The following is a 72,089-nucleotide window of genomic DNA, read 5'->3' on the forward strand; positions in this document are numbered from 1 at the left end:
TTCATTTTAATCGGTCCAGTAGTTTTGGCGTGAAAGCGAGACAGACAGACAGACAGTGTTACTTTCGCATTTATAATATTAAGTATAGTATGAATAAGATGTTAAAGGACGACAATTAACAACCACAGACCTTTTTTGTTTTTTCTACTATTTCCGTTGCAATGGTTACTAAAGTTAATAATCCGTCAGTGTAATATATCGGTGTGATCTAAAAATTATTACTATTACATAATGAGTTGTTATGCTCGGTGGTAGGGGTAAGTGCAAGCCCGTCTGGGTGAGTACCAAACGCTCATTAGATATACTACCGTCAAACAGAAATACTTAGTATCAATATGTACAAGTTTTATGGGTGAGTGTAATTACAGGCACAAGGGAGATTAACATCTTAGTTCCTAAAATTGGTAAGGCACTGGGAATGTAAGGATCACCTTATACAGCGCTTATAGCGCAGGTTCTATATTTCAAATGTTATTTTTTTATCATTTCTTAGAGCGCTATAGCCGAGATGGCCCAGTGGTTAGAACGTGTGCAGCTTAACCGATGATTTCGGGTTCAAATCCAGGCAAGCACCACTGATTTTTCATGTGCTTAATTTGTGGTTATAATTCATCTCGTGCTCGGTGAAGGAAAACATCGTGAGGAAACCTGCATGTGTCTAATTTCAACGAAATTCTGCCACACGTGTATTCCACCAACTCGCATTGGAGCAGCGTGGTGGAACAAGCTTCAAAAACCTTCTCCTCAAATGGAGAGGAGGCCTTATCCCAGCAGTGGGAAATTTACAGACTGTTAATGTAGAGTGTTAATGCTAAAAGTCCGTGCACTTAACATCAGTAGTAAAGAAATCGTCAAATTCTCTCTCGAAAAACCCGTAACATTGCAATTATATCTCAAGTCTGCCCTAACAATATATCTATATTTATATCAGCGAACAATATGATATACATCTAAAATTACAAACCATTCGTAAAGAGATATATTCATGACCCCATGTAAGATCGATCAGTGGATTCTAATTACGCAATTTCTGGCGATCTCTAATTGTGGCGTGGAACAGTATATTCTGCGTGACAGTGTGTTATTTCCCCCGGGGGCGGTAAAGATACTGCACAATCCTGGAGTAAAAATATATATCTCACTGGAAATGGTAAGGGTGAAAATATTGAAAATCATCTTTTATTGAAAGGCATAATATTTTTTTTTTGTGAAAATTGGAAGAGAATTTTGAGGTGGTTGAGGTTTTTCTTGATATCTTTATTTCATTCTATGATTATATTAATATCATTATTATACTATATATATATGTTTTCTTTTTTTAAATTAAAATCTCCAAAACCGAATATATATTGAATAAATAATAAATGAATTAAATTGGGTCGTTCCTAATATTGATATACATATTTACGTTAAATAAAAATATACAACATCAAAATTCATATATTTTAAAACGTTACTATAAAGGTCTTCAGACATTTTTCAATATAACTCCGGAGCGACGCCGAAACTCCGAATTCCTTTTACTACACTCGAATTCTAAATAAAATCGCGTTCATATCGTTTCCTCAATTAATTTACTTTCTTGCGCCATGTATCAGACGGGCGATGGTATTCCGGGCTAAAATTATTCACTCAGTTGCCAAGCATTGTTCTCTGATACTTTATTTGTTTCCACACACACACACACACACAACTGATACTACTGTGTAGCTTTTTGGTTTAAAAGTATTTTTTGGTTCAGTGCATCCCGCTAAGCTGTGTAATCCTTTTGTCTCGAGCAAGTAATTTGTGATTACAAACAAACGTCCCTCCTTTGAAGTATGAAATGGAATAATAGAAACAGGCGTAGTCGTTGATTTTATTTAACTTTTATATGTAATAAATTTGAAATGAATTATTGTTTTAAACGTTACTCTATATCATAAATATTAACATTTTAAAATGTACACTAGATTTATGTAATAGTTTTATTATATACATATTATAGTTCGTTCGATAACCTTTTTTTTACGAGTATTATAAAGCCGGTCAGATTTAGTCTTTGAACATACCGATAAAAAGAAAAGTATTTTTTTGTTTTCATTTCATATAAGAAAATAGGAAAGTATATTATTAAAATTTCACGCTACGATACTTAACAACAGCCTGTAAATTTCCTACTGCTGGGCTAAGCCCTCCTCTCCCTTTGAGGAGAAGGTTTGGAGCATATTACAACACACTGCTCTAATGCGGATGAGTGGAATACGTGTGGCAGAATTTCGTTGAAATTAGACACATGCAGATTTCCTCACGATGTTTTCCTTCACCGCCGAGCACGAGATGAATTGTAAACACAAATTAAGCACATGAAATTCAGTGGTGATTGCCTGGGTTTTAACCCGAAATCGTCGGTTAAGATGCACGCGTTCTAACCACTGGGCCATCTCGGCTCTATATAATATACCAGATATGTATTTAGTTTACGGACAGACAGCCAGCTTTAATACGAGTGCAGAATGAACGTGTACAGTTGGTTTATTCATAAACATTTTTATATAATTCGAGGGATTATATGCAGGAGGGACTGTACATATTACAATTATATTGTTGGCCGAGGGTTCGGACTGTAGCTTAACTTCGTGATATATCAATGATGTTGCGTTTTGTTTCCACTATTGTTCGGAGCGGCTACAGACAGACGCGTGCGTGGCGCAACGGCGATTTATTAGCCCGCTCCGTGCCGCTTTGTACGCTATGCAAACATTGTAAATTTTCATTTAATTATTTCGACCCCTATAATAATGAAATCATAACATTCTTACCCGTAACGACGGTTTTCGCTTTTTATTTATATACCATTATGCATACTTTGCCTTTGTTTTAGATTCGGTTATTTGAATAACAGAAAACGTAGAGAAAATTAGCATTCGTTCGTACAGACGACTTATTGTTTAGCTGAATCGCTGGATCAATTAGTACGAAACATAGATAAAATAAATAAATAAACATAGCACGTGTTATTGTTTGAAGTTTTATGGAACAGTTGACAGTCTAAGAACTTCGTAGTGACACTTTTCCCTATAGATTAGAAGACACACAGGTGGCTCGGATGTCTTTTATGTAGATCACATCGGAGTGCAATTTCTAAAAAAATCGTACTAGTTTTATTATATACATTATTTGTACATATATTTACTATAGTTTTAAATATGAACTTAAGGTTAAGTGTTCATAGCTACACAAGCGCTACAAATTTTTCATTTTTATGAATCGTCTCGCACTCAGCAAAGAAAACATCATGAGGAAACCTACATATGTCAGATGAAAATCTGCCATAAGTATATAAGTTTATCCACCAACACACACTGGAGAAGACTGGAGAGAATACCTAGTCCAGCAAAGTGAGTGTAACCATAGATTTTACTTCTATTTAAATTTTCACTATGTATTTTAACGTATTCTATTTGACCGTGATCATACTTTTTCACTTTTAAAACGTGGAACCGTAGTTGTTGACAAATTAAGCCTGTCTTTATGGATGGATTTAGTTGTCAACGACAAACGTTAAATCCGGTACACAAATGTCAAAAAATCGAAATACTTCGAACAACCTTCGCATAGTCCGCTTATGTTAGTATAATGTATACGGTCTGACTGTCTCATTGGCTGCAGATCTGAGGGTCTTAGGTTCAAACTCCATACCAGGCCCCTTTAAAATTAAAGGATTTTTTCTTGTCGAAAAATTCACAGTAGCTTCAAATTTAGTTCAATACTCTAACAAAATTATATATTTGTTTTAATAAGCCTTCTTGATTTTGTATAGAAAATTAATTCAACATTGCAACGAAACGTTTTGTTACATTAAGTCTGTAAACACATATTGTCATAAAACACGAACGAGAGAAAATCCAATCAGTTTGTTCCTAATTCTTGAATTCCCTGTGAAATACTTACCATTTAGTTTATTACAATAGGCTATTCGGTTTTCACGATAGGGCGAAGAATGTTGTATCTATGAAGTAAGTTGCACACGGTACGTTTGTTCAACTATTTAAATAACACAATTTTTAAGAGGTATAATATTATTCGCTTAATTTTATACTAATACCAGTTTAACACATTGAATTATAAAATACACATTAGGAAATACCGAAATATTTAAAGCGTAAACGTCAGAAACGAATCATTAATCAATTAACATTAAATTAAAAAAAATCATAACATTGCAATTGTTATAACTATATAAAGCTCAATATTAGTTGGCAGGTCAGAAATCATTCACAAATTCATACACAAATAGATTTAGAAACAAAGAGGTCACATGTGACACGGTTACATTTGATTGCAGCAGTTGTAGTAAATAAATATAACATATTCGTCGATCGACGCCCTCCCGCGCAGCCGACGCGCCAGCGCGGTTCGATCAGAGAATGTGTCATAATAACAGTTCTATGTTTCATTTGAAAATCCTTGGAAAATATAAATGGTTAAAAATTATTTCATATTACAAGCTTGTTAGCTTATTACTTATTAGTTTAAATCAGTTTAAAAAATTTATAATAAACAAACATAGACAATTGAAAACGATAAAGTTGAATATAATGAAAATACATAGACAATACGTTTAAACATACGTTTTACTATATAGACAATAAGTTTTAACGTGTTTAAGTGTAATAAATGCTCGCAGCCTGTATTTATTTATTTTTGTTTAGAATGTACTTGAGAAAACTTTTATGTTTTCTTTTATTATGATTAAATGCTCCTATTTTTTATCGAAATTTTATCGAAAAAATCTCTACTACGAATTCATATATTAGGAAGTTTTTTTTTTTTTAAAAGAAGTATGCTTAAAGAACCTTATAACAAAAAGTTAATTTAATTACGATCGTATTTTATTAATATAATTCAAAAATCGTGACGTTTTCAGGCTCTGTATAGAATTGGCCTTATTAAGGAGAGCGGATCTTTTATCTTTCGACGCGTAAATTCTCGGATCCTGTGGGATCGCAATAAATAGCTGAAATCCTGAACTTCGACCACTGACACAGACAGGCTTGATAGGACTTAGTCTCGGCTTTCTCTTTTCCTTTACCACGTTCTTTGCTTTATAACATCTTGTTTAACTTCGAAACTAAGGATTTTATAGAATAAAAACTTCCACTTTAAAACAATATTAAAAAATAAAAATACTACGAAATCGAATATTTATTCGATTTTTCCTCTTGTCTAAGCTAAGCACTAAGCCTGGGCTGAGATACGACAATGTCAAAAATTTTCGAACAGCAAAGTTTGATTAAAAGATAACTATCGAGGATTTATTCAATAATATTATTAAAAAACTGTAATATTGTTCTGTTAAACTTCTGCACGTACTAAATTTACAACTAATATAATCATTCCATGTTAATTCGAGTTATTGTTTTATCTGATATACCTTTTAATTATTCATCAATGAGTCTGTGTGGGTGAACATATTACCTTTTTGCCTATTATAATTGCCTTCAATCAAATTCTGGTTTATTGCTGAAACTATTCAATTATAATTACGATATTCAGCCGTGTGCAAACCACACATGAATGAGATATACGCTTGCATAATATTTAATATCATATAATTACCACGTTTTGTCGATCGTCGAAACCGAAGTCGACCAGTATATTCAAATGTATGGGTGTCGAAATTGGGATTGATCAAACTCTTTGTTTATCTCTTAGAAAATTTTGACCCAAATGTTGAACGTTTAGTAATAATGTTGCCATTTTTATTTTTGACGACTTTGAAAATACTAGCATACCGCCCCGGATTTGCATGGGTGCAATTCTGATACTAAATATACTACAGAATGTCGTCATATACAACATTCACAGTTTTTTTACTACTACCTAACCAACTAACCGCTTTGTCAAAAAAAAGTATAGGATAAAAATTTTTTTATTGTGGGTTATCCCTAAGAGCTAGACATAGTACATATATGTCTAAAGGTCTAAAAAATAAACTTAAAAAATGTATTTTTTTTAAGTTTACAAGTTACTTTTTAAGTTGTAAATTTGTACAATACTATACTAAATTATTTTGATTTATCTCATAAGGCTTAGCTTTTGCAATGAAAGCGTAAAAAAAAATACGACATCACATTAGAAACCTCTAAAATTATCAGTGTTTCTCTCCTATATTTATTATATATTATATGCATGTATTAACCTTTGTCTTGAATCACTCTATCTATTAAAAAAACCGTATCAAAATCCGTTGCGTAGTTTCAAAGATCTAAGCATAAATAGGGACAGACAGAGAGCGAGAAGCGACTTTGTTTTAGACTAGATAGTACGATTCGAGTTTAATGACATTCATTAACATTGTGTAAAATAATCCAATCGCTTCGCTTATGTGATTCGATAATATAAGCAATTAAAATTAAAGACATTAAAAGTATATTAAAGTGGTGCTAAATAGAATAAATTTCAATGACATACTCAAAACAATTACATTACTTTTTTTTGTTGTCGATCCGACCGGAACACAGCGACGAATTCCCTCAATATTCAGTTTTTTCGTTGTAAATTTTGCTTTTATTACAATTGTTCATACTTGCATTCGAAATACGGGATTTCATTGTTCGGATGAATGTTTGTCTGAAATGTTCTACTTCGTTGATGATTTTTACGATACGAGAGTGTAGGGGTAACGAATATAAAATTACAAAGCGTAATAAATTAAAAAATAATTATTATTATTTGAAAATAGAATTCTTTTTGGATTGATATTAAAGACAACGATACACGAAGAGATATTAACAATAAGAATTTAATTTTTATGAAGCATTTATTGAAGTATTAAGTAGTACATAATATGATTAAATTTTATAATATTAGTTATAATTACTATCGACAAAGACAAGATTTAAGTCCATTTCATCGCCAATTCGTCTTTTAGAATTATTAATATAGAAAAAACATCGGCAACTAACAGGCTAAAATAATTCACAAAATGATAAACCATTTGTTTACAACAAGATACATATTATGTTATAAATTTTATAAAAAAAAAAAATCTAAATGGATATTATTCTTTTGTCAGGCGAATGCTGACACTGTTTTACCCTTGTCAAGACTTCATTAGGCCTAACACCAGCTTGAAATGTTCAATAAGAGAAAAAGGTAGGGTCTGTGACGCTGAAGAATTCATTAGTTATTTCCTATTTATGTTTAGTTCTTTTTCTTAGTTCATTAGATAACTAACAATGCGAAAATTCAATTTAAACCAAATTACGTACTTGGTGGTAGGGCTTTGTACATGGCCGTCTGGATAGGTACCACCTACAGGTATTCTGCTGCCAGACAACAATACGGAGTAGTGTTGTGTTCTGGTTTGAAGGGTGAATGAGCCAGTACAACTAAAATGGACGTGACATCAAAATTTCCAAGGTTGGTGACGCATTGGCGGGCGGTGTTAAAGGTTGGTTAATATTTCTTACAGCGCCAATGTTTACGGGCGGTGGTGATTTTAACATCAGGTGGTCTATTTGTCTATATATCCATCTACGTATCGAATACAAACACAGTTTATATTTTAATATTAGTATCTACTAATATTCTATTGATTCATTTTGAAAACGTAAATACGTGTTGAGGTTGATTCCCAACGCAAGCGAAATGCATATGACCGTATAATGTAATTTACTTTAAGATATGCGCTTTGCATGGATTTGGTTTATTAATTTAAACATCGTGCTGCCTGATAAGAAACGTAACATTTCTTTCAGTTTGCATAATATAATTTATAACAAGCTAATTGCCAACACACACACAATCCAGGAAAGCGATGTGGTTTGACTTATAGTGGATCTTAACTGGAGGTCGCTGGTCAAATACAGAAATCGCTTTCTGGTTCTAAATTTGTTCTTATAATTCTTTGCTAAAAATGTAAGGTAAGCTTATATAAGATGAAATTATACCATGTGTCTCCAACTACAAACTCTGTGAGGGTTTGTGAACAATGAATATAGGAAAGTATGTTAATGTACGTTAAGAATAAACTGCTAGTCTAACGCTCCACTTTGATTGACACATCCTTACAGCAGTGTATAATCTCCGAACTTAGTTCTTAAGATAACGATAATGATACGCATATTATAAATGCATAATTGAATTTGAAGTTAGTACGTCACAAACAGCAAAAATGTAATACTAATGTGATTTTTTGTATAAGGTCGTTTATGGGCAATTATATCATATTAGATACTAAAGTAACAGTCACTAAATATATCAGAGGTAAGTTGGAGAGGCTTGGAACAAGACGGCAGTTAAAAAAATAGACCATCCTTTGGACGCTTCGGCTTATGGTCATTAGCAATACGAAACAGCCAGTAAATTTTTTGTGATGATTTCCTACCCAAAAGACTAACAGTAAGAATTTTCCAAGTGCCTCTAATAATACTGACTTTTGATAATCCTCGAGGAACAGAATATCTGGTGAGTTCAGTGTGCCTATTCAAATATACTTCTATAAAGCTAGACCATTGGATTAAAGTTTTGACATCTCATTGTATAGATACGCATGCAAAAAAATGTAAGTCTGCCTGCTATTCTATTATAAAACAACAATGCCTACGGTTGTATTCTGTAAAAAATGAATGAGCAAGTACGGCCTAAAGAAAATAATAGTTCAAGATCCTCGGCTTCCAACGTTGCCTTTTCAATATCGATAAAGAGTTCTCTCTTATATTATATTTACGAAATGTATCACAAAACTAAATTTCACAATTGTAAAAACAATAAATCAGATAAAAATCTTGTGGTAAGCTTACAATAGAATCAGTTAAAAAGAATGAGGCGATTCGAATTTGTTCGTCGAAACTTATAAAACCGGTTCGTTTAAATTATTTTAATTAATTGGCGTCAGAATACCTAATATTTCACATAAAGGCAGCTGTTCCGAATAGACGCGAGACAGGAGTAGCCACTTCTATCAACTTTTCGAACAACATATCTCTCTAAACACCGACTGACAGATGACACATTCGACATTTTTCAACTTGTCCTTTCTGAAATACACTCTGCATTCCTTTATTTATTCTCACCCATTACTATTTAGAAACCGCTTGAATCATATTCGTTATTATTCATAATTGAATTTTATGTTCTTAGTTTTAAGGACCATTTTGCGATGTTGTTTAGCTTTCGCGTTATTTATGCTTAACAAAACACAATCGAATTTAATGAGAACAGACATAGTCACCGCGTGTTATTTTGGAACGAGCTAATGTGGCCGCTACGGGTTAACCAACAAATTAGTGTATCTTCAAATTGCTACGTAGGTATTTTGTATAAAATTTATATTTTATACCTATCTCCTTTTCTAAATATTTCCCTGTAATTGTAAAACTTTACAGGACTCAAATACAAACATAATACTGCATTAGATACCCATACTAATTTTTAAGCGCATTAGTAACTATATCTGCTACGCTTTCACGGCTAAACGTCTAAACCGATTTTGATGAAATTCGATACGGAAGAGAGATTTTTAATATTAATAATTTACCCCTACAGTAGATAACTTGAGGATGATGGTAAGTTTTATTAATTTTACGCGGTCACTTAAATATAAAATAATGAATAAATATATATATAATGTATGAGACCTTTTTTTACTGACATTTTTATGTCACATATAAACTTCTTTTACCCAAAACACAGTTGCTACGACAAAAAAAAAAATGATTTTTTCACAGCAATTTAATACCGTAGATAATTAATAATAATAATAATTTAATACAGAAAGTTAAACAGAACGGAAAGGATAAAATGCATGTTCAATGAAATGCAAATAATTATCTCATTCTCGGGCATACGGCATAAAATTCCCTAGATGGATTCCTATTGCGTCAGCAAAATAATTGAGCCATTCATAAGGCTTGTGATATCAGACTGGAGCCTCATCGCGGCACAATGACTAATAAGAAGTTAATCCGCAAATAAAAGTGGAATTGAAACAGAAGTGGAACGCCTTCGCGCCGTGTGGGTAGGCTAATGTCGATTTGTCTTTGTCCGCGTCACTGAACTCGTCAGAAATAGATTAAGCTCTCTCACTCCATCTAATGGTGTCTCATTTGTATGGCTCTAAGAGAAAAATTGCTCTTAAACTCTCTGAGATACAATCTTGTCAATGTGTTTCGTTTGTTTGACTCAATTCGAACGTTCCACTTGTCTCTCTGTTTTACCTTACATTCTCAAATTCACTTAACGCTTTCGAGTGGCGTGCTCGTATATTGTTTTAATTTTCTATGCTCCTATTTGCTGCTCACCTAAAAAAAAACCTCTCTTTGCTTCCGACGCGTTCTGTTTATTTTTGCTTCGTTTACTTCGATAGCTAATGCTTAGTAAATTCATTTCGTATTGTTTTCCAACTTTCGTACCTTCTCGTTAATCGAATTTTCTCCTCAGACGATCGATTTAATTAGTTTTTTTAATCAACTGTAATTATTTATAGTTTCGTGCAGATATTCAATTAGTAACGTTCACAAAATAGTTAAAATTTACTCCTTTAATAAACAAGCTTTTATTCGCACGTTCACCTGCACAGCATTTTTTTAATTTATCAGAAAAACCTTGTATCGTAGAATCTTTCTTAAAACTGATTAAAATTCAAGAAATATTTTTCATTTATTATACTTTTCCAAATAACCTAATTTTGTTAATAATGAAAAAGTAACCAGCTGATTCCCAATACTGCATACATTTTATAACCTTTTTGTTTTAACAGCAATTGATACTTTGATGGTATTAGTCTTCACTCAAGTGCAATTCGATATATTTTTATTATTTCGTCATATCATTACAATAAAGATACTAAAATTTTGTGGTTTTCTGTAATGTTTCTATCCTATGACAATACGAATCTTGTTTCGACTGTTCCGTATTACGTATTCACTGAGCACAGAATTTTAATTCGAAAAAATAAATTAAAAATCTGCGCCAGGATGAAGCATAAGAATCTCCCTTACACTAGACGAGCACCAACCAGAGGAAAGCGTGAAATTTAGGACAGAAAATTTTGTTCAAACTAAGTTGATTCCATTATTCCTGGATTTTCCACTATTGTGGTTTTATGTGATATTTCTTACTCGTCTTTAAATTAACATTCTTATTTTCTTCATTTAGAATTCCTTTTCGGTTTTAAAATGAAATGTGCTACTTTGAGCAGCCGAGTAAAACTTTCGAGCAAAATTTTTACGTACCTGTCATAAATCTGGTAACGTTAATTATTGACATTTCACTTCACTTATAAGTAACGAAAACATTAAATACACACTTTTGAAGTGAATATTATAAATTTGAAGCTGGTAAAGAACAAATGAAACTATGAGTCACATCTATTTATATAATGATACTTTTAGTAAATTCTTTGTATATTGGCATAATTGTCTTTATGTTGATGATTATAAAAAAAAAATCTTTATTTCTTAGTATCGATAAATAATTGTTTATTATAGATAAATGTTATTCTTCTTATTTCGATTTATGTATTTTTTTATGTCGCTTTAATGCAAATTGTGCGAGTGTTTCGTGAAAAGGTGAAGTGTGAAACAAGCGTACGCTATTTATTTAAATATTGAGTGGTCGCGCTAAACTAGTAATTTTTTTCATAATATATTGCCCTTAATTTAGAATTGTTCCTTCCCCAGATCATAGACTCTATTTTTATGTGATTTAAGCTATTATTCCCCTGATTATTAGTAACTACTTCATTAATTATTAGTATTATTTTGATAGGATTATTCTCACCCGTGATGAAACCTTTACTTACAACTGCTTCATAATTAAACTGTCAATTCTCGTTACGAAATATCTTATTATTTTTAATCCAAACAATACTGTTATCTTCTTATTCACTACAAGTGTAAAAATAATGTTTTTTAAGCTATTATATTCAGAGTAGTCACAATTGGGCCTTTAATTAAGATGAGGTTACATTTTATAAATGATAACGACTGTTTAAAAAAATATATTAAATACTCATATTATAGATCTATTCACTTACGAAGGCGCGCCCTCTTACGTTAAAGTACTATCGACGTATTAGTAGAGTGTCGTTATATTTGTTAAATGTTTGAATATATATGTTAAGTTAATTTTATTCAAAATTAATTAATTTAACTTGGAAAGACGCGTGTGCGTTCATGAGTGAATAGATTTGTACCAAAAAGTTTATTTAAATGTACAAATAGCGTAATCAATTTTGTTGAAACTATTTCTGTTATGTCTTTGATTTTATTTGTAACATTGTACGAGCGTAGGGCGCCGCGCCGACCACCCATTGAGATGCCGACTGCTTAACGCTCTCGGTGTCATACCTTTTGATTTATTGTAACGCAAGCGCCGACGGCAAACTAACAAAGTTTACACCGCCAGCCAGAATAAACAATAAACTAAGAAATTTATATATTAATAATTAATTCAAAAATAAACATAGCACATTAATTTAGCATCATACATTAATATAAAAGTTATAGATATAAATAGGTAGTAATGTATAGATTATACTTAATACTTATAATCAAACAATTACAGCTACAATTATAACATACGTAATTGCTATTTGTTGGCAAAGGATGGCGACAAATTTATCTTTATTTTTTTCTTGGAGGTAGAGCTTTGTGCAAACTCATCATATAATCTATAGCCCAACAGCAATACTTAATATTATTGTGTTAATGTTTTAAGGGGGAGTGAGCCAGTGTTACTAAAGGCATAAGGGGCATAAATAATACCTTACGTCAATGTTGGCGACGCATTGGATATGTGAGGAATGCTTAACATTCCTTACAGAGACAATTTGGTATGACCATACATAAGTTGGCTCATTTGCCCATCTATACCAATTAAAAAAAAATAATTATATGGAGAGAATTACAAACAGTTGTTATAGTGTCAAAATCTTGGCGACCATTTTGAAAGTCAGAAAAAAATAGTTGGTTCATATGGCTTATACATTTATTGAGCTTTAGTTGTACGAGACATTAGATTCATTTAAGAATTAGGCTAAGGTATAATTTCTCATGAGACTGATATACCAAGGCGGTCACCTTTAAACGCGAGTTAATCGTCAAATAGAAAAAGTGATTTTAATATGTTCATAAATAATAATCACCGTAGCTAAGTTATATTTGTATGTTTTTTTTTATAAATTACTGCTTTGTATAACAGTATAATTTTACATTTTAATGCTGTTGATTTATTTGTTTTCAATCGACATATTTTGTAAATCAAAACTTTAAGTCTGTGGGTGTAATATCTAATTTATAATCGTTCTGCAGTAGTACCTTCACAGATATTTAGTATTATTGTAGAAATATTATTATTGTACAACTTAAGGAAGTGTCAATAACGCAATGGTTTACGGGCCGCCTAGCGATGTAAAAATTCGCAGGATCGATCCGGACCTCTTGAGCTATTGTCGTCCCCACTCCTAACACAAGATAAATTAAAAGGAGGGCTGAATAGGATATTAGTAATTCAAAATCAAATCTTTATTAAACATAGAGTCATTACACTTTCTAATTGATTGTCAAAAAATTCATACCGATTTCCGAGACACAAACGAGACGAGACAAAAATCGGTGATGAAACATTACGAGTAGCGAACGTTTAATTTATTATCTTGTTGTATTATATATCTATGTATTGTTTTGTAGTTTTGCAGTGTATTATGTAGTCTTCGTGCAAAGTCACTACTTATATTATACTCCTATCGTATTGCGGTGGACGACAGATGTGCGTCGTTGATATATTGTTGGAAACTGAGGTGAGTAGGCAACGAATGCTTCTATTATTTTATAAGGATTAATCATCGCTATGATTAAAAACTGGAAAATTCGCGTTGGGTGGTGAATGCTCTTTCTAAATAACAGCCGCCGGAGGCAGTCGTATTAGCTATTTGTAATAACAAGCTATTGTACAGAGGTGAACATGTCCAGCTGTTCTGAAAAGAAGAATCTGAGTCTTCTAGGTTAGGAGGCAAAAGCAAATAGAAATAAAAATAATCCTCCAAATGCTATTGAGTAAATATACGTTAAAGTTACTATTCCGCATGTCCTGGGTAAGATTGCATATTATGACTCATACTTTATCTTCCACCTGGGCATTGATTGCCCAGTGGTTAGAACAGATGTACCTAATTAAGATTTCGGATTCAAACCTGGGTAAGTATTATGTTTTCATGTAATTGTTTTTTGTTTATATATCTTTATATTAAATCCACCAACCCGCATTGGATAAAATAAGCTCCGAACTACGTCCAGCAACAGGACTTATAGTGGCTGTTCCTTACATTACATAATCCGTGGTCTTGAAGGAAAAAGAATTAGACATACAAAATCTTATAAGATTAATATTTGATTTGATTAGCAATAATATTATTTCTGATGATTAGATTTTTTATTCAATCGGACCAATGAGAAAACAGCTTACGAAGAAAAACTAAAAGTGCACACAACGCTCGGGTTAGTTTGCTAGAAATAAAAGTATCTTATATTTAATGTTGCTTGAAGGAATCTTCAAATCTCGACACGAGTATGTTGAAAGTTTGAGCGCTGCAGACGTCTCTTAGATATTTTTTTTATTTTTCACAATCTTGAACAAAGCTCCTTAACCAAATTTTATATTTAATCTGTAAATAAAAAAAAAAAACCCACAAGAGGAAGGTATTCGAAGATAATTATTTTGATAAGTTTTTTTACCGATATCCTGGTATGATAGCTATTATACTCGTAGCACAAGTAAGGAAACAATAATCCGATAAATCATAATAATTATTAATTCCGTATTTAAACGCGTCCTTTTAAAACTAGCTTGTAACTGTTATGTGATGTTATTTTGTGGTCTCAGTAGGTTAATGTTTTATAAAATTATAGTACAAGAGTTAACCACACGTCGTTACCAACAGAGAAGTTACTATAACACGTTGCCATTTCCAGGGATCCTTTTTACTTAGGTGTTAAGCATTTACTGGTTCCGTAATAGCGCCAACAGTTTGCTTAATATGTTGCAGACAATATCCAATTGAAATGGGTTGCAGTTAAAAGTATTTATAAGAAGTACAAAGGACAATTTTAACAAAACTAACACGAAACAATAGTAAACGAAATAATTGAGTAGAAAGGTTCATAGCTGACGTTTCAAATCCGGATAAATACTTAATCAAGATCAAATAGTGATTAATGTTTATTGTTATCATACAAAGTGAATTTTCTGAAATAACAGCCACACAGTATTTATCCTTATTTTTACAAACAAACCCTATATATAAAATTGTTTTCCTGATGTTTGAACAGTTTTTCATCAATTAATTAAAGATGGTAATCATATAAAATATAGTTATAGAGTAATGACGTAGTGTAGTAGTTTTACTCTGAATATGTCATGAATTATAACAAAATTTAACTCAATTCGTAATAGTCAGTAATAGTATTGTGTTGATATGCAAATCGCATGAAGCGAATGTATTTTGTAAAGACAATACAGTATTTTAACTTCGTAGAACTAATATATTCGAAATTAACTTTTTGAATGTATATTATCGCGTTGTTTTTATGAATAATACGCATTAGCATTATGCTAATGCTAATGCATTAGCATTAGCAGCCCGTAAATGTCCCACTGCTGGGATAAAGGCCTCCTCTCCCTTTGAGGAGAAGGTTTGGAGCATATTCCACCACGCTGCTCCAATGCGGGTTGGCGGAGTACACATGTGGCAGAATTTCGTTGAAATTAGACACATGCAGGTTTCCTCAAGATGTTTTCCTTCACCGCCGAGCACGAGATGAATTATAAACACAAATTAAGCACATGAAATTTCAGTGGTGCCTGTCTGGGCTTGAACCCGAAATCATCGGTTAAGATGCACGCGTTCTAACCACTGTATAAATTAGGATAAATTTATTATTACACACAAGATCAGTTAAATAACTTCTACGCTTTTTTTTGCAAGTAATTGTGAAACTTCTTAAAACTTAATGTAAAACATAAAAACTTATTCATGTATATTTTTTTAATGCTTAAATTAGATTATTTTTTATTATTAATTAATTTAAAAATATAAATTTAATCATACATTTTTTTTATTAGCTTAAATAAATAATTATTTTACAATATATGATAATGCAATATTGTTGTAAACAAAAAATTTAATTGAAAATATATACTTATTTGATTTGCTAAAAAGTTAAAAAAAAACTTATAATTACCTATACTTATTAAATAAAAAAGGTAACATGAATATTTTTGTACCTAATATTTTGTACCATATAACAATAAAAATATCGCAAGAACTGTGAATGCACAAACACATTTTTAAATGCAAGTGTAAGTAAAACTAGCAGAACGGTGAACTTTATCTGAAGGAATAATACTTTGCTCTTTGTGAAGTGTTAGGCGTTCGCACCTGAAAATACTAACAGTAAACTAGACAGTTTAAGGCTGAAATTTATATGAAAACTTTTACCAAAATAATTAGTTTTTGTTGTTTTAAGAAAAACGTATTTCAAAATTATAATTATATTACAATCCTACGTTTACAGCATAATTATATTTTTAAGCCAATATCCGGATCTTTGGCCGATTTTGGTCACTGATTGTGGCCACCTGATTGTAAGTGGTCATCTCCGCCCATAGACAATGGCGTTGTAAGTAATATTAACTGCGATGGTATTTCCTTTGTGTCTGTACTTACACTGGCTCACTTAACTTTAAAACCAGAACACTATAATACAAAACATTGCTGTTTTGCGTTAGAATATCAGATGAGTGGGTGGCACCCCGTAATTTGAAGCGCTTGCATAAAGCCTTACATGAAGTAAATTACATTGTATAAAATATATTATATATTTTTATAAAGAAATTTAATTGGATGTTTTTATTTTATAATAAAATATGTATTGGCGCCCCTTTTTAAATTTAGGCAATGGTTTGACCTCTCCAATTGTAGTATAATTATACTCGAAGGCGTTGCTCTTAATAATAATCGTAGTCAATTTGAAGGTTCTAATAGTAACTTAGAATTTTCTTTGTCCGTTAGTGCAAGAATATAACATAAGTATAATATAACTATTCTTTTTTTGAGAAAGATATAAAAATGTTTTAATAGATTGACAATATTGACCAAAACAGCCTAAAGTAAAAATACATTTAAAAAAATTGTATATATGTACTTATGTACTTGAAATTCATAATATATTTTATAGAAACATATTTTAAAGAAGTGTTCGAAATATAATAATATGTAAATAAAATTAGTTTTAGAATATTCTTAAGAAGTATCAAGTACGTAAGTACCAACGTATACGTACACGTATATTTAACGTGAAGTTGCTTACGGACATCGCTATCGCGTCCACCAAAGCTCATTTTTAATTGCATTTTTAATAGCTTAATTGATTCTGTGTTACATATAAATATGGTACATTTTATATAAGGTTTTTTAGGAAATCATTACAAATGAAGATAGTTTTACACGATAAAAAAGATAGCAAACTTTTATAAAAAAATCACGAGTTTTTCAGTCTTTTATTAAGTTACTTTTTATTGTTTTAGTATTATATATTTATAATATTTAATGTTTATTTAATCAAATGTTTTACGAATCTGCTTTACTTGCTTACAAAAAACAAATATAAAATCTTTTAATATGGACTCAAATTGAGAAATTCCTGAGGTTCCATATTGGCGGGGACTCCTTGTCAACGACGAACTTCACCTTAACATATGACTAGGCTGTCATACATATATAATATTGTTTGCTACAATTTATTCAGTTACTAAATAAATAAAATATAGAAAATAATATATAGATTTTATTGGAAGAAAATTATTACAATTCAGCTTTAATTAAATAAGGAATTTTATTTGTTTAAATAAATAGTGTTTCTTCTTTAAGATTATTCTAGTATAGATTGCACCAAAAATATATATGGAATATAAAATGTACCCAAAAATAATTTATATAGAATATCAATCGCTGTGACCCACGGGGGTGGAGCGTTTAAAGCGGATGATATTTCTACTGTACAAAAATTATAAATGTGAAAGTAACTCTGTCTATCTGTCTCTTTGTTACGCTTACTAACATATCACTTTTGATGAAATTTGTTACGAGGAAATCTTGAACTCCAAGTACGGTTATAGGCTACTTTTTTGGACTTTTGAGTGATTACATTGGGGATTAAAGGTTGTAAACAAGTTGTTGAGAAGCATACGGACTGAGACGCGGATTCAGCTAATATATTATAAAAATATACCCAATATACTCTTGGTAGGGTTTCGGTTGTTTGTCTACCAATTTCACACAAGTTATTTATTTCTCCACGAAACAGCAAATCCTCATATTGTAATCAAACTTATTATTGTGAATGGATCTGAATTATTACAAGTCAAATTGACATTGTATCTTAGAACCCATAGTTGGCAGAACATTGACGGTCTAAGGACTGGAGCGTATTTCTTACAGAGCCCATGTTATGCGTCTGTCTGAAAAAGATAAAATAAATTACAACCAATTTTGAACTTAGGTGTACCTATGATATGAGTATTGATGAAAGATTGTGTAAGTACAGTGAGAGTCACTTTTGAATATATTAAGGTGTTAAGATGCAGTAGGAATATAGTATATACAGTAGCGCAAGCCGTTTTATAGCAAGGCCCCTGCGGCGTCGACGTGTGACATTGGCTGCTTGTCTCCGATGTTGCTCCTGCAGTTTTCGTTATTTCCCCACAGTCGTTTGTCATTTTCTTACCCCGCCCTCTCATATAAATACAAACAGTCGAGGCGGAAGCCGTGAAATTTAGAAATTCCTTTGTGTCGACGCGTCAGCACCACTTTGCTTTTATGCCTTTAGATCTACAAATTTTCAGATTTATTCTTTGAATAAATTTTGCGGTAGACGCTTGTCAGCTTTGAAATTCAATTGGTTCGGGGTCGACACATTGCTGACGAGTTCCTTTCTACTTTTTTTATTAAGATTTTTTCAGTTTTTGTCTATGAAAAAACCTTTGAGTAACCCCGATTTCTATTTACAACGGCGACCCTTCCAAATCCACTTTTCCCACAGCGATAATTGCATTTGTGCGTTGCGAAGCGTTGAAGTGTTTATAATTGTGTCTCAAGTAGATTTTTCTTTGTAAGAATATCAAATCGACTATATTATACTCAGATTATACTTATAGCAATTATAGATATTTATCAACAACCTACATTTATTAATGTGCACGCCAATATTTGCATGTTCATACGTTTGTATGTGTGTGTATAGTGTACCGAATATTCAGAATTTAAAATTAAATAACCCGGAACTAAAAATAGTTTCGATTACGTGTCAATTTTAATTTAATAAAAGTATGTATTTGTTTTATGTATTAGGAATTTAGCGTAAAATCAGTTGGCACGATCTCATTGTAAAAATGAGCGAAAAATAGTTCGATATAAACATAATTGGCTATCGAAATGTTTTATGGTAATTATATTACTTTTGATCACGACTAGCGATGATAAATGCTGATGTCCAAAATTATTTAATGTCTTGCCTCTTGTTTTTGCCATGGTGGTTTTGGTCAAGATACCAAAAATGTTAAGCGCCTACATTCTGTCCGATCCGTGATCTACGATTTAGTGCAGGATTCACGGTATTGTAATACAAATGAAAAAAATATATATATTACGTTTATTATAAGTTATAAGAATTCTCAAGGGGTTTAATATATTTGTTGCTTAAGTAGAACATAGAAAAAAATTAATAGAAGAATTGAGAAGTTCCGAAGAGTTTTCATGTGTTTATAATTCACTTCGTACTCGTACTTTACAGCCGTAAAGGAAAACATCGTGAGCATTCGTTTGATGGAAGTATGCCATATGTATATTCAATACCACTGGTTATGTTACTATTATTTACTAATTCAAATTATTTAAATCAATACTAATACAGTATTTTAAAGAATTAATTGTTCTTTGTTTATATTTTCGAGACTCACACAATACTATACTAATACTATACTATAAAACTTACATATTCATATAACTTCTAAGATACAAGCCAATTTTGTATGAAAGATCCATCACTAGAATATCTACAGAACAAGCCGTGACATTATTTAATTTTATATCAATAATTTCAAGTACCAGTTTTTACATGTAAAAATAGGATTAAAAAAATATAACACTGATATTAAATTCGTCACACGATATTAATATCACAATAAGCACGATATTAATAATTTTAAGGAATATCTGTAAATGAGTGTGAGAGAAACTTAAGCCAGCTTCAAGTTGTCAATACGAACGGACAGATCGCTTAGTTCGATATCGACATACAAAATTTATTTATACTAGTTAAAATAAGATTAAAAAAAAGATTTCAACAATAATAAATTAAATTATTCAGACAAAAGGAATCGTTCGTTCACGTTTAATTTAATTATTTGACAAATAAAAGAACTTAGAAAGTTAATTAATGAATTTATTAATTCTTTGAACTTTTTATACTTACTTAAACACGTCTTTTTAATATTTCAATTAAATTAACGATTACTATTCACAACTGGTAACTCGGCCCAGCTTCGTTCGGGTAGAAGAACTTACATAAAATCTTACATGATTTTAACATGCATGCATAACGTTACTGGTGTACGTGGAGCACTTTGACTATCCACATTATATTTTGGATAATTTACAAAACTTAATATATAGTAGACTTAAATCTTCCTCGTGAATCAATCTGTACACTAGTAAAAACTGTAAATAATTCGTTTGACAGTTTTTGAGTTTCTCGCGTTCAGATAGACAGAAAGACACGACGTGAATTAGTTTTATAATAAGTAGACATGCATATTAAAACAAGTTTTAATATATGTGATTTAATACATTGATCAACTGAATTATTTATGTCGTGTTTATTAAAATTTCTAATACAATTTATAATACTAGCAGCTACACGATGCATGGGAAAGATTCAGACTGAAGTCAGATTTTTTAATAATCGTAACTTGTATTATTAATGCATCAGTGTCTTTGATTGTTTGTTTGTTCGTTACGCTTTCAAGGGTTCACTCCTCAACTGCTCATCGTGATATTTTGTATATGCGTTATCAGAAAGGGACACGGGGAACGTTCCGAGGAATTGTTTGCATTAATTCCGGCTGCTGAATTTCACCTTCGGACATCTCGTCAAAATTCTAAGTTTCACTCGCACCACCTAGATGTCCGAAAATTTAAAACAGCACGATTTTTAAGACACTTTCTGCCTCGCACAACCATCTTTCGCCGGCTTGGGAACCTTCAAGAAAAGAGTGTACTCCTTCCTTAAAGGCTGGCAACGCATCTGCAAGCCCCCTAGTGTTGTAGATGTCAATGGGCGGTGGTAGTAACTTTCCATCAGGTGAGCCTAATGCTCGTTTGCCACCTATCACATAAAAAAAACCTAACCGTTGATAGCTTCACATTTAACTTTACACTGTAACATGACCATTCGAAAGTACTTTTATGAGCCTACTTGATTTATTCAAGAATATTTCAAATTTGTTTTCGATATTGACAAGATATACTTAAAATCTGCCCCCTCTCACACGCAACCGAAACCGCGAAACTAGAAATATAATATGGACGATTTATTTTGACTAGTTTAACATAAAATATATATCAAGATAGCAAAGCCCATCTAGGGCGGAAAGGGGAGACATAATTCAATCAGAGGCGATTCGTTCTTTTGTATGTACAAACCGCTCCCGGAAACTGGAACCCAACTCTTGAAATGATCAAAGACTACAAAATTATTTAAGTTCTTATTACTAGTGAATTGATTTGACTCTATGCATTATTTAATCAAACGGATATTAATACTAAATATATTAGATCTTTAATGTTACAAATCTCGACTCCGCTTCTGAATGGAAATGTTTTATATTTAAATGAAATAGAAAAATGTTTTGCGAACAATATAAACATGATTGTTTATTTTTTTAATTATATAGTTCGGTTCATGCGTTGCGAAAAAAAAAATATATGTGAGGAACGATTATAGCATAGTTACACGGATCCATAGGTCTAAGCAGTCGTGCAGTAACCGTATAGGAAATAAAGTGGTCTGAATGGACCTGGCTGCTGGCCTCCTGTCTTTGATAATCTGAGGTTTGTTCTATCTGCTTCATGTGTTAGATTTTCGTCCTACACATGCAGGTTTCCTCATGACATTTTCACGACCGTGAGTTAAGAGGGCCCTGGGATAACACTTAGGGTGGGTCCTCTAAGACACACCTGAACGTAGACTTGAATTCAATTAATTGAATGGTTCTGATTCAAAAAACATGATGTAACTAATAAAATTGCAGGATTCGCATTGCTGCAAACCATACAGGTTTGTTTAATTTAATAAAATGATGGATTCTTTCGCATTACTTGACTTAGCTGGTGGCCCCTTGAATCCACGGGGCCCTGGGCTGAAGCCCAAAAAGCCATACGGTAGATCCGGCCCTGGTAAAAATAAGAGTTAAACAATCTACTATCTCAACAACAGTAATTATTTATTGATCATGTTTATAATTTTCATAATCAATACAACCGAATCCATGGGGCACATCTAGCCGTAAAATAAAAGTCGTCAGTGTCTCGTCAAACAATTTAATTAGTTCGAAAACAAACGTTGGCAACTTAGCAAATACTTCAGCTGCCGTCATCTTGTTAGAGTAACTGTAATTCGTCAGTTTCTTCGTTTTCTTTTTAATTAATTTTGACAAATTACCCTACCTTCTCAGTTTCTTTTTAGCTTTCGTTTAATTAAATACTGAAGTGACACTTACCTAACAGGCGTGTCCGAGAGAAGTGCTTTCTTGACTGGGTTTTGTGTCTATTAATTATCTTTCAGTGCAGCAATAAATATTTAAATGAGAGTATTTTATATCTGGCCTAGAGAATTCTTAGTGAATGCCGGGTCAAGTGGACTCGGAGTAGTTTTTTCTATTACGTATAACAATTCATTTTTATTTACGGGATATTTCATTTAAATTTACTTATATTTTGTAAAATCTTAATTTTTTTTTTAAATATTAATTGCATGTAAATTTCCCACTGCTGGACTAAGGCATCCTTACCCTTTGAGGAGAAAGTTTGGAGCATATTCCGCCACGTTGCTTCAATGCGGTTTGGTGGCAGAATTTCGTTGAAATTAGACACTTACAGATTTCCTCGCGATGTTTTCCTTCACCGCCGTGCAAGAGATGAATTATAAACACAAATAAAAATTCAGTAGTGTTAACCTGGGCTTGTACCTGCAATCATCGGTTAAGATGCGCGCGTTCTAACCACTGTCTCCCTCTCAAAAATCAAAGCTTATACAATATATAAGTGTTATTTAAAATAATATACATTTATACCCTTCTAAGCAAACCCTACATCTGTCTTTCAATTTTCCCCTACATAAACAAAACTAAACGCAATTTTCATGTTCGACTCAATAGCTTAGAATAATAACTGATAAGTAACATTCATGTAATGTGCATAACGGTCCCCTTTCTTATTTATAGCAACCATTGCGTCTCTTGTCATTTTTATCCCGATTTGATTCACTAACATATTTCACGAACCTCATGTCTGAAACTACATCGACAGGTGGTCCAATAATTGGATACGTTCCAGAAGAAATCATTGCTAAAGTTTAAACTTTCTATCAATGAAAACTCGAACTCATTTTAAAACTCGAATTCACCTGTTAGCTAACAGTGTTTCACCGCTGCAAACTTTCGTATCTATTTATATATTTAATTCGGAAAACAGTGGTTATGCTAAAAAATATGGGCAATTCCGAGGAGCTCCGTTTTATTGCTAACTGTAATACTTCACGTACCATTAAATTTTCCTGTTTGCATTTTTTAGCATACGTTACCCTCAAGACGGGAGTTAGATCAGCTTTACGATTGTAGTTTTTGGGGGAGCGGTTTCCTCCACGATACTTATCCAAATCAGAGTGATGTGAATTTGCCTCGTTTAAATATAGCGTATTTAAGTGAAAATCGCAGCGATACATTGCACTTTATCTCCTGATTGTGTAATAATACTACTTCAATCAAAACTTAATTTACTTTTTATTATATTTACTAGTGATATGACTCGACTTTCGTTTATAGCACTCGGGAATAATAGCTTTCTGCCAGTGAGAACATATTTAGAAATGAGATTACAAAAAAATATATATTTTAATACAGACTGCATACTGTTTCTAAAAAAGGAAAATAGGTAAATTATAATGCACCCAAAAGCGGCCTTATCACTAGCAGTCATCTCTTTCAGACAACCTTTAAACGTTTAGAAGAGAGACAATGTCGAGTATAGTGTTGTAAGTACAGTTAACCCATATAAGACATCATCATACATCATCTCATAACATTTACTTTTCACATTAGTTATGGAGACGATATTGAAATCAGAACATTAGATTCTTATTATAATTATTAAACTATATTCACATAAGATTTAAATACAATAAGGGTTACTTATATACTTAAAAAAAAAACTACTACGGAAATCATGACCGTGTGCAATGGTGGCAAGAATGCTAGCGTTTTCTGTTGAATCGCAATTCGGATATTCTATGCGAAAAATGAACTAGCCCTTATTCTCTTCGTTTGTTCTATAATACTGCTATTTAGAAGTAAACGTAGCATTATATAATAATCATAATATAACTGGGATCTAATTTTACTGGTATACATATCCCCAGAATTGCAAATACCATTAGATTGTAATCATCTCGCGAGATTGTAAACTACCGAAATATTTTAAAAGGTGATTTAACTCAACATAAAACGTAAAAAGTTTCGATATTTTTTGATATTTCGGTTAGGTTAGGTTATTGTTTATAATTTAACTGAAATCACGCACTTCGATAGATTACATTCTAGCAAAAATTAATACGTTAAATAATAAGCAGTATGTTACGGTACACAATCTTTCGACAGATTACAATCTCGCGAGATAAATTATAATCTAAGGGTATTTACGATTTTACGATGACATATATACATATTTTTTATATTAATTATATTAAGTAAATATCTACAAAAAAAAACATGATGTAACTAATAAAATTACAACTTGTAAATGATTTCGTTTTAACAATACGATACGCAAGAATATATTATTTCTCAATTTGGTTACCAGGAAAAAAGGACAAAACGTTTTGTTAAATATTTTCGTCCGAGAGTGTCACTCATGTGACCAAAAATGATAAAATTAATGTATAACACGAGCACTGATTCATAGCGAGTGCATATTATATAAAAATATATATATTATTTTCGAACTAAAGTAAAACAACGTGTAGGCTGAATCCTCGTGAACTTCCATATACGCTTAAGTCGAGGAACATGTACCTAATAACTTATTATTCTTGCTTTACACTTGAAGGTTAATTTTTGATGTATTTGATTATTTGCAAGCAATTTTTTAAAGCTATTCAATTCTTTTTTATATATTTTTTTTCTTCTGTGATGACTGGATACGCAACTTAACCGAAGATTTCGGGTTCAAAATTGAGCAAGAACCAAAGTGCAAATTTGTTCATCTAACAATTATGAAACCCTTAGAGAATCACTTCTGTATCTGTGGCGGATTATTTGCCCAAAAAAGTTAAATTTGAATATTACATAACTTAATTCATGAAATTAGAGAAAGCGTTATAAAATTATAATATTTGATTTGATAGGCTCAATTTTGAAGGGCACTTAAAAAACGATAGTATTTTCTGGAATAAATATATTTCTTTTTTAATTATATAATATAAAATTTACAAAATTTGAGCATAATTTGCATTGTCTTTAAACCTTATATAACTTAAAGCTTTAAAAAGAAAATTGAATATAGCGTGAAACTGTAAAATCAATTTTAAGTATAGAAAAAATAGAATTCTGAGCCTAAATTGGTGTTTTTCCTCAAATTAAAATTAAATTTTACATATTTAATAAAATTAAGAAGAGTAAACATTTAAATAATTATAATATTTTCATTTCTAAATAAATAAAAACAGAAGTAGGTGAATTGTAATTTTCCCTCTGAGTATAATTTTTATTTTCTAATTGTATTTAAGAATAGGTAACTTTATTTTTATTTTTATTATTATCTTAGATTTAAAACAAGGCGGCACTGACTCGAATAAGTTTCGAAACGAATATTTTTTTACTGGCAAAAGGTTATTTTGAAAGCTGATAATAGCAATGAGTCGAGAAATTTTAAGTCTTAAAAGTCAAAGTCGCACTATAAAAGTGTCAAAGTAAAATTTAAGATCTAGCGAATGTTACTGAGAACTATAGCGCGAATTGAATGGTCTTGATGGAAAATGTTTAAAGCTTCGAAAAAATAGTTCCGTTTTAATTTTTTTATTTTTAAAAAACAATGCATTTTTCATAATTTATTTCATATTACTCAGTACAATACTCAGTATAATATGATGAAAAAACGTTATTACATGTTAACTGTCAGGAAGGCCTTCAAAATATTATATAAATGTTTATGATATATTTTTGAACATGAAATGTTGCAAAAAAGTAACTACTGAGTTCTATTCTAATTCTTATCGGTAGAATCTACATTCCGAACCGGCAGTAGCTTTACATTGAATATATATTCAATAAAATGACGAATCAAAAGTGCTCGTAAAACCATATAGCCATTTTATAAAGTATATTTTATTTTTAATTATTTCCAAAATAATTTATCTTAATTATCCTTAGACTTCCATCAATCTGAATTTCAGAAATATTTAGAAATACATCCTCGCTCTTGAAATATTGACAGCCGACTTACAGTGATACGCCATTTTGATACGTGTATCTTATAAATTTTATAAGTATTAATGACGTATATCATATTCTGACATTTTACGCTCGTGTTCTGTGGTGAGTTACCATTTTCTTGTTACAGAATAGCCTACCTGTATTCATTACTAGCGCACCCCTAATTCTTCAATCCATTCGACCTCAGCAGATGGCTCAACAGAGTATTCCCCGTCAGAAGAAGACATGCAGTTTATTCCACAACGAAGAGGTATAATTTGTATACAATTTACTTTTTCTTTTCAGTTAAATTTAACAACTACTAGTTAACATGTCAATGAACTACTAGGATTTTATTTTTATTATATATTTTATAGGTAAGCGGACGAATGGGCCACCTGTTGGTAAATGGTAATTACTGCCCATAGACAAAGGCGCTGTAAAAATATTAGCCATTTCTTACACCATCAATGCGGAAATGAGATGTTCTATTCCTTGTGCCTGTATTTACAATGGATAAACTTCAAACCTGAATACAGTAATACTAAGTATTACTGTTTGCCGGTAGAATAGTTGATGAGTGGATGGTCTACCCAGACATACTTACACAAAGCTCTGCCACCGTGTATAACAAGTTATTTGAAAAGACAGAGAAATTAGTGCTTAAGTAGTCACCCGTTAAACAATTACTATAATGAAGGCGGTTAATGTTTAGCTTAAGGCAAAAATACTTGTTAAATACATTTATAAAATAAAATTTAATTCTATCGAAATCCAATAAATAATTATAAAACAATTTACATCAAAGTAGATACAACAGATTTCAGTATTTGTATTATAAAAACAGAATAAGACCTTATTTACGCTACTGCAAATTGACCATTGAAAAACAATTCTTCCAGTTCAACCACATTGAAATAACATAAAAGTTTGCCTGCGAGTCTGGACCGATTCCAAATAAGGTAACTGTCGCCGACATCCGCTGGGGGCAAGTATTCGCAAAACAAGTGTACCTTTGCATATATTATAGCTTTTAAATCAACGCAGTAAGGTTCAAAATGGTTCGTTAGAGGATGTCAAATATTAGGTGCGACCAACTGCTCGCTTCCGGAGTCACTGGTTACTCTTGAGTTTTATAGGTAATGGATTGAATTTGTAAGTGATTATTAGAAAGCTTTTTGAGGTATTGATGGCTTACGACGTACTATTCCCACTTAAATAGATCGAGTTGTCAACGGTAGATAAATTCTTCAGGGTAGGGTGTTGATTTAAAATTATATAATGGGAAAAATATAAGTAGAAATACAAGTATGAATTGATTTTAAGCCCCTTGGTACATCTAAATTGTAGCAACGCGGAAATATCAAAAATAATTAATAATAATAATTATAAGCTGTTTATTTTCAGAGAAGTGTTAACACGTGACTTGTCTTATTATTTCTATTTATACGCTACAAAGTACTTGTGCCGTATCTATCTATCTGAACGTAATAAACACCTAAACTACCGATCGGATTCACAAGATTTTCACCAATGGAGTGATTTGCAGGCTTTTCTGAAATGAATATGTATATTATAAACGTTTTATGTAGATCCTTTAAAGGTAACCGAGCCCCTTGGGGCGGTGGGGCTGTATTATGTGGGACTCTTAGCTACTAAAACCACTGTGTTGTCCGTGTTCGATACGAATCAGAGAGGCTGTGAGATGGTGTATATAACGCGTCCCGTGTTGTGCTCCGAGCTCTCTTCATAGGTACCCCGTTCTCTTCGCTATTGCGTGCGCCACCGCGAGACTATTCTGGCTACCGTACTCCTGAGGACCGTCTAAAACAAGATACGTGGGGGCGTTACCTCACCCGTCTACAGCCCCAGGGCAATATCTTTTAAGCCCCGGGCGTTGGGACTGTGGGATGAAGCCTTCGTCGTTTCCGCCGAACGAGATCGGTGCGAAACCGGGCCTTATTCTTACTGTGCTGTTTGCAATAAAAAGTAGGAAATAAATCCAATAAAATTTCGTATTTTTAATATTATACTTCGGTTATTGTGTTTACACATACTGTACAAATGATGTACAAAATCGGACTATGTAAGCAATAATATAAAAAAATAATAAACAAATGAAAAATATAATAATCGATACAAAATATAACATACCTGTAAATAGCTTACTGCTGGGCTAACTCTCTCCTTTTGAGAGAAAAGGTTGGTGAGTTCACACGGCAGATTCTATCCGATAAATGCAGGTTTTACTTATTGATGCTTCCGAAGGCTTGATCCCACATTCTTCTGTTAAAATTTATAAGTATTAACCACTAGGCTGTTGTATATACATACTTGTATGTGGTTGAGGTGAACTACTATAATGAGTTACGAAAACTTATTGTTCTTTAAGTAAAAATCTATGTTAACCTACTGACACATTATTTCATAATAATACAGATTTCTACATTAAATATTATTTATCTACAGTCTCAAAATCTACAAAGACAAAGCCCAAATCTCAAAGTACTATCAAGTACTATCTGATTTTAGTAAGATTTTATTTCGTATAAACAGAAAAATGATGACTACAATGATTCAAATCATAGGCTCGCCTATAAAAAAATTCAAATGGGATAAAGGCCTCCTCTCCCTTTGAGGAGCCTTCTCCTTTTTGGAGCATATTCCACCACGCTGCTCCAATGCGGGTTGGCGGAATACACTAGTGGCAAAATTTCGTTGAAATTAGACACATGCAGGTTTCCTCACGATGTTTTCCTTCACCGCCGAGCACGAGATGAATTATAAACACATGAAAATTTAGTGGTGCCTGCCTGGGTTTGAACCCGAAATCATCGGCTAAGATGCACGCGTTCTAACCACTGGGCCATCTCGGCTGTGAATAAATAATACTGATACAAATTGTCTTTATGATCAAGATTCTTACAATTGTAAAACATATTAAGTATAATATCATGGAGTTTAATCCATCACGATGTTACGTTATGACTTGATGATATACATACTTAAGTTTTCAATATCTTCCTTCAACACGAATGCGAGCCGCATCGAAAGTACAAAGTAATTGAAAGTCATAGGGTCTCGCCCGGATCTAAACTGACTGACCTTTAGTTAACATACTATCCCATAGCGTCGGTTCATATATAATATTATTTAAAGGTAAGTTATGCAAATATGTTTCAAACTAAATGTTCGATCAGTATGTGTAAATTGTAATTTATAGCGACAAATATACAAAAAGTAATATTGTTAGTAAAAGAAGTCCCGCGGCCCATAGCTGGACTAAGGCTTTTTTCTCTTCAAGGAAAGCTGCTTTTGGATTGTCTAATGACTGAAAACCTATGAACGTTGTAAGACATTCTGTAGTATATTTAGTATCAGCATTGCACCCGTGCGAAGCCTGAGCGGGTCGCTAGTTTCAATATAATAATACAGTTTCCTTCGATTGATTGATGAATTAAAATCATTTTATTTATACCATTAAATATATATTATTTATTTAATTTAAATAACTCTCTTCCTTCTAAAATTCCGCTTGCGCCCAATTCAACAGTATATCATAAAATATTGTAAAAACTACAATATACTGAACGCTTCAAATTAAATTGAAAAATGGAAAATGTTTTAAAAATAATATGAATTTATTTTAGGTTCCATATCACCCATGGATTTGGAGTTTTTATTGTACGCCCAGTGGCCAAAATTCGGACATAGTTACTATAGAAAATTTGAAAAAAAAAAACCATTAATATGTTTAAGTAACATACGACTATGAAATACGTGAATATGGATGACTCGAAAAAATTTTTTCTACTGTTACTTTCAATTTTTTTTTTAATTTTAATTACCTACTTAAAAAAACGTTCGGCTCTACCTACCCAAAAAAAGGACAAACAGATGAGAAAATGGAACGGCACTGTTTTGTCGTTACCTATTTACAAATGTAAATGATTATTTATGATGATAGTAGCTATGACTACTATATATATAAATAAGATTTCACTCGTTGGAAAAACCCTACAAAAGAAACGTTTATGTTGAAAAAGTTAGCAATATAACTACCAAAAGAAATACATACGTGATGGAGGAAAAAGTATTATCCAAAAAGTTTCTAGCATCGAACTGGCCGAATAAAAAAAAAAACAGTATCGAAAATTATGTAGTTTCGCTCTTTATTCTTTTCCGTTTAACCGCATCACGTTTCCACAGAAGGTTCTTTTTGGAAAGTTGGTCTGGGGCCAATTAAGCCAACAGGCGCCGACGTCCGCCCTTCTTCCTGCCGTTCGCAACCGCTAAATCGTTTTCTGCCAAGCTTTGTGCAGCTAAGCTAGTTATCGCGCCTCATCTTCTAACAATTTATCGATGTAGGTTATAAGCTTGTAATGCCCTTTAAAATTAATAATACTTTACGTAAATTTTTACTGCACGGATATGAGAATTTAATCGCTTAAACATCAGCACTTTTTTCCAGTTTTCGCGTGGCTGATTTTATAGCATGAATTGGTTGCTTTTTTATTGGTTTAATAACAAAATAAAAACTATATTTTTTTAAAAGAAAATTATAATTATATTTGATAAATATATTTTTTATATATGTCCTGTTCCAATTAAAACTTGTTAGCATATCGACGTACAGGCTTTCATGAAAATGATTGTCGGGTCGATGTACCTATAATTCGCAGTTACGCTTGTCATCAGTAACTCCTTAATGTACGTTCCATTCCCGTTAGTGTCATTAAAAACAAGGAAACTACAGCGTAATAGTAGTAATGAGTTAGACCTATTTGGCAATGGGATGTATCGTAACGGTCATAAGTTATTTGGGTGAAGATATAAACGAATAAGAGAAAAGTCGCTACGCAGTGCAGCACCCGGGTGGGATCGCATTGCGTCGGGCAAAGCGGCGCCAGCTACTTGGCAGTGCTCTCGGTCAACGTCCCCTGCCTCCATAAAAGCCTCCTCAAGCTTGCGCCAAAACAATTTCACCAAATTTCTTGCCAGTGACCTAACACGCATGACTTTACGACTTCCTTTACTCTCCGCTTGACACTTGTTTATTTTCAACAGATCTCGTGATATTTTGTTTGAAATCAAAGGATTCTCGACATTTTAAGGATGTGATCAGATCAAAGTTGAAACCGAAAGGTCATTAAACTCAATTGATGCAAATATCTTTACATCAATTATTATGCTACTGTTATTTATAAAAAGAAAATTAAAAATATGTTTTAAGTTAATATTAACAAGCATTGATTTTAATTATAATATGTAACTATAAAATATATCATTATATTATTTTAACTTATCTTTTACTAGTAAATAATTAATTTTATAAAATCTTTAAATTATTTCAAATATTAAGATACGTTTCCAAGTAGACTTATATAGTTCTTGATTACTTTCCATCGTCTCTTTTAATCTCGAACCGAATTTTAATTATGTTAATTAAATAAAAAAAAAAGCGTTTGAAGAAATATAAATTTATTATCACAATTCATAAATAAGTATCTAAAGATTCGTCTAAGCACTTAAATCTAAAATATAAATTAAGATATTATTCTAAACAGACAAATTATTCCTCTTGATGGGGAATTTACTATCTTAATTTCAAATTTATTTGTACAAGTATTCGCAATCAAATACGTTCGTAAATACACCGTAGCATTGTTTTATAATAAGGTTAATTTACCGGAACCATTTTTCTGAATTATTTGGGCGAATCCATATTGAAATGTCATATTCGTGACAATATAATATTCGTGACTTATGCATTAAATAATTCAATGCATAATTTTATTCGATTATGTATCGTCTACTTATTTGAAAATACTGATTTGTATGAGGAAATTGGTAGGAAATATGTCGCTTTGGCCCCTTTACGAGTTATATTTCTAGTTGACCTTTTCTAGGACCCATTTTCCGGAGTAAGGGGTCTCTAGCCTCTTCAGTTTTGGACGGAAACCGTTTTCGTCAGCAGTGTAGTCTACTCTGTACATGAATCCATCAGGACCGATGTATTCGTAGAATCCCTTTGATGCAATTCCCTCGTCGACGGTGTTTGGGTTCTTCAATACGGCGTTCTCTTTGGCACGAATTTTGTTTTCAGTTTCGAAACTAAAATAAAATATCAATATTATGTTTCAAATTTAAAGTATTCACAAATCGATGATTTCTTAAAATTGAATACTAAAATAATATATGGGACGTATAATTGATGTATAATTGGTTCAACCTATAGTAAGTGACTACGATCGCTCATTGGCAATCACTATGAGAATTATAAAATATTTCTTATAGCAAAAGAAGTGTGCCTATAACTACACTGACCATTGTAATGAAACAATAGCAAATCGAATTATGGTCACTCGTAGCGAAAATAATTAGTAAGTCGGTTTCCACCCAGGTGGGCAAAACTGATATACAATATCGTTTGATACTTTATTTGCTAATAACAGTATGCGTGTCGTATTTGAATATAAATAGCTTGAACTCTGACCGAAACGTATCACTGTGTAACCGTTAAATTTTTATCGTGGTCAAGGTTGTTTAATTGATTCACATCGTAACAAAACGAGTGACTAATAGATGAAAAAAGTTTTTATGTGTTTTAGCATTTTTGAACGAAACAGGTGTTAATAAAAATATCGATTTAATACGAGACAATTTGACGTAGTTCTCGCAGGAAGTTTGCTAATTCGCGTCCTTGGGGACAGCTCTTAATATTTTTAACAGCTCCTGGTCAACAACTTAGATAATGTATTCTTATGACTTAAAATTCCAAGCTGTTGAATTAGCATAGCTGTTCATCGTATATATCTTATATGCATATTTGAATGATATGTCTGACATCCAGTTATACAAGGTCGATATTGTTTAGGCGATGTGATATCTATAAATTTAAAAGTTTTACATACTTTTTTATGTTAATGTTACATTATGACGGCAATCGATTTTCGTCATATTATAAATAAATTTACGACCACGAAGATTATATGTAGAATATTCTTGTCTTGAGCATTTTTTAATGAAAAGACCTAATAAATTCATCGTATCATCTATTTTTTTTTTTAATATCCGATCTTTGGTGTTAAAAGTTTATTTATATAATACTGATTTTGTTACTGTTTTATTTGCCTTAAATTTGTTTGTGATCAGAACTCGCTTATATTGATTGACACTTAAAGGTACTAATTCGATCGTTATAGTTGGAACTTCAAATCTAAGCTTTTTAAATTAACACGCCCTAACAACTCTTTTGACTAATAACGTCTGTGTCAGTGATTTTAAGCAGAAACTTACAGAAAATCGTATTTGTCCTCATCGTAGTTATGTTTCTGTTTAATGATCTTGATTCCATTGTTTTTGTAATAACCGTCTTTATAAAACGGGTTATATTCCTCTGGTGCCTTTAAGACTAACTTGTAGACGTCCTGAGAAGCAGCCTCCACGTAGGGCTCATAATCGTGGGAGTATGGTCCATAGCCTCCATCGTAAGGGTTGTCTAAATGTATGTAGGGGTTTGGAATGTGTATATATTTCCCTTCGTCTGTTGGAATATATCTGAAACAATTATATAATAATAATATTATATTTTCGACTTTTTTAATAGAAGTTTGAATAATGATATATAGTTCATGTAAATAGTTAAGTATTGTGAATCAATCGGAGGTATTTAGAGAGGTATTAAGTGTCTTAACAAATCTTCTGGTGCCATTACTATTAAAAACTTTATCGATTTTTAGCTTCATTAAATTATATTGTAGCTTAAAAATCCGAGAATGAACGTTTTGCATTTTATATACCTATATAATAATACATTACTAGATTATTTTAAATATATAAAAAAAAAAAAAAATTATATGATAATTTATCCGAATGACATTGGGGTTAAAAAACGTAACAAAAGTAGGTATATCTAGCTTAAAGAAACATTTGTCCTTTTTTATTTTTATTATTTATAATTCAATTTGTAAGCAATAATTTACTTTGAGCTAAAATACGAATTGATTTCAAGTTTTATAAAGTATTTCTACTAAAATAATGCTTCTTATTTTTAATCGTTGAAGAGAATTCAAGTGAACTAATTTTTGATGAAAGAAATTTCTTGTATATTTTAGTAAGAAAATCAAATAATAATATATAATATCAAATAGGCATTTGTTATGTGCAAACGTGGAAGTTATAAAATTAAATGCACGTATTAATTAATATTTAAAGGGCTTGTATTAGTAAACAAGTGACATTTACTTACTTGCCAGAGTCACCATATTTATAAGGATTCCATTTGCCGTTTTCAATAGGCGAAGCGGCAGCTGCGCACACGCAGAATGCAACAACGAACTGTAACCATAACATATACAATTTATTAGTTATTAAAGATATAGTAAACACTTTAAAAAAGGAGCTTATATGATGGAAAATAATAGTTATACGTCAATAAATTTACTGTAGAGTATTGTAATAGAAAACGTAAATATTAAATAAAAAAAAAATAACTAATTATATTTTCAAAATAATAATTAAAAATAAAAATAATTATACAGCCAAAAAATAAAAAAATATATATACCGCGAAAGAGTTCATCCTGTATGCACTAAAAGTTTCCAGAAAAAAAATAAGCACTTTAACGTTACAGATCAATCACTGCACTGCAACCTTTGCGATCACTATGCGGAAGTCTATTCACGGTCAATCTAGTGTACACCTCCTTAGAGAATTTCAAAACACTGTGTTGATTTCGAAATCGACGCTTCGCTTTTATACATTGGCTACATCAGCTCATCTCTTCGCGGGAACCAGAACACACGCTCATTCTACATGTGTCATACGCTTACGCACACATCGGCGGGCCTACGTATTTCTTTACCTCTGCATATCATTGTTGATCAAATTTACTTTATTGGGGTATTGGTGTCATATACTCTATGGATTCCATTCGAAGGTATTGTTGTGATTTTCTAATTGCGGAGGTGTAACTTCGAAAAAAAAACCTGATCTCGTTTCTTTATTACGTCATGATTATAACTTTTTTGTTGTTAGATTAAACACTAGTTAGACTATGGTTTTGTATTTTTCACAGAAATCGAACTTAATTCTAAATTTGAAACTAGTAAATTCAATTAAATGTCATATATTTATGAATGAGATTGAAGGACAGTTATACGAATATCGTTCGATTAATTAAAAAAAAAAAAATGTCTTTGTTAATGTTTCATTCATTCAGATTTTTTTTATATAAAATATATATATTTTTATAAGCCGTGATCGAATTTCCGGGTCACATTAATTGTATCATTTAAATCCTTAATCAATATTATTCGTATTTTTCCAAATTTTATACGCATTATTTATCTCGGTAAAATATAACATTTTTTTTTTATAGGTAATAATTTACGACTCATATTACACAGTAATGATTTGAAATTGTTTTAATCGGTTTTTTTGCCGAAATACTTCGAAAACATTCGAATATAACGCAACCAGGAGTTTCCGTTACAAAGTCTAAGACACGGAGAAATTTTATCAGACATTTCAAAAGTAATATAAATGACAAAAGGTGTGAAAAATCACACGTTTTACAATGGCTTTATGAGAAGGATCATACGAGAATCGAATCTAGCGCGACCTTGTAAAATTTCACATTATTGATTATCCGGACTTAACATAAAGAGATAGGATATTTGATGGATTTCCTAATGGTCGGGTTTGCCCGCTAAGTTATTTGGCGCTTATGTTTATGAATTTCTTACTAACGATATTAAATTTCTAATGAAATTATATGATTAATATTTCATGAATATTTATTTATATTTTATAATATTTAAAGACCAGTGACAATTCAAAATGCACCTCAGTTATTATTAAATTAAATTTTATTTACTTTTCATGAAAAATAAATTAATACCTTTACTACGCTGTAAAATATATTTTGTGTGATAAGTTTCAATTAAATTTTATTACACATCTAAATACTAGACCACCTTGTTATTTCTAGTAATATATAATTATTACAGTCGTACGTTATCTATGTATAAATTTTATTTACAAATTACATTAAATGTGTAAGTGTTGTGTAATAGTTTGATGAAGAAACGATATTTTGTTCAATAAAAACTCTGTTGAACTAATATGTTTGAAAAACCTCTTTATTTGTAAATCATTGTAAATCCTTTAAACGGTAAAATAATATTATTTATACCTACGTCATCGAATATTATATTGTTCAAAAGTTAAAGCTTGAAATTATTTATTACGTTTTTTATTTTAAAATGTTTTGATTTTTTTTTTTCAATTAACTTCAAAAATTCAATACAACCTTTCTGGGGCAGGGTATTTTATACTAATATTACGCATACTATTTTACGTTTGCCAATATATAAATTTAAAACTCATATAAAAAATACTAATAAATATTTAAAGTACGGTACGGTATACCAAAATTAAAATATATAATTAGCGATAAAATTACCTTGAGTTAATATTCGATTATATTAATTAAACAATATAGAGATTGTTGAAAAAGAGTATTTACTGAGTATCTTACCGGACCGTCAATGAAGAGTAAGCTTTCCGAATTGGTAGTAGATTTAAATATAATTTAATCTTGTGAAATTCAAAAGTGCTTACAAAGGGGCTCGCCCTTTGCATAAAGTTTATTTAGATTTCGATAATAAGACTCAGTTCCTTGTAATCTATGTACAGAATTAAAATTTCATTGACAAGGGTGGTCGTCGATACAAACAACATTACTCGTTTACTAGGAAATAGGGTTGTAAATTATTATTATTTATTTATTTCATTAAAAATTCTTCGCTGGTAACATTTTCTTCTTAATCGGTAAGATGACAAAGGCATATTTGTCAAAATCAACTGATGTTTTTAACAGATTATCGTTTTTACTTATAACCGTTAGAATTTGTTGTTAAAATTAATTATATTGATAAGCCTCAAAAGAACTTTTATACATGATTTATTTTCTATAATTCTTTTATTGACTAATTGGCAGTTGGTAGGACGTCAGTCACGGATTTGAATCCTAATCGTGACAAATATTTCATGGGCCACGCGAATCTTTTTTTGTTATCGTTTGCGTCTTAGTGTAAACCCCCGACACAGGGTTTCCTAGTGGAGATTTATATTATATGTAGTATTGAATATTTAAATATAAAAACATAAACATATTATTCTAATAAAACAATATTTGTATTTATATGTTTTTTTTTCTTTATTCAATAAATTTCGATATAATTCTGCGTATCCGTCTTTATAGTTAATTTTAAAACAGTTTTGTCAAATATAGTATTGATAAGGAATTTTAATGATTCATTAATTGTGACCATTGAATTAAACTTCGTGGATTATATTATGAGATGACGATTCTCTGAGTTGTTTCAGTCGTCACAATATTCTAAAATAAGGTAAATATTTTTTTTAATTTCTCAGAAGCGTCCACATTGCTGGCTAACCGTTGTGACGCAGATCCTTGGCGCCGGTCGACGGTCACGGTGATAAACATTGTATATTACTGGTATATATTCCCAGTGAAGGCATTATGACAAACCATAGATGACATTTCTAAAAACATGTATATTATTAAACTAAGTCGTTTGCAATATATTTTAAAGTATAATAATGAGCGTGGTTTTCACCTGAGTCATAAAAGAAATAACGTGAATTCCTTTATCTACTTACTAAACGTTCTTTTATTTTTATGAAATTGCATATTCCGTCTTCGTCTTTCTTATATCAAATCCTCAATAACAGAGAGAGAGAGAGCCGAGATGGCCCAGTGAGCCGAGATGGCCCAGTGGTTAGAACGCATGCATCTTAACCGATGTTTTCGGGCTCAAACCCAGGCAGGCACCACTGAATTTTCATGTGCTTAATTTGTGTTTATAATTCATCTCGTGCTCGGTGGTGAAGGAAAACATCGTGAGGAAACCTGCATGTGTCTAATTTCAACGAAATTCTGCCACATGTGTATTCCACCAACAAGCATTGGAGCAGCGTGGTGGAATATGCTCCAAACCTTCTCCTCAAAGGGAGAGGAGGCCTTTAGCCCAGCAATGGGAAATTTACAGGCTGCTAATGCTAATAACAAAGAGAGAGAGAGAGATTTCGGAATGTATCTATTCGATGTAAAACATTTATTAGGTAGTCTTTCTTGTATTTATCATATTTTTGTAAACCATGAGAATTGATTTCACTGATGTTGAGTTGTTCATCGAAACTTTTTTTAACTTATATACTTAATATTTATTAAATTACTCGAATAAAATTCGATATTCGAACGTTTAAAGCATCGGAAGTTCATTGATCATTTGACTGTCTCGTAAATAAATAAAATTAAGATTTTTTATCAATCATGTCTAACTCACATTTCGTTCAGTAAATATTTATTCAGTCCATATTGAATTCATTTGTTAAACTCATATGAACTCAATGCTAACTTGACCCTGTTCTTCAAAAGTATCATTTCCTAGTTCAAATAGCACGCCACACAAAAACCTAATGAAAGGTCTAACGTATTACTTCAAAGTTCGTGCGAAAAATATCTCTGCGTTTCATATATCACAATCAAATGTGACCTAGAACAATTCGCCCGTACCCTCGACATAACCGTTGTTCTTTTAGCGAGTAGCTCATAAGCTATTGATTGATTTAGGACGCGTTGAGATGAATAGAACTTAATTTGCGGATAAGTATCACGTTGTTTAAGTTATCGCGATGCATTAAATCATAGCGGTGATTCCTCAGTGGTTCAACGGTATGATGATTATGACCTTCTGAGCGATATCAGCCACGGTGGCTAAGGGTAACTCACCATCTTCTAAGGATCTATTATAGAGTTGTGAACACAGGCGTACTCCCTATTCCCCCTTAATGTCCGGAAATGGTTGATTTTGGACTTTTCCGTTTTTTCCAATTGTCAACTTCTAGACTCCGTAATACGGAAAAAAAATTAACAGAAAACCTCAACATATGGGCTCGAATCCAGGACCTCGGGATCGAACTTACAATAGAGTAAACCAATGGAGCAGCTTCAGACAGGCAGTTTAGTTAGTCGTCAGTCGGAGTAAAATCAACGGTACGCACGCTTCACAGTGATCTAAGATCACTCTTGACCCCTTTGATCTTGACCTCTCGGGTTATGTATGGGTCGAATATTATAATAGATTTTTAAACCATTTCAACTCAATGAATTGAGTTGAAATCTTTCATAAATTCTTGATATTGATGACTTAATTAAAAAGATTATATTTAACGAATCGTTATTGTAAACCAGTAATCGATCGTATTTGATTTACGTGTCACGAGCAGTTAAAGTCGTTCCTATATCTACGTCAGATACGCGTCCTCGAAACTTTCAAAACGTTTAATGTACGCTTTTGAATAATGCGTCGTAGATAACTCAACCATTCGTAAGCAAAACGAATCATTTCATTTCATATAGTAACTGGACATCTACAAATACATCACTGTTGGGCGTGGTTCTTCTTCTGTTAAAAGTCGTGGTCTTCTGAATGCTCCACACACCATGAAATACAAGTCTCAAGATTTTATTTAACACCGACACGCGTCCTTATTCACAATGTAATTCATGAGAAAAATTATTTGGACTTTATAATACTAGAGACTCTTACCAAGTTTGAACTTACGACCTTTTACTTAACGTACGTTTTTAGTTATTGGCATAAGTACATATATCTTTCTTACCGTTTATATGTAACAAAACAACTTATATATTCCACTTTATAGTTATTTTTAGTTTAAATTAATAGTTAATTTTATGGCGATCTCATTTGACGTCATAATTTAATATTTCCTGATTAGTTAAAATTTAATTCTTGTCAAATGTTTATTGATTATATCTGTCTTGTTTGCTAATTATTGTTAATCGTGATATCATTAATTTACGTTTTGAATATATTTCAAGAAAATCAAATTAAAACTTATCTTCAAAATAAAATAATGACAACACTACTGATTGATAACAATCTAAGATCTGAGGCAGATCCTTGTCGGTGATGTAAGGAAATAATATTGGTTACATATATCATTTAAGGGCATTTATTTCCTACTCGGTTATATCGCCCTTATTCATCATTTATTTCTAAGAGAATTGCCAAAATAATGATAACACATGAACAAATAAACTTAAATGAACTTATGTATATATTCATTGCCTTTCAATTTTAGGCATTTACGACTTGGTCTAAAAATTGGTTCGAACATGTCGAAACGTCCGAAAACATAAATGATATAAAAAAATACTATTATATTTATTATTTTTCGAGACTTTGAGAACGGAAGATACAGTACGTGTGATTGAATCGAAGAATTCAGATTTGAATCCGGGTTAGTTAAAGTTATCTATAACACGAATTTAATTATAAACCATCTCTACTTTTGATGGTAGGGCTTTGTGCTAGCCCGTCTGGGTAGATATCACCCAGGATTCAAAGACATTATTAATTATAGAAGCGTTACACCTGATTAGTGATTATCATACTTAGAATTAGACTTAGGAGTAGAGTAATTTTATATTCATACTTGTTGGATATTTCAGTTTTCAGAGCCGAGATGGCCCAGTGGTTAGAACGCGTGCATCTTAACCGATGATTTCGGGTTCAAACCCAGGCAGGCACCACTGAAATTTCATGTGCTTAATTTGTGTTTATAATTCATCTCGTGCTCGGCGGTGAAGGAAAACATCGTGAGGAAACCTGCATGTGTCTAATTTCAACGAAATTCAGCCACATGTGTATTCCGCCAACCCGCATTGGAGCAGCGTGGTGGAATATGCTCCAAACCTTCTCCTCAAAGGGAGAGGAGGCCTTTATCCCAGCAGTGGGACATTTACGGGCTGCTATGCTATGTATGTATTTCAGTTTTTAGGCACAGGGTTGAACAAAGTTCCACCACGAAGTAAAAACTACAAATAAATACCAATATTTAGTTTATAGCGATATTCATCACGAGTAAAAAATAAACAATAATAAAAATTGTAGAAAGTATTTCACAATAATAAATATTTACTGATTTCAATATTCAAATTAAGAATACGTGTATTTTTTATTTTATTATTAACAATTTGTATATTTAGAAGGTTTACAAGTGCTATGAATAAAATAAGTTGTCATTTTAAAATAAAATAAAAAAGGTAACATATCGTGTATTTATTATATACTTTATTAAATTTGACGTTGAAATTCATATTGAAATTCGAATGTCAAAATATTGAATAATTTTATGAAAAGGAACAAAAAAAAAAACCATAGTAACGTAAGTTCGTGATATTATGTGATTTTCGCTCATTAATTTTTTTAGCTTTTCATTCAACACAGTTACTTTATATAATATTTATATGTAAAGTAACGGTGCAATTTAAAATTGGAATGTAATAATTATTGTAATTCTGAAGAGAAAGAAAAACAAACCAATTTATCTAATATTATGTGTTTTTTGACCATTCATTCTTTCATTCATTCAACGGTCCAGTTACAAACACCCGGACACAATATCTTATCAAGATATAATCGTTGCTCTTAATTAAGGCGATATTTTTGTATTTCATTAAAAATAAACTGTTTATCGGAGTCACATCGAAATTCAAAGAAAACTTAACGTCTTTTTTACATTGGTATGTATAAAGGACGTTAAAGACTCGACTTAGGCCCATAAAAATATTTTAAATTCTATAATACTCAAGTCAGGCTTACTAGTCTATTTACTAATTGTTTTTGCGTTTAATTGGCAGTTTATTGCGCATAGTTACAGGTTATCTAATATAAGCTACGAATTATAAGAGCTGAGATGGCCCAATGGTTAGAACGCGTACATCTTAACCGATGATTGCGCGTTTAAACCCAAGCGAGCTCCACTTAATTTTCATGCATTTTATTTGTGTTTATAATTCATCTGGTACTTGGCGGTGAAGATAAACATCGTAAGGAAACCTGCATGTGTGTAATTTTAACGAAATTCTGCCATATGTGAATCCACCAACCCGCATTGGAGCAGCGTAGTGGAATATGCTCTTAACCTTCTCCTCAAAGGAAGAGGAGGTCTTTGCCCAACAGTGGAATATTTATAGGCCGTTACTAATATGAATCTTTAGAACGGAACATATAGTTCAACCGTTTGGAAAAGCGTATAGGTTCTTACCAAGTTGAAAAATTGAAACTTATATCAGTTAATAGATTTTTCAAGGTATGAATATTCAAATAAATGACATATTAAATAAATCTCAATCATAACGGTATACATGATACGGTAAGTTACGTATAAAACAGTCCCTTAATACCCCACTGCTGGCCAAAACCTCCATTCATTCAGACATTTGGAACGGATTCCATCTCACTGCACAATGCATGTTTGTGTATACAAATGAGCATCATTTTATTCGACAAATGCAGTTTTCGTCAAGACGTTTTTATACATCGCCGACCGTGATATGAATATAAAGCACAAGTTACACTCCTTAGTAAACTATAAAAAACGTGTATACATATATCGATGTTCTAATAACTTTAAAAATTATTATGTAAGATAATTAAAAAAGTCTTTAATATACAGTGAGCGTAATAAAAAAAAAAAATATGAATATAAATTCGATTCGTTCGTTGAATCGGTAGAACTGTATCGAGATTCAACTCAATCGAATAGGAATTCTTGTCAGTAGTGTTTTTGGCATAAAATAATATGGCAATAATAAGTGGAGATCAAATTACATTATGTACGATAATAATTTGACATTGCAACTTATATTGTGATAGAGGCCTTTCTCCGGTAGGTACCACCCATTTATCATATATTCTTACTTAGTATTGTTGTGTTGCTTTGCAATTGGAAAGGTGAATGAACCAGTGTAATAACAGGAACAAAGGACATCACATCTTTGTTGCCAAGGTTGGTGGAACGTTGGTGTTGAATTTTTTTATTATATTTTTTTATGTTGGCGTACGAGCTAATGGTAAGATGCCACCTGATTGTAAGTGGTCACCACTATCCATAGACTTAACAGCAGTACAAAGTATTGTTGTGTTCCGGTTTGAAGGGTGAGTAAGCCAGTGTAACGACATTTTGAACCAATCTTCAATCAACTCAGTGTAAGGATTATATGCAGGCCCAACTGGGTACCATAAAATGTTCTACCGGTGAACAGCATTACTCAGTATTGTTATGTTCCCGTTTGTAGAATGAATGAGCCAACGTTACAGGCAGGAGGCACATAACATCTTAGTTCCCAGGGTTGGTGACGCATTGGCGATCTAAGGAATGGTTAATATTTCTTACGGCGTCAATGTCTATATAATGGCGCAATGGTTAGCATTTACAAACAGGCAGCCCATTAGCCTGTTCCCCTAACAAAATATGACAAAAAAAACTTCATGCTGGGCAATAGAAATTATCAAATAAAAACATATCTAAAACTTCAAGTTTTATACTGATGCAATCGTAATCATTAGTCGAAACGAAATAATCAATTATTTAAAAATCATGCTATCAAGATTTAATGATACTTATCGTAATACCAATTAAAATCTAAACGTTAAAATTTATCATGTTAAAATTAGCTTAATTTATTCATAATAGATAAGAGATCAATTTGTATCATGTGTCGTCTTCATAAAACATTTTGAAAACTATTTACTTCCCTGTGAATAAAATTTTAACGACAAGTAAATCTATTTCATATCATCTAACTTTAACAACATGCTTGTGTAAGTTGAGTCAAAATAACATAACATATTTGTTTAAAGGTGATATTATATATTAGTTTATAGAGTTTTGAAATGGATATTTTATTATCATATTCGTAATTACTTTAGCCAATCTGGACTAAAAAAGGCACACATCGTAAGTAAGTATTCTTTATTGTACACCAAAGAATAAATAAATTATACAGTAATTGCTAAACTTGATCTATATGTACAATTGGCGGCCTTATCGCTAAGCAGCGATCTCTGCCAGGCAACCATGTTACGTAGGACATAGTAAACAGTAATTAAATGTTTCAGGTGTACATATATGAGAGAAAACATACTTATACGAAATTATATATATACATAGTAAACATATATATACTACATTCAATATATAATAATCTATATGTATATCATTTAAATACGACTATAAGTAACATGAAATAATAAATTTAAAATATAAGCCAAATATATTGCAGAGTAGGAGTTTAGAATAAATAGAAAAATAAAAATAATAATCGTATCGAATTGAAAAAGTAAAAAAATATTTTCGAATTGGAATTATTTGAAGTCGTTTATTTTTTTCTTTAAACAAGAGAAAAAAACATTTTCCTTATAGTGACGTCGTCTTTTAAAATTATTGGTCAAAGGCATAGATTGTAATGTATTGATATTAAATTGTATTTAATATAAAAATCTCATCAATAGACTCATTAACTATCCGTTGAAGTCGTTTGAAATGAAAATCTATACTAATATTTTAAATGGGAAAGTAGGTCTGTGTTTCATTGGAGTTGAAAAATAATATGGCCCCTTAAGGCGATGCCTTAGTTTGTCAAGATAAAATGTGATCACTGATTATATTTAGGCTTTTCGGTACATATAACGACCAGTGATTTCAAAACTTTTTGGAATAAGTTCTCATATAGAGTAAAATAGGAGATGAAGATCATTTAAAGTAAATAATTATTCTTTAATTTTAAAGATAAAAATATGTTTGCATTTATTTTGGGTACTATCTAAGTACAAAAACCACAACTTACTTAGTTTCAAACAAATTCGCCAAAAATGTTTTATGAATTTTAATTTTTAAAGTTAGAAATTTGATCCATCCTTTTTTTTAATTATAATGAATAATATTTTATTATATTAATGCAAGCAAAATTAGGGGTATAAAGACCCCTTCTAAAAAATTTTTTAGACTGGAGGTGTGAGATTTCGCATAGTTAAAGTTTATATGTAGAAGTGCAGAAAACTAAATGAAATTTTTGCTACGGATGCATTATATTAAATTAAATAAAACATTCATAGTGTACGTTCATACTACCAATGACAACACACGTCATGACAAACATAAAAATCAGTATATCGTTTTTTGACATTTCTTTGGGTTTTTTCATGTAATCATGACAAAGTGCTATGCTGCTGAGACTCAGTTCTCTATCTCTCTATCTTTTGAATAAATGTATCTCATATTTTTATTAAAAATAAATTACAGTCGAATTTCGACAAATGGGTTTAAAGAATAAACTAAATTTCAATATCACGATTTGAACAATACTTAAATAAAGATATGGGACCTGAAAATCTCTTCGATCAGTCATCGTCAAAAATACCTGACCTTTTTTATATCCTCGTTACCATTAGTAAATCCACGGCTCCACCTGAAACTTTAATATTAAATTTACAGATAGATTAAACATCCAGATTATAAAACAAAATGAAGATTGAAATTGAGGAGTATTATAGTAAAGCAACAAAAGCGAATACAGATTCCCGTTAGTATCTAACGACGCCTTTTTGTTATGCGTCAAAAATAATAAAAATAAAATAAAATAAAAATAGCCTTTATTCTATCACAAAACATGCTCACAACATTCCATATTTATTTAACATCAATTTCATTATATAATTTTATTAATTCAATTGCATACCTTGGTGGTAGGGCTTTGCGCAAGCCCGTCTGGGTAGGTACCACCCACTCATCAGATATTCTACCGTCAAATAACAGTACTCTGTATTGTTGTGTTCCGGTTAGAAGGGTGTATGATCCAGTGTAATCACAGGCACAAGGGACATAACATCTTAGTTCCCAAGGTTGGCGGCGCATAGGTGGTGTAAGGATTAAGTAATATTTCTTGCAGCGCCTTTGTCTATGGGCGGTAGTGACCACTTACCATCAGGTGGCCCATATGCTCATCCGGCAACCAATGCTATAAAAAAAAAAAAAATATGTTTATATACTAATATTTATTTGCTGATTTTTTTTTTTAGTTATTTTAAAATATTATTATTCCTAAAATATGCGACTAATCTTTTGTGGAATTCGCCTCTTTGGTGTAGGCTTTCCCCAGCTTCTTCCAACTATATCTATCTCAAGCTTTTCTTCTTCATGCGTCAAAAATACAGTCACTTTAATTATATATTTTTTTTGAAGTATTAATAATTTCATAATTTGAGAGTAGATAATATAAATTCGTGTGGACAAAACCGACTTACATTATGGTTTTAATAATGACATTGTGGCTTTAATAAATGAGATAAGTATTCATTGCAGTAATAATTAAGTCTAATTATTACAATAAAAAAACCGATATAAATTCGCGTGATCACAATTTGCCAATTTATAAATAATTAAATCGGGTATATCCGTGTCAATATTGGTTGAAACATTTTCATAATTTTGCTCTTATTAATATTTTCGTTATGCCTTGTTTTATGTTAAAACCTTGTCACAGACTCTTTTAATTATTACGTTTATCAATGATTTTTGTACAAATAAATATTTTATTTTAATAATGAAATGATTTATTTTATTAATAGTACCAATGTTATCAGAAGTATTATTCGGTAAAACTCGCTCCGTATCCCTTTCGTGAAATGTTGAAGATCGTCTTACCGTGATGTGCTATTTGAACTCCTAGTAGTAACTAAATCGAATATATGTTTCTGAAATTCTTCATCGCGTTTTAAGTGAGTTTCGAGATTTTGCTTAATAACAAATATTCAAATCTTCAATATAAATAAATCCGAATTTAATAAAAAATTAATAAATGCTCGTTCCATTTTACAATACAATATTTTATAATCTAAATGCTAACATTATTTACTGGACATATTAATTATGTAGGTAGTTATACAATTCGAATACCTTGCAATGGCCAATTGGGTTGCGACGCCTACCTTGGGAACTAAGATGTTATGTCCTGTGTCTGTACTTACACTGGCTCACTCTCCCTTCAAATTGAAACACGACAATGCTAAGTATTGATGTTTGACGGTAGAATTTGTGATGAATGGGTAGTACTTTACCATACAGGCTTTCGTGGCAAGCTCTACCACCAAGTGAATAGATTTATATAAATTCAAAGTATATCCATATAAAAATCGTTACTCATACGACTGAGCAATGTAATATTAATCAATGTTTACGAAAAAGGGTCGAAAATGCAATGAATAAACAATTTTTAAACAAAGATCACGTTAAAACCTTCTCAATGACCACTTATTGATATTAAATCGCCTTAAACCAATCAAAATATTATTTCATGTTTTTATGAACAAAATATGCACTCGAGGACTTCAGTGAAATCTTTATTGCTTGGGTTCCGCCATTTTTTTTATTCGGTAATAGTGTGAAACGTCATCATCCGCATGTCTTACGCTTTCGTCGGATACGCATAGCCACGATCAACGCTCAGTCAATGACGGCTGAAGAGAACATAATTTCAAGTCTCATTGCCAGGTGCATTGTCTCTTATGGGGAGGATTTAACACATGCATATCCTCTTTATATGTTTTATAGTCAATTACGATGTAATACTTACACATGAAAACCTAGTATTTATTTGAATTGGAATCTGTGATCATCATTTAAGATCCACGTATTTCTTACAAGCTCCCAAATCATTAGTTTTTCAATAGTTATAATATTCGCTTCCAAATCAATGTATTATCAATATAAATTATATATGTATTTGGAGTACCTATCTTGTACTATTGTTAGCTAATTTAGGATTATATACATATACCGAATTTATTATTCAATAATTTAAACAAAAACACTGTACGTTAATCTCTTTAGTGTAAGTAAATAATATAACAGGAAAATATTATTTACTAATGATTAGATTTGACACAGCCGCGTCTAGGTTAGTACACTTATTTATTAATAATTGTTCTACCTCCAAACACCAATATTTGAAACTGGTGTGTTCTGAAAGGGTAAATAAACCAGTGCATCTCTTGCACGTAAATGTGTTTTTAGATGTCAGTATGGGCAAAGGATCTATGCACAACTGCTAAAAAAAACACAAGTGAATTATCACAATAAGAGATCTCTTCTGGCTGACGTTAAGTTGATTTTTTTGTTAGTACCTATTCTTATAAGAATTTTAAAGGGTCAATGAAATTACTCCATGACAGTTTTAGTATAGTGCGAAATAATACATACGGAACCCATCCGTTCCAACACCTACGTATGATAAAGGATACGAAGAATTTAACACTGATCACCTAAATACCGATATGGATAAGTGTCGTAAACATTGTCTGAGGTCTTTTTAAGTCGGTTAATGTCAATGTATCGGTAAAAGACTATAAAAGTATAGCCACATTAAAATCTTTCATAAGATCTTAAGGCAAAATAACGTGGCGTGAATGGTTGTTCTTATAGTTATAGAAAATGAGTAGGTTTTTTGTTAAGTTAATTATATTTTCATTTATTTATACTAGTGACGTGGTGTGAATAGCTGTCTTTATAGATATAGAATTCGGATAGATATGGTAATAAATAAGTTATATTTTCATTTAATAATCCGAGTGACGTGGCATGAATGGCTTTCTTTGGTTCGAGAATGTTGAATTAGTCATATATTTTGTTTTTCCTCATAAAGACTGCACTTTAAAAAAAACATTGCGGTATGGAATCAAATCCGCCTAGTGATTTATTAAAGAGCTTAATGTCTGCTAACTAGATGGAAAATTACGCAGTGGGTAACTTTTATTCCTCATAGAATGAGAAAATGTTTTTCCTTATAGAGAAATAGGGCCTTTACTTCTATCAGTTTTTCATTGTTTGATGCAGCTAAATATAATATTATTATGTTCTGTATGTCGTAGTAATTATAATCTAGTTTGAATTTATGGAAACGAGATTAATATTCTAGGTATGCAATATGGACCAGTCAATCACGCAGCACTCATCTTAACTAAACACCCTGAGTTCAATACCGGCAAGCATCGGTGAGTTTTCAAGTGTTTTCTGTGTGCTAATTTATCTCGTGCGCTGCGGAAATATCGTAAGGAAATCTGAATGCGCTTTCCAGAGCATGGGAATTTAACATCACTAACTCTCTGCCTCCAATCTGGTACTTAATTTTATTTTTCTTAGCCTTTTCAATTTTTTTTTAAAGCCAATCTTTCGACCAAGATATCGAATGGCAATGCCAGCCTATAGCTAAATATGAATTCCCCATATCTATAGACTCACCGATTAAGTGCATGTTATTAATCCTTGATCATATATTAGGTTCCGAAAGTCCAATGCTTCATAAAAATCGAATGTGAAATGTTCGTTACACGGTGAATATTTCTTACAGCGCCTATGTCTAAGAGCGATGACCATTTACCAAAATTTGCATAGTTATCCGGCCTCCGAACTATTACATAAAAAAGTGAAAAATAAATCAAAAAAAGAACACTAAAATAATAAAACATAAAAAAATATTTCTAAGTTAAAAAAAAAAAAGACAACAATTTTCTTTATAAAAGAAACCATTCATTTGTTCCACGTTCTAATGTATTTCGTTAAAAGGTGACAAGCGACTTGCGGTGACGCTCCATTTCGATACATAAATCTTATACATTTTATAATTGTTATAGTCATTGTCGCATAATCCGACATTTCATATTATGCTATGAGTTTCGAGAACCTTCTTTCAGATTACTTCAAGTTTTGTTGGGTAGAACCGGCTTGAAATTCAGTAGCACGATTCAACCTGTAATTTTATAGTGATGGTTAAATAAACACGTGTAAAATCAACCAGAAACGCTCAGTGAAGTTTAAATTATAATTACAAATTTGAAAAATCTAATAAAAAATAAAAACGTCCGGTATTTCAAATCTTTAAAAAAAAAAGGTATTCTTTTATATCGTAAATATCATAATCGTTCATGCTGAAATTGACTATGTTTTAAATATACATTCACTCTAATAATATTTTCACTATGCCAAGGATATTTAAAAACTTTGAATTTTCGTTTAACCTTTCTAAGCTCCTCTAAGCTTTGAGTGAAGCACTATAATCCATATTTTTTTTATTTAGGCTTAGTTGTTTCGAAGACTATGGTAGCGGTTGTATATTTTCTTTTATGTATTTCGTATTATGCAGTTTTTAAACTAATCATATACGTTTTTCTGACACTTAGGCTTTCATATATTATATTTTTAAATGTATTCCTTAAATTTGTCCATGGTGATGTAGGGACGGTACGGCTAATATTTTTCACAGTGCCAAAGTCTATGGGCGGTGGTGACCACTTACCATTAGGTGGCCCATATAGATATATCAATATCAGGCGGACAGTCAACACGGGTCTCGTGAGAATTAATTTTAATCATCAGCTTTAAGGACTCCCAAAAAGGATAATAGATTCTCAACATTTAAAGCGATATCCATAAGTAATAAAATTATTGCAGCGATATTATTAAAAAAATATAGCGATCCCGTTAAGTCCACGTCAACAGCGTCAGAAGCAAATTGAATCATAACGTTCCGATGATTCATGATTTAAGCCTTAGAATATTGGAAAGTGCTTAATAACTTAATAGTACCACTTATCATCTTCATAAATGTCTCAAAATAGTAGAAGCTTAACGGTATCTATTGACATGCATAGCAAAAATATTTTAAGCTATTTCATATGACTTCAAAAGAGAAATTCTTATAATTTTTGTTTATTTTCAATATTTAATATACGAGAAGATTTCTGTCAAATGATATTAAGTGACAAATACCTTGCCATAGTTAAGTCAATATTATGTATGTATTACAACGAATCAAAAATTAAAACGAATATAATTTTTTTTTTAATGTGTAGTCTTACTCAGCGATATGAGATGATTGGGTTTAATTTTAATGCCCTTTTCCTGCGAAGTTTCTGTCATCAAATGTCTGCGTGTGATCACTTTAACCAATAACACCGCCCTTTCTGTGTTTTGTTATGTTACGTTATGCAATTTTATTTTCATAGATATTCAGGTTTTACCGCAAAAATCATAACTTTACTCTTAATAAATAACCTAACATACGCTAAAATATTATCCGTATTACGATCCGTATTACGATGATGGTGTCGTCTTGTACGTTTTTTTTTTTTTAATTATTGTATTTTATTGGCGCATAAAGGAAATAAGAAAAAGAAGTTTATATATGAGTTTATAAAAGAAGTATGACTATAATTAAATATTACTATTAGCTGTACTAACTTTACATAGAGTGAAACTTATTATCCTTTATGGGTTATTTAAATATATTATTTACCTATTTATTAACGGCGGCCAAACTCAAGAGAGACCAGCTAACGACGTACACGTAAATATGCTTAACTCAAACACATGTGCACTCTCATTATGCGACGGGACGGGAATCCGACACAATCGGAAAGAGCTCAGGCGCATGACCAACGGCTTTACGTGCTATCCGAGGCACACTTCCATCTTCCAGACTCCGGAATGTTGTTAACTTTTTTGGACATATAAACTATATGTATAGTTTATGAATTAGCTGTAATCAACAGTGAATACTTTTTTTTTTTGAATTATTTGATTCAAAGCTTGCAAATACACAGCCAAATCATAAAAACAGATTTAATACGTTTTTAAAGTATAACCCACTTCAAAAACAAGTTTCAAATACTAAAATATGTTATTGTTTAAACTTAGATTTAGGTTCCATTATTCAACTCGTATTGTAATTTTTGTAATAAAATTAAATATAGCGATAGAAAAAAAACTGATTTAAAATTAAATAAAGAATTTTATTACGTACAATATTATTTATTATAAAAAAGAAAATTACTTTTCATGTCAGATGTAGATAGCTTATGTAACACCACAGATATTTATTTAATGTAAATAAAAAGTATACGTTTAGTAGTCATTATATTTTAATATATAATATGTAATAATAACATAAATATTATATATATACTCACATTATATATATTCCTTGTGTCATATATATGTATATACCTTTAGACCAAGCAAAAGATTTGGCAATTAATTACGGGTAGATGATGCGTTCTTCTTTAGCAATCATTCCAAGCAGTCATTCCAATGAGATGGGAGTTGTTTTATTTCGCTTTAAATATTCTATTTAAGTCCAGAGGATAATGCTAGGTGGGATGATATTACGCTGCCGCTACTAAAAATTCTTTCACCCTCTGATTAAATCTCCATCAAGTTATAATATCTCAACGATCTCTGACTCTCTGGTCATTCCAAATAAGATCATTGCTAGGATTTTAGTAGGTTAGATCTTAATAGAGAATGATAATGTAATAAAGTAGATGGTGTTAAGTGTGTGACCCCATCTGTGAGTTGCATCCACGGCATAAATAATAGCATATGTCCTTCCTTGAACTTCAATTTTGCTTCATACCAAATTTCATCAAATTCAGTTCAGTGGTTTAGCCGTGAAACAGCAACAAACAGGCAGAGTTTTTTGACGACCTCCATGGTCGAGTTTTCATGGGTACGCCACTCCGAGGTCCCGGTTTCGATTTCCGGCCGAGTCGATGTAGAGAAAGTTCATTAGTTTTATATGTTGTCTTGGGTCTGGGTGTATGTTGTACCGTCGTTACTTCTGATTTTCATTACACAAGAGCTTTACCTACTTACATTGTATTTACATTGGATCAGAGTAATGTATGTGATGTTGTCCAATATTTAAGTTAAGTTAAGAGCTACTTTCCCATTTTATAATATTAGTCTATGTACAAATGTATATTATGTTCACATTAAATAATTATTTACGAAAACATATTTCGTAAGCTCTTAATAACATTTTTGTGAGCATATCCTAACGTCAATTATAATCAAGTCCAAGGTTTACATTGACTCATTCCACATTATATGAAAATTAAAGCTAACAATGTTTTGTATAACATCTTAAAAATTCCGCATATTGTGATTCACAAGGTTTTAGTGAATCTTATAAAGTAATTTATACCTATACGAGATTCTTAGTAACGACTTGGTGATTTCCCGCTGCTAAAGTGTCAATCTTTCTCATTGTAAAAACAAATACATTTATTTATTTAATTTTTTATTGAATAAAATGGAATATATGATTTAATAAAACTTAATGCTAACAGGGTTCTCTACTAGCCAACCTTAGTAAATACAGGTAATAACATTTGAAGACGTGCAAAAGAATAATAAATTAATTTACTTATATTCTTACATGTACATAGTTCTTTTATATATACGTGTGTGTATATGTAGAACAACTAAAAATCACAATAAAATTACTTAAATCGTCGCGTAAAGGAACTTTCTTAAAGGACTCTGGTAATTTGCGCCAATGTGTATCATATTTTTTATCTTAAATGCCCATAGCAATGTTAAACAAATGCACACATACATACATACATACATACAACTAAACTGACTTACAATTTTTTCTTCCAGAAAATACTCTCATAAATCCACTTCGAAATTTAGATGTATGTGTGAATATTGTTTAACAAATTTTGATGTGTGCTGTTTAAGTGTATTTAGCATAATAAATTATAATCGTACATTAGCACTGACATTTATAGCAATCCCTAAAATGAGCAATGTCTAGACGCCGCATTCTTAGTTTATGTTAAAACTGAAACAATGTTTAACGCCTACGTTTTAATTTTTTTTTTATAGCATTGACGTATGGCCAATTTAAATTAAATAAAGATGACAATAAAAATTCTTACGTCAACTTCCGGGAAACGAGCCGGAATCGTGTTATAGTTACAACTTAACCTTAAATATTTAATATTCATAGTTCAGAAACCATCTCATTAATTAATTTTAGAGATTTATATTTAAGTAGTTTCTCGTGTGGTCGAAATTACCGTATTATAATTTTAAGTGGCATTAAATTAGATTTTTTTTTGTACTGTATACGACAGTAATACTTATTTTATTAAGTAGGATCTTACACAAAATTCAAAATCAAAATTAAAATATACTTTATTCAAGTAGGCCTTGACAAGCACTTTTGAATCTTCACTTTACACAATTTTACAGAACGATGTTAAACGTCGAGCTACCGGTTCGAAATGTGGATTCTACCAAGAAGAACCGGCAAGAAACTCAGTATCCTTTTTTAATTATTTAATCGTCTTATTTTTGAAGTCCCTGATAGATTAGATCGATTAGATTATTAGTATGGTAATAACTACACCCATAAAAGTATTCTTAATAGATTTGTCCATTTAAGGTAACGGATCCCAGTAATTTTAGTATTCCGTTGCCTTGTAAATTATTTTTTAATATTCCACCGACATCCGAGTTTATTTTAAAAATATTTTTTTTTATTTCCTTATCCTTAATTATTTGTGTATTCTATTTTGATCGGAACACACAATCAAATTAGCATATTAAACGAGCTCATATAATTAATAGAACAATTCTTTACTTAAGCGATGGAAAAATGGAATTCTGTAGTTTCTGTTATTCATAGCATTTAGTTTACTTGGTGATCTTCAAGCAAACCCGTCTGGGTAGGTACCACCCAGATCTTATTCTATCATTGGAAATAAATAAATAAACAGCAATACTTGGTATGATATTGCAATAGAGTAACTACAGGCACAAGGAACAGGTTAGCTTCCAAGGTTGTTGGTGCATTGATATTTCTTAAAGCGCTAACTTACCACTTGTCACTTACCATCAGGTGGCCTATTATCCCGTCCTCCTAACTATACTTAAAAAATGTATGAAGTGTTGTGGAAGAGTAGAGTACACTAGCACAAGAATTAATAGAAGTATTCTAAGATACTAATACGTTTTATAAGGCTAAATAATCATAATATACTGTTTGATAATATTACGTTAAACTGAAAAAAAAAATAGTTACGCTTGATATTTTATGCAATAGGGTAATCTAATAAAAACTAAGTAATTATGATGAGTATTTATGTCATATAAAACAAACATTATAATTCCAACGCGTTGACTCACAACATATATAAAACCGAGTAAGTAGGAATCATTATATTCAAGACAAATAAATCGAGAAGAGATGAGAATTTAATACCGACCATAAAAAACATAAATTAAACGAGAACGAACATGTAGAACAATGATAATCATTCCTTTCAATCCTTCAATCAATTTCATAATAATGCCGAATAAAAAACCAATGATTGAACCGGTGCTGCTTAATACTGAACAAAGATTCGTAAAAATTAAAAGATATATTTATACAGGCAATAATGTAATTAAACAAGTTAACCAGTAATCATACAATGATAAATAATGATTACGATAATTAAAAATGTTCGCGGCTATATATTTTGGTTTAAGTAATATTTAGACTAATAAATCGATTACGTTTTATGACTTTAGGGAGATTTATTCGTAATAAAAGCGTTTAGTGATTAATGCATGTTTTATTGCTTTTTTTACCTGTTCAATTTGTTGCAGGTAATTTTACCGAATTTAACTGTGTTCTGTTTCGTAATCTGACTGCATACAGTCAGAGGTTCACACTCCTTTCATTAAAGAAAAATTACCAAGATTTGGGCGAGTCTTCGCCCAGGGGTGGATAACCATAATCGGTACTGTAAATTCAAGAATTGTTTTTTGATAACAGTAAAGTTTTAATTACTTTTATCAAGCAAGAAAACAAAAAAGTTTGCCTATTGAAATGGTAGTAATTGAAAATGGTATTGGATATGTTCGATGTATATGTAGTATGCGTGTGTTATATATGTCGCTAAGAAACATCTGTAATATTGTTACCTCTGTTACCCAACTACTCTAGGCAACGCTGATAAATTGTTTTATAGTACATGAGGTATACAAAATACGATAAAGTAAAAGTATCGAAGAAAACCATTAAGAATTTTGATTTTGATTCTTAGTGCCACATTTGTGCTAATAGTAAGAAGCTCATGACGTAATATGATACAACTTGAGAATAAATAAATAAATAAATAAATAAATATTGGACAACATCACATACATTACTCTGATCCCAATGTAAGTAGCTAAAGCACTTGTGTTATGGAAATCAGAAGTAACGACGGTACCACAGACACCCAGACCCAAGACAACATAGAAAACTAATGAACTTTTTTCTACATCGACTCGAACCCGGGACCTCAGAGTGGCGTACCCATGAAAACCGGTGTACACAATACTCGACCACGGAGGTCGTCAAATATTTAAATAAATGAGAATATTTGAAATTAAAGTTATGGTTAAGATTACAATTATCCTATTTATCATGAGTTTCTTATTCCGGTTCATTTCAGCTCTGGATCACTACGTTCCAAGACTGTGGTAGTTTTTTGACTTTATAAAGCCAGGAGTAATCATATATTGAATGAATGTTCCGAATTTGACCTTGAATAAGGCTTTTTATTGTAAATAATTATTAAACATTATAACATATGACTTGTTTACCCGTTTGATGTTAAAAATTAACTTAAAGTGGTAATGAGGCTATTTCTCGTCATTATTTTAATTTTTTTTCATTTATTTTAGGTAGGCAGATTTATAAATAGGTGATATGCAGTGACTATAGAAAATATTACCTATTCCTTGCATCGCCAATGTTCTACCAAACATAGAAACTAAAAAGTTATGGCCCCTTAAATCTCAGGCTCGCTTAAAGTAAGTTCATATCATATCATCGTAAATTAAAAAAATTGGTAATTTTTACGAAAGTTGTACCCCCCTTGTGTTGCAGATTTCCATGGGTGGTGGTTGTCACTTTACATCAAGTAAGTTTCTTGCTTGAGTAACACTTATTCCATACAACAAAATAATTATAAAAGTGTAGAAGGGCAGGATTTTCTGTTAAAGTTTTTAATACTTGAATCAACTAACCAACGCGATACCAAAAATATAATTGTTTTATGGGTGCAAATTCCTCGAGCGAAATCAAGTTCAGCTTATCACAGATGTAACGCTATCGTCACTAGTTTTATATAAGCTAATAAATTTTCATATTAACATATGAACTACACCGGTTATTTATTTATGAAATACACATAAAGTGGGAAGTTGTAAACACTTTATAGTGTTATAAAGTATTCAGTGGCGCTGTTAACCCAAAATTATGTAGGCAAAATTATGTTAAAATATCCACTATTTAATATCAGGCTTTGGTCTGGTGTGAAGCTTAGCTTGGACTTAGTTCTTTATTAATTGACATTTTAAATAAAAATAAAGATATATATTTTTGAGAAAAATTCAATAAGACTTTGGCAGACTTTGACATGCGTAATGTTTTGTTTCGGAATAAAAAAAAAAACTTTAAACAAAAAACGTGTTCTTTTTTCAAATTTGATAGAATCCTACAGTTGACTTTATTTGATTGCCTGTTGGGTCGATTTATTTTGTTCTTATTTGTACGCGATATATTTTTTATAATCTTTTACTTGTTTTCAAAACACTTATTTTATTACGATATAAATTATTCTATGCATACGTGAATAAAAAGGACCACAATGCCAAATGTAATTCAAAGTTATAAAGCGTCCGCGTAACGAAGAAGCTACGTCGTAAAGCATCGATTCATGTTCGGTTTAAAAAAAGTGTATATATTACAAACTCAAGAATTTACAAAAAATACTGTTTCGTTATAATATCAATCACTGAGCGTGAATTAAAGTAAAAAAAAAAGAAAAAAGAATTTCAATAAATTAAATTTATTACAAATTAAATTTAACATACTTTGGTTTTGACCATCTGGGGGACCTACCACAATAGAATAAAGTTTAAATCATTGAAACCGGTCTAACCGTTTTCAAATAAAAGGTGAATATAAAAATGACATCTTCTTTATTTGAGGACTATGACTTAATTCTAACAATGTCAATTGTTATGACTATCTTCACCGTCCCCTTTGAATGTGAATTGGTAAACATATATAGTCACGTTACATGTATTGATAAAAGTGATCCATTTTTATCAAACATACTATAATCATAAGACATTTATTAATTTATTGAATACATCTCAATGCTTTCTGCCTTTTAAAAATTAAAAAAAAATATATACAAAGGATTTTGATATCACAACATTTTGACAGTTGAATGATTCATCGAGAAGAAAGTCAATAAAATACTACAAATCAATCACAAACAAGTTAAAATTGATTTATAATAAAATTCAATTAAATTTCCACGTTCGATTTTTAAAATGTTTTTTATCGTAAAATAAGATAAAATGAATTAATGAGCTCATTATTAAGAGTTAAACAACTTTCTATCTTGACCCATCACTATATAATAAGTACATCTCGTTAAATTAATAATCGGTGCCTTTCTATTTTTAAATAAATTTAAAAAAAACACCTTAAAAAGTAATGTCGCATGTTTGTATCGTATGATGAACAAATGATATAATGTATATTATCTAAACATACATTATAAGGTTTAGATTTCTTGAAAAAGGCTTTAATGAAATACGATATGAGAAGGGTTTGCATGAGAAAATTGTGATTCGGAGATGATAAATCAATCAAGGAATACATTGTTTTGTTGTTTGTGTGTATTTTTTTTAATTGTGATATATGTACGTAGGCGGTGTGGCAAATGGTACTCGATGGTAATCTCTCACCACCAATAGAGGTTGGGTTAGTAAATAATATCAACCATTCCTTAATTTAGCGATGCTCCACGATGTACGGAGGCTAGCAAACAAGAGATAACAGTGGTACTCAAACCATAATAATAGAAACAATGAAAATCATGTACAGCCTTAAAATTTCCCACTGCTGGGCCTCCTCTCCATTTGAGGAGAAGGTTAACAGCATATTCCACCACGCTGCACCGATGCGGATTGATGGATTCACATGCGGCACAATTTCGTTGAAATTAGACACATGCAGGTTTCCTCACGATGTTTTCCTTCACCGCCGAGCACGAGATCAATTATAAACACAAATTAAGCACATGAAAATTCAGTGGTGCTTAGCTGGATTTGAACCTTCAGTCATCGGTTAAAATGCTGGAAATAAAAATATTTGAGTAAAATAAAATAATAAAATAATTTAAATTGCGAAATTCAGTGATTGGTGTTTCTTTCAAACAACACGCCACACTTGGTTAAATACGATTAAAAAATATTTGAAAAAGCCTTAAATGCTTCGTGTATCTGTTCACGTTTAATACAAAAATAAATTAATAATTCAACGTCAATCTCAAAGAACTGGACAAATGATACACCGCTTCGCATTTATTATTAATTGAACCTTTTAGATATGAAATGACATCGCATACAAGACAAGTTATTTATAATATAACTTTCACTATGACACATATTGTATACTTGATAAATTACTATCAATATTTTTTTTTAGCATTAGCAGCCTGTAAATTTTCCCACTGCTGGGCTAAAGGCCTCCCCTCCCTTTGAGGAGAAGGTTTGGAGCATATTCCACCACGCTGCTCCAATGCGGGTTGGCGGAATACACATGTGGCAGAATTTCGTTGAAATTAGACACATGCAAGCTTTCTCACGATGTTTTCCTTCACCGCAGAGGATGAGATGAATTATAAACACAAATTAAGCACATGTAAATTCAGTGGTGCCTGCCTGGGTTTGAACCCGAAATCATCAGTTAAGATGCACGCGTTCTAACCACTGGGCCATCTCGGCTCTTACTATCAATATCACAGCACAAAATTAATTTTATCAACATTCATATGTTTCCTTGTACAAGAGATGTTTTAAGTAGCTTCCGACGTACAACAACGGTCGTTGCTAAAAATGCCGATTCGGAAACCAGAAACGCAGTCACAATTTATGCAAATTTATTTATGTTGATGTTAGAATGCGAATAGCAGATGATTATATTATAATCACGATTATTAGAACGAAGTATTTTCGTATATTTGCTAAAAAATTGATGTTAATCTTATCGACGTATAATAGAATCAGGCATTCCATTTTTAAATTAAGCGAGTCAGTTTAATAGCGATAAACAGGTCTTAGGTATAGTGACGATCGTAAATTACTACAAAAATTACAGATATCCTATTGTTTTCTTTTCCAACGAGACTAGGCTAAGCCCCAGGATACATTACAGTATACAAGTTTGAGTGTCAATTCAAATGCATCTTCAAAACATTAACACGATTAGACACGACCAGAGATAGATCATAGGCAAGAACCACATCACGTTTTCCAAGGTGCGCAAAGCAGGATAACAGCGTTTACTACTAAAAAAAAACGACAGGAAAAATCATAAATTTTATTGGTCCTATTCGGGGAGGCAAAAACACAAATCCTGGTGACCTGAAGGCGAACAATGTAATCCTTACACCAACGAGGTAATAAACAAGACAAACAATTTTTGAAGTCATAACTGGTCACTGGTCGTTAGTCGGCTTTACTACCCTTATTAATTAGTACTTATAGTACGAACGTACTAATGTGTAAATATAGTCTATTAGGATTAACTTTGCAAAGACGAATAAAATTTAATGAATAATACGCTTTAATAATATCATGAAGCGATATTGTTTTGTTTTTTGTTATTCTTGGGCTTATATCAAAAATTATCGATTAAACCAAGTTTTAAATACACTATTTAATCATTAGTCACAATAAAAAAATCCATAACAAAAATAATTTGACACTAAGTTACATTATTGGAAGTTGGAACTTTTCAATATGAACCATTAGTTTTAAAGATATAATAAAATACATCAAACTTATTGTCACTTTTATGAATACTCGCACCGAGGATAAAATGATGTACAAAATGTGAAAATTACATTTTTAGGAATAAATTCCCTAAATACCGGTACGAAGTCTGGCCGAGTCGCTTGTTTCGTATAATTAACTCAAACACATTAAACTGCCCTGTAACAAACTAACCAAATTAGTATATGTTATCTTTTGTTCGAAACAAAGTTATGAACGTGCAATCTACTTTTATCATTAATTATACTTAGAGTTTTAAAGTAATTATTTGGTAAAATTTGTTAATGAAAACTGATCAAAATTTCTTTATATGTAATGTATTGTTGTATATACTAATTCGTACGGGTTACATTCATACAAAGCTACCTCACCATTCCCCCCCCCCCCCAAATTGAAATTTCCATAAATCCTTCTTACTTTGTAAAATTAAACTAAATATCAAATTTCAGTTTTCTAGACCAATAAACAACCGTTTTGGCTGTGAGTTTTAGACACAGAATAAACGATTTTATAAGACAGTGTAGATTTGAATATTATATATATTTAAACGGGCGACAACCCCAAGATTGAAAGGCAAGAAGACCGTCTAATATTTTGGGTGTGTAAAAGTAACTATCGGCCTGGAATGTGACCTTCGCTTGTCCTCACTCGACATAATATTTTGGTACCGTCTCGCCCACCAACCGTGACATTTAGCACACGTTCATCCTTTTTGTGTTGACTCTTTAATTCCACTCGATCTTATTGTGAAGGAAATCCAAAAACACGTCTGATAAGATAGACGGTTATATCTCACCAGTATTAATTTAATTGTACTTAAAAATTAATGTGAAAGCACTTTGACGATCTCGTATGTTTGTTGAACTTTATTGGTATTTCTTTTATCGAGTGAAGTGGCAGAGTTATTTATCGATCGTTAAATTCAGAATGAAATATTTATTTATTGGTTAATTATTTAATGAATTTTATTAATGTCGCTTTTTATATGAACATGCGTTTATACTTGGATATTTTTTCTGTATTTCAGTAAACATTTTTGATGTGCAATCTTTTTTTATTAATTGCCTACCTTATAACGTTCTTTTCCATTTTATCACCATTGTTATATTAATTCAATTTTATAAATATAATTAAGAAAAAAAATCTTATAATCCTCATAAAAAAACAAAATTATTCAATCAAACGAACATTGTTGGTTAATTCTATTGAAGTTAGATCTAAGAATTTTAAACAAATTAAAACATAAATATTTCTTTTAATCTCATCCATCCCGTTAAGAATCAAGGTGAACGTTTTGAAAAGAATTGTTTACTGGTCTTCCTGTATCATCGTCATGAGATATCAATGCTATTCTTCAAGCAATTTCCACAAATACAATCAACGACCTCTGCTTGGAATCTCGAACTATCAGGCCTATTATAAAATTAATTGATTCATTATGGAATCATTAGTCATACTTCATGTTTGCTGTCAATAATATTGAATTATAATTGTATTATATGTACATATTATTGTATTACATATAAGTTGGCTGCCTCATTGGCGTAGTGGCTAGGAATAAGGCCGCACATTCCGAGGTTCCAGGATCAAAAGTCGGGCCGATAAAAAATGATTGGGTTTTTCAGTTGAAAAATTTTCAGCAGCAGTTCAGTCTAGAAGTTGTGAGTGTTCACTCTCTTGCCTTGGAAAACACGCCAAGCCGTTGATTCTTTGCCTAAACTACTTCCATGTCGGGATTCACCATCCCATCGGATTGTGAGAGTGAGGTATAGGCAGCTTTTCTGTAATCGCGCACACAATTACGCACTGTAATATGTCCTGTGTTTCCAGAGATATGCCGATTATAACTTTGACCGACTAGCTGACTAACCGATTAGTCGATTGTACAGAGGCCGACTACTCGGCCTCTTGATTTTTACTTTGCACAGGTTTGAGCGGTGATTTTTTGTAACAAATAAAGTGTTATTGTTCATTGAAGTAAAATAACTTAAGATAGATAAAATTTTATCGTGTCAAAAATAAACTCTCGTATGGATTTTTTTTGACCAATTGCATAATTTATGTAAAGTCAAGTGTAGCTAGTGACAAAATGATAATTTATCAATAATTCATTTAATTGTAATCAAATAATCTAATTATTTCTATATAGTACATTTTATCTAGAATTATATATATACATATGTATGTCTTTTACTATATTATTATATAACAAAATAAGCCAGTTAGTCGACACTCTTCGCCGAATAGTCGCCGACTAGTCACCAACTACGAGTATGGCCGGATATATCATCATCAATCATCATACATATAAGAAGGAAGGTTTTTTGTATGATTGTTCGTTTTTTGCGATTTTAAGTCTCAATTACTCAACCTATCAACGAAGTACAGAAAAGAGGATCCGTTTTTAAGACCACCCGTTTTTTAAGACCTAAATCATCCCAAGTGGCATATCTAGCTAGCTATGAATTAATAATTCATTCAGATTAGCTTTTTTTAAAATTTTAGATAAAAAAATGTTATTTCATCACAATATAGAAATTGATAAAAATATTTTTGTACATTGATAAATATTTTTAAATACGAAACTATATTGTATATTGTCAGGTAAATATAAATTTACTAACGTGTACGATATAACCGTATCGCTTTTTTCTATTACATTTCAAAGAGCATAATATTCGAAAACGTAATCAGGTGTGTAAAAAAAAAAACTTCATACACTTTAATCGGTATGAAAAAATCGGACGTTAACGTCCGATATTTTTTTTATGCCATGCCATTTAACGAGAGCTAAGCTACTTTGTGTTGAGTTAACCTTATTATATATCATACATTCATTTATTTAAGTATGAATATAAATCAGCAGCGCCCTTCAACCTCCATATTTCGGATTCAAGAAACTTTATTATTTTGATAAAAATTAATTTACTTATATGTAAACCTAAAGGCTCGCCTTATACATTTGCTGTTCGTGTTATTTAAAGTTTGGTTACAAACAAAATATCAGATAACCAAAAACCACGTTAGAGACGTTCTAGTTATACTGAAGAATGCGCTCTTTCATGTATTAATCTACATGATAAGAGCAACAAATTTAATCGTCTTTTTTAGTACTTGAGAGAGGGAAAAGCTATTTAAAAAAAAAAAAATAATCAAAGGTCACGATGTGATCTACCTTAGGTAGTTTGACATACTGTTATAAAATTAAAGTTTAACTAACGAAATAAATGTATACTCATTTACTTAATAAAAGTGTAGTTTGACATTATTGTAACAGAATAATACATCCACATTTGGAGTTCCTCACAATTATAATTAATTTTCGGTAACCTATATTTTCAAAAGACTAAATTATATAAAGAAACGTAAAGCTGGAACAAACTTTGATGTTAAACATTGCTTAGTAGTATTTAAATACTTAATAAATCACATTGACTAAATATTCGTCCGAAAGTTATTATTTTTTTAAATATTATATCAATTTTGTATCAAGCGACATGCCCTGGATTCGGACGAGTGAAAATGAGAAGTGCGCTTAGCAAGAAAATACTTAAGAGGTTTATTTATTTTATAACGTTTATTTATTTAATCGGTTATATGAGTATGTCATAAATGAGAAATAAGATAAATTTATTGTAAAACATAAATATATTAAATATGTGTGCGGCTTGCGGATTCAAATTTGGATAATTTTAACCGGCGTGATCGCAATTTAATTGTTGCAGCTAAAATTATACGACCACCGTTTCGAAGCGAACGTTTTTTTTCGGTGCACTTGATTTGGAAATTATGACATCGTCTTAGGTATTGATTCGCCAATTTTATTCTATTGTATGCAAATAAAACTTAGTGAATGGATAAGAGAAAATGTACATTATACTTTTTTACTAATTTATAATAATAATAAGAGTATAACAGTTATTATGAGAGATAAATGCTATCACGTAATTTTCTGTTAGTGTTCTTAAAACTTCAATAATTAACTAAAAAATAATTTTGATGTATCTCTTAAGGTTCAACCAGCATTAGCCATGAGCGCAAGAAAGTTTCTTTTGATATAATACCTTCATAGACATATTCAGACTTTGTGTACAAAATATTTAAAAATTATAAAGAATCGTATCGATTCCTCAATTATCGTCCTTTTGTTCATCGACTATCGATTTTGATAAGATTTACACTTTTAGGTGCAGATCGTATCAAAATCCTTTAAGTAATTTAGAAGAAGAGAGCAGAAACAAAAAGCGTTTGTTTAATACTATTTATAGATAATTAAAAAAATATATTAATTTAATTTAAAGATTAAAAAAATACGCTAACTTAAATATATCATATGCATTGTATTTTATCCGCAGTAGATATTAGTCCTACATTAAATAGTTATTATTTTTTAAGATTTGGATTCTAAAACTCGACTACCTCTTTTTCAAATCAAGTACCTAATATATTGATAAACTTCAATTCTAATATCGTAAAGAATGTACTTTTAATTAGTATGGATATCTATTCATACTTATAAATTAATAGATTAATCTTAAGACGTAAACTGTTTTTAGCTCATCATTAAATTTACGAGCCTGATAAAATCAACAAAAATGATAATCTCATCTAAGGTTTCGGTTCAAACCGGAACACATAAATGTATGTCACCGAAATACCTCATCTACATAAATCGTGTGATATTTACTCCTTGAACAGGGTGCAACAATACTCTGATATTTATGCTCGTATCGCGCCCGCGTTGGCGCCTGCGCAGACGCCACCGCGACGCTTGCGACATCCGCCAAACATTTAATGGCCAGAACATTCCGAGCGTTCTTTCAGATTCCTGTTTAAACGATTCGGTTATCGAGAACGGCGCCGAATACGATAATCGTTAAATATGTATCAACTTTAAGGAAAACACATTGCGACGTCTTTATTTGCGTGGAAGCACAATCGAGGCCAGTTTCCGTAAATTCATTGACAATGAACATGATGCTGTTTACTCATGAACAATTTTGATAATTAAACTTAAAAAAAAATAACATATCTTTACTTAATTTTGTACAAAACTCGAAAGGAAAAAGTAATGATAATATTTGTGGGCCACGTGTACTTCAATAATATATAGCTGATTAATTTAGAAATTACTCATTAGGTTGATTTAAGAAACTTACCTATAAATATATAATATAGATAAACGTATGTTTATCGAAGAAAAATACAATTTAAGAATCTAATGAATAACAACTCTTAAAGTGAAGTTTGAGTTAAAAATGATCTATAAAAACCTTTAAAAAATTAACGATTGTAAAAAAAATAATCTATCATTAAAACCGCTTTCGAAACATTTATTAATGAAATTCCAATGCTTGATGCAGTTTAAGCACTACTTAAACCAATAAATCAAAATAAAAATCCGAAAAATACGAACATCGATCAGACTTCAATTTATTTATAACGATTGCAACAGAAATGTAATTGCTATTATGCGTGCATTTAAAAATAATTGAACAGCTTTAAACGAATATAACGGTGTGCTTTTTTCATGACTGCATAAGTAGGCAGACAGGATCAAAGGTCTCTAAATTGACCTTAAATAACGGTATTGATAACCAGCTATTCGTACCCCTTTTTCGATGACAAGAGTTTAATGCATACTCTTTGTCATTCAAATTGCTCGATTGTTCGATCCGTCGTTTATCGTACAGTGTATTAACAAAACATTTATTTTGTGTTAATTTACCGTTCAACGTATTGTTAAGATTTTTAATATATTATTTCATAATATCATCAAAGGATTACACGATGATTAGATAAAATCTACTTCCCTGCAGGTATTAAATTTTAAGTGATAATGACTTATAATTATTTTTCTGCCTTCGTCAATAAATATTATAATTGAAAAATATTTGCTAGTTTAGTCATAGATATATTTATTTTTGGAAAAATTGGTCTCTCACGTGTGTTCCTATTAAGGAAGATCAAGATTTGTCAGAGAGCAATGGAAAAGAATATGATGAAACATATTGAATTACCAGTGTAGGCAACATGGTCAGACAAAAATGCATCTGTATTTGTCTAAGGTTTTTTTAAATACTCAAATTATTATCAAGGTTCTCGAACATGAAGAGAAAAATACAAGTACAATATTATGTATCCCTATATAACCTCCTCCTAAGAAGAAGGATGTAAAGCGTCACTTTAAAATATTTTACGTAGGTTGACCAAAAAAGTCTACGATGGTATGATACGCCTATATGATATCCAAATAGGACAGAAGTACCCAAAACATTCGCTAAACTAAGTTATAGTAACTAAATTACACATTAGACGTATGTTTTGTTCGAAACACTATAATATTCATTAAATAAAATGGTGCCCAAAGATTTATAACATGCAATTATTAAACAATAATTACAGGCTCACACTCAGTAACGGTAAAAACATATTATTAAAAAACCACAAGCATTTCGATCTTTGAAGAAAGTTTAAGTGAGTATTCATAAATAGAGATATCAATCACGAATTGTGGGTCGAAGAGGGGAAAAAAATTAACTAGTATTGATATGTCTTGAGTTCATTTCTCTATTACTTCTGACATCAATACTCTTATACTACTTATTCTATTGACAGCGACCGTTACGAATCAATATGCGAAAATGATTTACTACGGAAATTTCAGACCGGAAAAATACTTCGTAATAAAATAATAATAACGCAACTATTCAATGAATAAACTGCTACGTTGTATCCATTCACAAATAAATGGAAATGAAATGGTTTAGTTTTGTATAAATCCAATTTTAAGTTTGTAAGTTGCCATGTTTTGCTCTAATTTAAAATATTTCGAAACGTGCGAATTCCAATCGCAAATTCTTATTAAAAACAAAAACGGTTCACATTTAAAATTATACTTTATTAGTTGTAAATAAGTCATATATTATTTCGATGTGGTATTATTAATAATTTAGATTACGAGGCGAAGAATTCGAAATACCGCAGGTCGTGGTGTCATCTTTGGTCGGCGACCGCGCAAGGCCGCGCAGTTCCGATGACCTCAGAACTCCACGTGGAGCTACTAAGTAAAACTACCTAACTTATGGAGCGTGCATTTATGTTACAATATCATTATTCAAATAAAAATATATTTTTTTAAACTACAATTTCTCTTTATTTATTTACCTACTTATTTTTTCCAGATAAAAATAAACGAAAATATGAGGAAATTGCCTAAATTGTTTACACATATCGAGTTAAATCCAAATAAACACCAATGATCTTTCAATTAACTAAAGGTATTTACTTCTTTTCGATTGGAAGGAAAATATAGAAAGGAAAATTCCCAGTGTGTAGAATACCTAAATAAATAAAAAAAAAATTCGTGGAATTACTTTTGCGGACCTTAATTCTATATACATTTTATAAGTATAGTAGTATATATAGATACTTTTTACTTATTACTATTCTTAAAGTATTTAAAAAAAAAATTACGATAAGACGTCCCAATCACTTCATAATATATTGTAGAGTATTGAACGCGATACGAACATATTATTTTCTAGTTTCATGGCATAAACTCGAGCTTAGGTGTGAAGTTGAGGATTATTCTATTAAAATTATTTCTATATTCATTAACTACCGCATATTTGTGAACAATTTCAATAGTTTTACGATTTATTTACGTATTTACGATAATTTATAGAGACGTAACGAATTAATTTTATTGAATTATAATTATAATCAAATATATAATAGCATAACAAATATTCTAGTTTCGAATATTTTCCACTTATTGTTGATGTTTTTAAATTAATTTAATTCTATTAAGTTTTTTCATGTTTACCCAAAATAACTGTTTCAAAAACAACTGGAGCAGATTCAAAACAAAGTTAATGTATGTAAGTGTGGGCGCAACTTTATTGCCAACATTCCGGTGTATTTTTTTTTTTTAATATGTCAAGCATATTTTCAAAGGATATGTAACCACGATCATCAATTCTCTTTTCAAAACAAAGTGATTTTGTTTGAATTATACTTGACTTATAGTACCGTTCTCCCTGGGGAACCCTAATTATTTAAATATTCGTGTCATGTAGTTTTATATTATTCTTTAGAAGAATCTGATGTATTCATTCAGCTTAATATATTAATGTATAAAAACACGTAAGTCCAAATCGACGACGGCTGGTTCAAATCGAGCACCACAATGGTTTCACCTATTTTATTTGTGTTTTTAATTTATCTACTACAAAATAATATTAATGACATAAATCTTAAAAAAGAAAGAAAAACATTAGAACGTAAATAAGCATGAGCTTCCTTATTTAAACACTAATATTATAAGCGCAGAAGTAACATAACAAAAAAAACTGAACTGAAATAAACTGAAGACAACTTTATTTATATAATTTATTGCACAAATAAATGAAATTACACAAGGTGAGCTTAACATTAATACATTTTAAAATATATACATATTCCATATAGACACATACATACTATACAGCCTATAAACGTCCTATAGCTGGGCTAAATCCTCTTCTCCCTTTGGGAACAAGGTTTGGAGCTAACAGTATATAGACATATACATAAAAACATTAATTTAAATTTAAATATAGAATTGTAGAAATTGATTCGACGTAATTGGCTGATTATTAGTGTAGAATTTTTGAATTGGACGCTTAAAGGAATCCTGAAAGTCTTCATGATATATTCCACAATGTTAATAAGTAGGTATTGTAACTATTTTTTTTAATGAAAAAACACATTTTTTCTTATGAATTTAGAATCGCGCAAATAGCGTTCCATTCGATACAAATACAAGAAAAACTGGCCGTGATATCATGTATTATGCTAAAACTCCGAAACGCCCTGAATCTTCCGATGATGATGTTGTCCTGGACGATTTTGGCCACGGCGGCCAATCTCAAGGGAGAACAGCTAACTACACAGGTGAGGCATAAGCGTGTGCACTAACACAGGTGCACTAATTCCATCACTCTCATAATCAACCACCGCCCATAGACAAAGGCGCTGTAAGAAATATTAACCATTCCTTACATCACCTGTGCGCCCCCAACCTTGGGAACTAAGATGTTATGACACTGGCCACTCACCCTTCTAAGCGGAACACAACAATACAGAGTACTGTTATTTGGCGGTAGAATATCTGATGAATGTATAAATATGTTTGTTATATGTAGCCTTATAACCCAAATTATATAAACGTAACAATCGTTGTTGTTTAATAATTAGAATATCAACTAAATCAATTGAATCGTTTAAATATATTTTCTATTCCCGAATCGTCATCATAATTAATATGTTAATTATTGAAAACAGTATCAACGCTTTTAATCTTCAAAACTTAATTAACAGAATTAGTTAATATTAAATCCATTGAATGATTCCGATAACTATCTATTTAGTACCGTTTTAAAACAACATCAAAATAAATAATTATATAAAATTCGCTGGGAGTAACTTTCTTTGTCGAATAATGCAACGCCCATCTTTATGCAGATAATAAAATTAACACTGTTCTAAATTCAAAATTTATTTGAATATCATATATTTCAAAATATTATTTATTTTTTACTTTCTACTTTTTTTTTTAAATTAAGAATTCTTTGCAGACTCCTAGCACACGTTAAAAAGGCGACCCGGATAATGATGTAACCTAGAGGTAAGTTGAAGAACTAAACATTTTTTTTTTTTGAAGAAATAAGCAATCCTATAAATATTTTTGTTATATTGTTTATGGAAGTTGATTATATTTATATATTATTATCATTTCCACTAAATCTATTTTGTTGATACTAAAGATTCCAGATCCACGAATCAGTCGTAAAATGTTGTAAACCGACTTCTATGTTACGATTGAACTGAACGAGTTCATTAGACAATAACTGCTAGTGTTACCAAATTTATTATACATTAATTTTAAACTTTTGTTGTTTGTTTGTCTACCAGTTCATTTGTTGCCAATAGAAATAGAATAAATTTAGTTTGGAATTTATATATAGGTATAAATATATAATTTATAAAGACGCATTTACATTATCAGAATGACGTATGAAATATAATTGCGAAAATACTTAATGTATTTTAATATTTTCACATTTTTGTAGAGCAAGCTGAGAGTCACCATCTGGTGACTGATTCCTACCTATATACCTACCTATATATACCTATCTATTCCACCACAACACAGCAATATTTAGTTGTATTGCGACTATAGCCTGTGTAACTACAGGCACAAGGAACAAAACATCTTGGTTCCCAAGGTTGGTGCGTCATTGGCACCAAGTCTCTGGTGAAGCCACATTTGCGAGTCCACTTAAACTCATGCACCGGTTCCTATTAGACCAAAGTTCTTTAAACATATTAAATTTGGAATGCATTGCCTACATCACATTACAAGAAGAGTTAATAAATAACTATTATATAAGTGAACAGTTAAATCAATAGGTATGGCCGTATCCTTCATCTGTGTGAGTCTATGAAATAAAAGATATATAACACTAGGTCCATTGTAGAAATAATCAAACCTCTTTTCAAATAACATTAAATTAAAAAAAATACACTTTCACTCGATTTCTTATATATTAAGTCTTTACTTTCGGTAGTTTTCAAATTTTATTAAAAATATCATAAACATTGTAAACATCAATTAA

The 72,089-nt window shown here is 31.1% G+C and overlaps 1 protein-coding gene across 1 annotated transcript; it reads right to left on the reverse strand.

Moving 5' to 3' along the window:
* Positions 1-32,283: 32,283 nt before the first annotated feature.
* LOC125076847 (larval cuticle protein LCP-22-like) lies at positions 32,284-35,525 on the reverse strand. Its single transcript, XM_047688567.1, has 4 exons — positions 35,359-35,525; positions 35,042-35,130; positions 34,090-34,350; positions 32,284-32,904 (listed from the first exon to the last, which is right to left on the reverse strand). The coding sequence occupies exons 1-4, from the start codon at positions 35,371-35,373 to the stop codon at positions 32,682-32,684; spliced, it is 588 nt and encodes a 195-aa protein (XP_047544523.1). The 5' UTR covers positions 35,374-35,525; the 3' UTR covers positions 32,284-32,681.
* Between the last annotated feature and the right edge of the window lie 36,564 nt (positions 35,526-72,089).

This window comes from Vanessa atalanta, chromosome 1 (assembly GCF_905147765.1).
Source record: "Vanessa atalanta chromosome 1, ilVanAtal1.2, whole genome shotgun sequence".
Lineage (NCBI taxonomy): Eukaryota > Metazoa > Arthropoda > Insecta > Lepidoptera > Nymphalidae > Vanessa > Vanessa atalanta.

Bases quoted from the DNA above. Each gene is read 5' to 3' on its own strand.
- LOC125076847 (XM_047688567.1), bottom strand. The intron at 34,351-35,041 runs GTAAGTAAATGT...TAATTGTTTCAG, and splicing joins AAATATGGTGACTCTGGCAA to ATATATTCCAACAGACGAAG. The intron at 32,905-34,089 runs GTAAGTTTCTGC...ATTTTATTTTAG, and splicing joins GAGGACAAATACGATTTTCT to TTTCGAAACTGAAAACAAAA.